Source organism: Suillus subaureus (genome assembly GCF_016647635.1).
Source record: "Suillus subaureus strain MN1 chromosome Unknown BJ212scaffold_27, whole genome shotgun sequence".
Classification (NCBI taxonomy): Eukaryota; Fungi; Basidiomycota; class Agaricomycetes; order Boletales; family Suillaceae; genus Suillus; species Suillus subaureus.
Window position 1 is genome coordinate 610,792 of NW_024538583.1, and position 59,120 is coordinate 669,911.

Below are 59,120 nucleotides of genomic sequence, written 5' to 3' on the forward strand. Positions count from 1 at the left end.
TCGTAGAAAACGAGTAACCTAGATCTAAAATCTGGAAACTCAAAACTGTAGCAATTACAGAAATCCAGAGCACCGGCCAATTGCCTGCATATCGGAGCAAGGTCACAAGTTCGCAACGCGAACCCCTAGTTATCCATGTTTTCCCTGCAGACCGGTAAGCAGTCGCACTGAAGTTCTGCAGTCACGTATTGATCGAAGTCCTAATATTTAATGGTGGTACACCATAATTCATTGGTCCATCTGTCGTCGCATGCGGTGCATTTGTGGCATTTTGATGGGACCGCATTGCGTAAGCTATGAGCTGCCAATATTTGGTGAGTATGTAGTAATTTGTGAAGCCAGCATGTACAGCCATGGTAGGGTTGTGGGGTGAGTATGCAACCTGTACAGCCAATGTATAGAAAAAAAATCACCGCTTTATGTTCCTAATCCTGATGGGGGACTGTCACCCCCTTAGGGTTGCTGGATTCTTTCAAGTGACATATATAAAGGGATCGTTGACACTGCATGCCGGTGTCACTGCGAAGGCGTCAATCATCAATCACGTCAATACCGCGCAGCTCTGCACCACCACGCTTGGCGTTCGGGAATACAACGCTAAGCTCATGTGCGGCTGGGATTCAGCGACCGGTACGACGTCAATTACTTTCCGGCATATTTCAACCAGCAGTGTGTAGTATGGGAAACGTTCGGGCTAATTAACAGTTGTCAGGTACTCTGCAAGGAGCGGGAGAATGTGTTTTATTTGTCACGGTACTTGATATTTCATTTAGTGCTCGAAAGTAGATTTGAAAGACAAATAGGCCAGACGAATCGTTAATCAATATCTTATTACATCGCTACGACACTGGCTGTCTACGAAGAAGTAACACCCTGAAGACACTTCATAGTCCATACCTCCCAACGTGAAGCGCGGCAGTTTCAGCCTCACAGGCCATATACATCGATCGAAGGTCAACCGAGGGTCGCCACGTCTCCGATTCAATTCGGCAATATGATTTACTCAGCCGAAGAACTCGCCGATTTCAACTTTGCTACGTTTTTCGTTGTCGACAGCAACCTTAAAGTTGCAAAAACGTAGCAACATTGAAATAGGGGAGTTGTTCCGCTGAGTCACTCATGTTGCGAATTGGACGGGAGACGCGGCGAGCCTCAGTTGACCTTCAATCGATGTATATAACCTGTATGAGGCTGAAACGCCGCACTTCAAGTTGAGTTAGATCCAGGGGCATCACTCGAGTGTCTTCAGGGTTGACCGAATTCTCGGACTTTGATGGATGTTCTATCATGGAGAGAACACGCAAGATTAGTACGCCATGCATATCTCATCAGCCAGGTGGATACTCGGCAATAAGCTTCATTGCTGAGTATCCACCTGGCTTTGAGAGGAGCACCGTGTGTGGGACGAACCGAATGTGGACGATTGGGTTCACCCAACACACGATGATAGGAGTTCCGAACGTCCTGCGTAACATCAAGTGCAGCACAGGATGGATCTCGGAGAACGGATTCAGTGAAGGAGTCCGTGCTCGTTGAGGATCAGGCTGGTTTAAATTGACTGAGGTGAAAGTAAGAGATGAAGGGACGATAACGATGCAGAGGAGATGCCTACGCCTTATATAGCTGGTTCATGTCCACAATTCATTCTTGGTGGATGTGGACGATGAAACAAGTTGAAGCCATTGTGAATGTTCTAGGCATTGTCACTAGTGTCACACTGGACCTTCTTGTGGCAAGCTATCTTGTACAATAGCCACCAATGCGACACCGTTTCACTCTTAGTCGTCTTACCTCCATTGTCTTCCTCATTCCCCGTACATATGGAACCTCGAATATCAATATCGTAAGGCTCGTAACATGTGTTTCTGACGACTTTCCTGTTTTGGCAACTCCAGATGTATGTCAGAGCCACGTTCCTTGCGAACGTATGTCGGGACTCGAAACATGACCAGCGTAGAGAATCGTTACTATGTCTAAGAAACTTGGTTTTATTGTTGCAGTATCTACAAGAGTGAAGTGAGCTCTACTCCAAGCCGTTAGCTGTTGGACAGCGAAAATAGAACAACAACATATGAATAATCAATGGGCCAAGAAGTCATGGCTACAAGATTAAATGAAAACTCCGTAAAACAAGAACAAGAAATCTGTATAACGCGTCTTGTTCATGCAAAACAAGACAATCATATTCCGATTGTTCCTCCTCAGGAATGTTGCTGGTTTGTGACACCATGGCTTGTTTCAGGAGGTCCTGCACTTCTTCGTTCGTCTAATTGACTCGATCAGCTAGTATCTGCGCTTGTCGAACCCTAGCTGAAGGACAATAAGACAGCGACACAAGTACTATTTACCTGCACTCACCATCAACATACTCCGGATGTCTTGCTAAGAGCTTGTTCGTATGCTTCCTTCGCCATTGTAACGTCGCCACCCTCCTCGTGCGCCCGCGTGACATGAAATCGATGTTGACATCCCCTCTCCAACGTCCGGCCCAGGCTAGCTGCTTCGGTGAATAAGTCTTCAAGGCCCGTACCTCTTAAGGGCCCGCGTTGTCCTGTCGAGACTCTCTTCCTGTTAAAGCTGTGCAATGTCAACATGCATATCCAAGTCATTATTGACACGACTGGCTGTGTGATGTGGGACGTGACCATTGGATGCATGAGAGTCGTCTTGCTCAAGAGCTTTGATAGCGCGGTCGAATAATTCACGGACTTAAATATTTTCTTGAGCGAAATATGAAACTCCTGGACGAGGGTATGTGCGGAGGGAAGCGAGCATGACCATTGCTTCAATGGAATGCTGAGTATTTGGAGGCTGCAGAAGAAGATAAAGGGTGTGGATCGCTGCAGCTATCTCATCTGAAACTGAGATGAGGTACCATGTCTGCTTCTCTGTTCAAGTCAGCTTACCGTTCTGGACCTGCATTTGTGGTATGCCGATGGCGCCTAAAACATATTTTGGTTAGCCATCTATGGCCGTTGTGTAATACTTGGTAGCTTCTTTGAGAGAGCTCTCCGCATGTAGCACCTGAGCAGCTTTGAGGTTTCCCTCTGTTAGCAACGTAAGGGTATCAGCGAACCGAATAGTGCACTCCGCAAGCTTCAAAGTCTAATGACGTGGTGTGAAGTGTGTTCTTGAAGGTGATCGAAAAATCACATACTAGTTTGTGGCTACCGTTCCTGAAGAAGAGTTCACATAGCGTATTCGCAGTAGTAGCGCTCCCTTGGTTGGCATTGAAAGCCCTCTATGAATTTTGTACCAGTAAGGAACGCCCGAGCGCAATCTTGCTCACTGAGATTCTCGGTCTTACTTAAAGTCGCTAGACCGACCGTCGTGACAGTGAATTGTCAGCTTTAGACACGTCAAAAATTGCGTCCTGTTTAAGATGAATCAGCCGAATACGATACAGGAAACCAAACAAACCGGATTATGAGGCTGAGTGCGAATGGTCAAGTGGTCAGATGAGTGGCCTTGCTAGGTCGAGTGTATATAGACGACCGTGAAAAGCGGCATGAGCTAGAGCAATACAATGCGTGTGAAGCAGAACATGTGAGCAGGAAGTCATCATTTGACGCATGAATATAAAGATCAGAACACGGGAGTGAACAATGCCACAGGCACATACTGCGTTCATGCAGAATCTTTCTCGTCGATGGTTTCGTGACGACCGGACTGGAACGGAATGGTAGTGATGATGCTGTATGTAAAATGCCCATCAACGCCCCGAAGATCAAGGCGAAGTTGTGTGCATCCCAAAAAGAATACTTGGCCTAATCCTGACTGGGCTGGAAACGAGCGAAGCTAACGTTGAAAAGAGTTTAAATCTGCAGGAGGGTTAGTTCTTTGTAGGGCATTCGGGTGTGGGACCAAGGTCGAGCGAATCGGTGAGTGGATCACGTTGTATTCTTTGATCAGAGAAGTATATCTGAGTGTAGCGCTCGAGAATCTGGGACATATGCCGAGCACATGTATGAAATGTACTTGATGTATTTGTAAGTTCACGTCACGCTGAGCTCCTCCAGCTAGACAGTCCTCATCAACTAATGTGCAAATCGACCCATCACCTCACAGATAAATTAGAACTTTGCGAGGCGTCAATAGTTGTTATTTATGATAGCGGAAAATAGAGATTTTAAAAGGAGGATATCAAGATGAATGTGATTGCGCACGTTCTAACACCATCAATGACCCTCGTTGGTGGACGGAGATGCACAGCAGATGAATAACACAACACGGGCCCACCATTTCGGATTCTTGATGCGCTTCGCCTTGTCGCTAGCTCGTTCATGCCGCCGAGCAGTATACAGTGCCTGTAAAGAAAGGTTGAGACACCAACCATTGAGAGCACATCCAAAAAAGACGTACCTTCTTATCGTCTAGTGCAGGAACTTCGACAACAGGAGGACTGCGACGAGAGGAGGTACTGGGCCCTGGGCGTTGCTGAGATTCGATTGGTTCGCCAGCGTTGGACTGGGAACGGCGGAAGAGTTGAGGAAGGCGAGTGAGGAGCGGATGTGGACGTGATCCCCAGGATAGTGCAACAGTACGGCGGCGGCGATGTAGGGAGGGATCAGATGCCTAACAACATAGAAGTCAGAAAGCAGGGCAAATTGAGACGGCGGTAACGCACAGGATCGCGGCCTTGCACGTTATTGAAAAAGTCTGCCGGCAATTGACGGGGGACTGGACGGATGGGTGGACGTCGCGTAGCATTAGTCTAGAATGTCGATGTTACAATCAATATCAGGGTCAGGAAAAGGTACAACGTACACCTGCTAACGGCTTGTGCAAGTGGGACATTAGTGTGTTTCATTCTTGAAAAGTCACGAAATAATACATACCTTCTTTTTGAGTTTAGAATTTTGTACCTGACTCAGCCATTGGGGATGAGATAGTCAAGTTGATACTCACATCAGGTACGGAGAGGAGGTCTTCTAAGCCAGATGTTTTGAGGATGGCTTGAATGTCCCACACATATGCGTTGTTATCAATACAACCCGTGGATAGCAGCTTTCCATCGGCGGAAAAGGCTGCAGACGTGACATCCCTTTCGTGTTGGAGAGGTGAACCGACTTGGAGGTTAGTGTCAAGATTCCAGAGCCGCGCTGTTTTATCATATGAGGTACTCGCAAGGAGGCGGTCGTTCGGAAATAAAGTGATGGATGAGACAGGTTCATCATGAACGTGAAGAACGGCGATCTGCTGCCATGTGGCAGTGTCGAATATCCTAATCGAGCCAATGAGCACCCCGGCGATAAGCTTCTTTTCATCCGATGTCCAGGTTAAGCTCCTAACTGCGACCAGACTGACTTCGATGGTGAACAGCAACTTGCCCGTCTTTGCATCCCTGATGTCGATTCGACCTCCATATGCCATGTATCCTCCTGTTGCAATCATTGTTCCCTCAGTTGAGCAACTCACCGCGTACAGCAGCTCGTATCCCGTCTTGATTGGATTCAAACCTTCAACAGGTTTGCCGCTCTTCACATCCCACACTCTTGCCGTCCCGTCAAATGATCCACTCACAACTTGCCCACTATCTGGACTCCAGCACATCGAGATTACCAATTGAGTGTGCCCTTCCCATTTGATGACAACCTTCCCCGTCTCAATGTCCCACAACCTGACTGTCCCGTCCTGGCTTCCGCTGGCAACAATCTTGCCATTCGGAGACAATGCCATCATCCTTACTTGTTTCTCATCCCCTCCATCTCGCCACTCGTCACCTATCTGTGCATCGCTCTCTAGGTCCCATAGTCGAAGTGAGCCGTCGCACGAACATGTGATAATGCGCTGCCCGCCGGGCAGGTGCGCAACACCTTCTACTTGCCTGGTATGGCCTCGCATCGTCTTGCGGGGAGTTATTGCTGACATCTTTTTCATCTCAGCAGGAGAAGACATGGTGGACGCTCGTGGGATCTCAACCAAGGGAATCGTGGTCTATATGCGCAAGCAGATCGTTGGATATTTGGATTAGAATGGGTTGTCTTGCGGGGGTATAAATGATGGGTGAGTTCACAGGCCTATCTGTTTTCAAGTTGATATATGTCAATAGATGTACATGCGGCCTTACTTACGAGAACGATAGAGACGCAAGAAAACTTCGGGATGATGTATGCAGGACGATGTCGCCGCTGGTCCCTGAAAACTGGCAAGATATCTCCACAAAGATCCTTGAAACCACTTAGTAAGTAAAGTTCCACCCTTCACCTTTTTCGCTTAGCATGCTACTCACAGCGAGCAACTAGACACAGATTCACTGCACGCGAGAACGAGAGGGTTGGGCTGGCCACTGAGACAATGGACGTTTGTTTTGGAGTCGAGAGAGTTGCACGAATGTTGGTCTAAGGCTTTCGATAAGGTGCGTATTCCATGTGTTATCTAGATATCTTCGTGTTCTCCGCAGCTCACAGACGAAACGCTCAGGCTTCAGCCCACAACTACGTCACGTGCATCTTCCTGTATCTTAGTGCTTGAACCGAACCGAACCATCTCCGGTCTCCTCATATGTGCTCCCTTCCAGTCTATCTATGTCGGAGCCTACTCGAAGGACACACTTCTCTGCATACAATATCGACATCAACTGGTGGTGCATTAACGGTGAGTGGCCGCATTTTGTAGACTCACGTATTAAGCTGTACATATTGCTCGAAGTCTCTTCAAGTGTATACGAATTGTGGGTCATCGTTCTCTTGCAGAAGCCATTGCCGGTAAGTAAGCAAGCCTATCTATTGTCACATCACATAAACTCGTATTTATAGACGTATATGAAGCTTTGCTCGATCCTGACATCATCGGGACAAATACTTCTACGTTCGTTCAAATGTTGCAGGATATCGTTACGACGATCCAGGACGTTAGTTTGATCTCGTATTTTTTCTTACCTTAGCTTTTATAGGAAGCATCCAGTGTCACTCACGGCACCGACAAACTCTACTGAAGAACCAGAGGGGCCGTTGAATACCCGAGGCAGCGGCCATGTGGCAAGGCCTCCAGGGCTGTTGCAGCTGATCACGCAACGAAGAGTATCAGAGTCTCCAGGTAAGCAATAGATGCCGATAGCATCTCTTATTTCTGCTTGCCCCATACTCAACTCATGCTACCCAATACCTAATAGCTCGTCCTTATCTGCCCCCCAAAAGGTGTGGGCATCCGGTCCAAATCGAATTCGCTCTCGCCCTGTCGAGAACGAATAAAGTTGATTCGCTGGCACATTCCTCCAGAATCATTCGCTTTTGCTCCTCCTTTCTGTTGACTACTGTCCTTTCACGCGATGGACAGCAACAGATGGCTCTTTGGATGCAGCTTGGATCAGGGCGGCCGTGATTCTTCGTGTGTTGCGGTCTATTGTGTCCTGCGAATCAGCCCAATACGATACAAGAAACGAGACAAACCAGATTATGAGGCTGAATGCGAATGGTCAAGTGGCCAGATGCGGTGACCTTGCTAGATCGAGTGTATATGGTGACTGTCAAAAGCGTCAATGAACTAGGGCAACAGAAAGTGATGCTAACAACTTCTTCCCATATTCATATCGATTCAGTTTGCCGTGCTGCACATCTTGTTCCTGTATAAGGTACTCGACCCATTGCTCCGCAACATCAGCATCATCGAACTTACGATGTTTGCACATCGCATTTTAGACTTTTTTTGTACAACCCTTGCTTATTATACTAAAATGGAACTTTTTCGAACTTCGCGCACGACTTGTTTGCACGCTCGAACCACTTTCTTGCAAGCAGAAAAGGCAACCTTCAAGGTAGTTCAAAAATCTGTTCACAAGCATTGAATAAAATAGGGTTAAATAAGGATCCGGCAAAATAACTGATGCTCACTATCACGAAAGTAGGAATAAATACAAGCAAATTCCCCTGCTCCTCAGAGCACTAGACAACCGTTAATTTCACCGAGCACTACACACTACTGCCAGTCGATATATGTACGCGCTCTTGGAAAGCGATTGAGGTCATGCCGGTTGCTGCGTCGGAGTCGGCCACGAGATTAGCGTGGTATTCTCGAAGGCTAAGGATTAGGCGAGGTCCCAGCACAAACGTCTGCACGGCCTCCGAAATCTGAAAAAATCCAATACTAATCGCACCGGCCAGAGAATATTCCTATAGAAATGATGAACCTAGGGTAGGGATCAGTGAAATATTGACATACCCCTGAGAGTGCTGGAGACAAATCAATAATGAGGTGGAGGCAAGAAACAGCAAGAAAGCTGGCATGTCCAATCCTTTAGCAGAAACGGGAACCATGTTCACAACATGAGCTCACCTTGCAAAGTAAAGCACGTGAGCTTTCATCAACACCGTGAAGCAGTCCCCAATAATCCCGATAAACCCTCCTGTCGGGTATGATCGCAGTTCACGGAAGTGTTTGACAGCAATCCAGACTGCGAGACATAGTGCGAGGACCTCCCACGCAGTGCCGAGTATCCAAGTAACGGAACCCAGAAGTATGGCATCTTCCGCAAAGTTAATCGAGCACAGATAGGTGCCAGAGAGAATGAGTTCCTCTGGTATTCGTCAATGAGTCCCATGTACATTTTGGTCATCCATAATCAAACGTACCCCATGAAGTATGCATAGAGGACATGACAGCGCCCACTCCACTGACAATGTTGACAGACAGGAAAACGACAATGAGAAATATCAATATTTTTCTGGATTGATGATACATGGCATATAACCGAGTGATCATGATGACTTGCAGTATGTTCCAGTCAAGTCAATATAGCCGAGATCTTGCAAATGCCAAGCTCACCACACAGCATTGCAACTACCACAACATACATCCAATTACACACGACGTCCATAATCCAGCCTGAGGAATCCAGTCAGTGATCAACCTCAGAGACTATGCACACACTCCAAACAGACTCACATCTGTGGCAGTATAATGTGACAGTTATTGGTGAACCAAAAAGTGAGCAAACTTGGAGAAGAATACTCACTCCTACAGGGCACCACGGTTAATTGGAGGGGAATAGTAAGCATCTGCGCAAAAGACTCACTGTATCTGTTATCGAGATGGTAGGAACATTGTCTATATGTCGTTGGTCAGAAGAAGCAAAGACAGCGAATGTACTAAGGAGACATACCCAGCATGTACAGGCTGATTGTGAGAGGTAGACTATTAGCATAACGCCAATTGTCTATCCTTCCGAACATACGCAGTAAATATGATTCCAAGGTAGCGAACCTAGGATATTTCAAGTCGGCACAACATGACAACCGTGACAGGCAAGCTACATACACTGAGATACAGAACCGTCATTAGAGACCAGCGTTGCCTCTGAGAATTGAATGTATTTTTATGTGTATTCCTCTGACATGAGACTCTGCTCACCCAGACTAACTCGATCTATAAAACCATTCTTAGCGAGACGACTGCTCAGGTCATAGCATCGACATACCTCTTGTCCCAATGTAAGTGCTGAAAATGTTTCCAAGATATCACCAGCAGTCCTTTAAAATATTATCATGCTCACCCCAATCATACGTCACTACAACAAAGGAGGCAACTGCGAAACCACGGTCAAGGTTAGATTAAGACATCGGCTTCAACATCCGACTGCCCGCCACGAACTTAAAAAATAGCTGAGAACTCGATATGAATTGATGGCCGGCGACCAAGTAGGATCATTTGAGACGATAGTCATATTGATGGAAGTGGGGGTATGAGTGAGAGGTGAACTTGGGAGATGTTTGGCGATGGCACATATACCACTATCCAGATCACCAAATTGAGATCGAAGGGCTCAACGTAAATGTTGGTCGTGAAACATTTGCATCGGCGGAACACTTTCGGAATACCGTAAAAATGGAAGGCAGATTGTGCCGGCACGCCAATGCCAGACCAGGAATTCATCAGTGAACCGGTGAACAGATGAGAAAGTTATGTAAGGTAATATATAGTAGAGCATCGCAACAATCTTCGTATATCTGCTGACCGGTTTCACATAAGAATACTTCAAGGGCCTTATCGAGGAAAGACGAATGTATAAGCACGCCAGCCTATTGGCATTATTTGTTTCAGAACCTTTTGAGTTTGGATGGATGTAAGAAAAAAAAAGTGGGCACAGGTTCATGAACTTTAAAACAGACTGATACTGAGAGGGTCAAGAAAGGACGTTGCAATGTGCTAAAGTGAAATACACATTGGCGATGTCCCCAGTGATATGGACACATATCATTTGGCTTTCACTGAATGTTTTTTTACTAGCTCAGGGTGACGATGACATTGATGCAGCTCTCTCCAGGGCAAATGATATGAGTCTGTGTTTCAACCAGACCATCACAACAGAGTTGTACGTGTTGTGCAGGTATTGGTTGTCACTCAAAGAAATATATTTCATACAGCATGGATGATGCTCTAGTATATTTTAAAGCAGAACCTACTCCTCTTGTACATAGGAGTATGCATTACCTCTCAATGAGGATATCGCCAGTCTTGACTGATTGATGGTTGCCTGACACTTGGAGTGGCACATTCTATGAAGGGCAAACAATGTTCCAATATGTGCTACATGAGATATCACTACTCAATGGATTCCGATTCACAAACAAACAGTAACACCAGAGTGGTGCATATCAAAATTTTATTCAACACATTCATCAGCAAACTATTGATTTCATGACAATTCCCACACTTTTGACAACTTCACACAAGGTATCACCAGAACTTTGAGAGTATGTGGGTAGACTATACCATAGACTACATGTAGAAAATCCAGGAGCATTAGAAATTCTTTTCGTGGAAAGTGAACTGATTCTGTAGACCATTCATAGACTTGCATAGACTCAACTCAGTCTCAGTAGATCAACCAAACAATGACATCACCAGAGCTCATTGCTCGGCTGTGATCATTGCCTGCAACAGCATCTGGCATATATATGACAATGGCAAGCCAGTGTTTTCACCATCTGCCCCCCACTATCTCACTGTCTGCCTGTCTGCCTCATGCCTGTCTGCCTCATCACCATCTGACCCGCTGCTATTTCACCAAGCCACTACTATGTCACTAGTAAGTTGGACCTACACCTGGACAAGTCCTGATATTGATCGCCATCTCAGTATAAATTTTGTAGTGCGTTCACAGTACTTTTCTTCCAACAACGAGCAGTGGCCTGACGCTGGATGTTTGCATGGCTGATATGGTCCTGTGTACCAAGGCTGACTGCTGCAACTTGAAGCAAGGCACTCAGCCATGGAAGGCCAACAAAAACTGCATACAATGCAACTGCAAGCAGTGTTGTGAGGTGGTGGGAGGGTGTAGGGTCCACCAAGTCACAGCCGCATCTTCTCTTGTTGCTACTCAACAGCATGAAAACTCAATCGTACCACCACTTGCCACCATTAACCCCATGTCTACTCAACTTGATCACCCTCTAGTTACTACATCGAATTCATTGTCAGCGAGTGCATCACGATCTTTAGCTACTAGTACTCAGTCACTCCTGGCTACTTCATGAAACTATGCTTGGCCATTAGACCCCAATTATGCATGAACTATGTTCTTGGGCACCAGCAGACATTGGTGGCTGAGCAACGCTTTCAAGCTGACCAAAGTCTGAGTATCATGATCCGCAATATGGTTGATGTAGTGCTCTGGTTGAAAGTATGGTCTTCTATATCTATTAGATGGTTTCTCAGTGCTGACTAGCCAACTTGAATATTGCCAGAACAATGAACCTCCCCACCTCATAAAGCTTACGTGCACCACACCTGGAAAGTTCGTGCCAGGAGACCATCCGCTATTGATGAGATTTGAGCTTGGAGACTACATTGCAGTATATTGCAGTGATCAGCACACCTGGATTGAGCAAGATATCAAGACTCCACTTCTCAGTCCCCCCAATTCAACCATCCTCCTGCATTCTATTGATCTGACCGACAATCATATGCTACTCAGATTTGCCAAGAGGGTTTTATCTCTTAGTTGTGCACCTGCAACTGTCCAATCTCCATCAAAACAATCCTTTAGCACCATGGGTATGCATCTGTCCCGATTGGACAGGATGACCTCACCATTGAAGCAGCAGAGGAATGCCAGTAGCAACAACCCCATGGGCCCGGTTCTCATCTCTTGGCAGTCGCCCATTCCTTTACCACTCACTAGCCTATTGTCGAGTCCCACTGTGATGTCACCTCTGTCACTCGCTGCCGGTGACTTAGACACGTCACCTGTAGTAGTGCCTGCACCAGCCATGGTCCAACCCAACACTACCATCCCTGCAGGCGCCCAAGTGCGATTTCCTTGGAAGTATGCATGTGATATGGTTCCCCGGATTCAGCTCTTCATCAATGTATCAGATGATCAAATGATCCAGGCCCTCTTCGCTACTACATTTCCAAATTGCACCTATACCAAGGCAACTTTTTATAAGCATTGAGCTGCTTATCAGGCAGCTATTGAGAATTCGAGTGATAGGGTTGAATGTGCCGTCAATGCAGGATATAGCCCTGCCAGCCAGTGGAACACTCTCTTGGCCGAAATCAAAGCTAATGCAGCTCCAAGTCTTACTGGTAGTAATGGCCTGGGTAGCATCTCAAACTCAGACATGAAGTGTATGTATGATTTGATTTGCTACTTCCATGGTTGGCTAATCCTTGTCCTTCAGGTCCTACCCCACCTCTGAGTCTACCATCTACCACTGACACTGGATTGCCACTCCCTACTGACCTAATCAGCAAGATGAATGATGCTCTTGCATTACTATTTGAGAACATAGATAAAATGGACAATAATACTGCAGCTACCACTGATCCTGAATTTCCTTTAGATCTTATGAGTTATCCCCAATTTGATTCATTTAGCACTTGGTTAAATGATCATTCTCCCATAGATAATCAAGCCTTACTGTCATATCCGCATATCTGGATCTCAGATCCAACCCTTATCTCATCTCAGATCCACATCTTATCTCCGATGCTATTCACATCTTATCCCCCTCCAACATCTCATCATTCAATCTGTCCACTCGTCTGGTCCAGTCCACAACTCATCCAAATCCACAACCAGCAGCTCATCTCTTTTTGGTAACCCTCTAACTCCAGTATTTCAGTTATCTGTATATCTGTCCTGATCCCTTATCTGCTACCTATGTTTCATTTCTGTTTCATGATTTGTGATCTGTTTCTACTTACCAATAGACTATCCACATGCTTTGTACATAGCCTTGGACTCTGCTGATTGATCATTCCATTAGATACCTATAGTATATAACCTCCTGTAACTTTCTGTAGTACCTCAGTTCGAATATCATCTTAATTCTACTCATTCCTGTCCTCCAGACTTGAGTACCTCTACTCTCATCACCCTCCAAGACTTAGGATTGATTCCTATAGTCTATCCATATCTGCCTCTGTCCCCGACAGTCCATTACTGTTAGTTTCTAGTCTGGACTTGTCTGGATTAGCCTTACAATACTTGTCCCTCATCCAGAAGTCATCCGGATCCATTACGCTACTCGTCCGACCTTCCGGATGCACTAGTCTTGCCTTCCTGAAATAAGGGGCAATACTCGGGTAAGGGGTGCAGTGCACGAGCTGAGGCCAAAGCCCTTCAGATCCAGTTACCCTTTGAGTATGACCTTAACACTTACCACCCTTACCACCTTTTAATTAGTAGACTAACTACTCTGTTTATTATCCACGAAATCCAACCTTATGTTAAAAAAAATAACTACAAGTCATAATTTCAACTCAAGAATCTGAATGGTGCAATCCTCAAGTGATGTCCATGAAACTTTCTAGGTGTTGGGAGAATGAGCCTGGTGATTGAGATGGGGTTGGCCATGAAAAGATAAACATGTCACTTACTGAGCACTGGTTGGCCGTGATGTGGTTGTTGATTCCAGCGCTGATAAGTGCCAGGCAATCCTGGGGGTTCTTTGAAGAGAACTTGACTGTTAATGACGAAAATTCAGGAGGCAGTTTTTGGGTGTATCATTATCTGAATGGTGTGGTCCCCAAGTGATGAACTCTGGCTTTCATTTCAAAACACAGGACAAAAAACATACAATAAGAGATAGAATTACAAATGACAACAATCTAGACAATGTAATGCAAACAGCACCAGTGGAGTCAATGCACTAGTTACTACCAAACAGAGTGTCCATGGAAATCATCCAAGGAGAATGCCCTCGTCTCTCTGACTCTGAGATAACATAGCAGTTTCGACGTTTAATCATTTCATCAAGATAAAAGTTGTACCGGTGTACAGACATGTCCTGCAGGATTGCCTGATACCCGCCTAGCCAAACATTTGTCTGTTCGCAGATTGATGTATTAAATCGCCACTTGCCACCGGAAATGAGCTCTGGGAAAGCAGCAGGGTTGCAGTGCTGCTGACAGTAGGTGTCAGTTTCCTTGTGTTTTGAGTTGAAATGAAACACATCAACAGGCATCCCTGTTGCAGCAAAGTGGTCATCACCAATAGCGTCTTGGTGAGTGTGGAGCTTGCAGTTGTTGTCAAAGACGAAGTATTCAGGTGTTGATGTGGCAGTAGGGAATACTGCCTTTGCAAATTCCTTGAGTTTAAATGTTAGCTTGCATCAAAGTAAGACTGCATGTAACTCACATTAACAGCAGAGACAGCCTCAGACCCAAAAAACGTAGCCCACGCTAATATCACCCCACAAGGTTGCATAATAAGTTGCTCGTTATGGGTGCAGCACCGACCAAACCTTGCTCTGAGGTGTTTGTTGCTGTTCTCCAGCTTACTGTCACACTCAGAGCCAACAATCACCTCGAGGTCTTCATCTGTGCTGTTAGGGTTACTACTACCACTATCCAAGGATGAAGGAACAGAGTCCAAGGGCAAGGTAACACCAGCCCTCTTGAGCTGTGCTTGCAGCTGGAAGAGAGCTTTCGTGGGCTTGAAGTAGGCATCTTCAAGAGCCTGGTGGTCTGTGTTGGCACATGTTCGAAATCCAGAGGCATTGACCTCATCACAGCCATCAACTGCGCACCACTGGTTCAAGTCTTGATGGTCAGGACAGAAACAATGATGAGTTGGTCATAAGTGGGACTTTGCAGTCATGCACTGCACAACATGGGTGCCTGATGGTATTACCATCACAAACAGCCGCTTGAATTTTCGCTATGGCATGTGATCAATCTGAGCATGATGCTGCGCATCTGACAAACAATTGACTTACATTTTGAGTTGTCGTCACCAATAACGATGAAGCATAAGTCACAGGCATGCGGGTATGCTTCCTGCCCAATACCTTCCATTTCTTTGTTGCACTCACTCAGCACAACATCAATTTGGATCTGTTGTTGCTCATCATGGGGGAGAACAAGGCAACTGTTATTCTCTGCCTTCTCCAGTAGCAGTGAGTAGATAAAACAACCATTCAGGACATCAGTGTTGTGCATTCAAAGGGTATACTGCCATGAAAATTCCTTGTCAAGAGCTTGTGGAAGTGTAGCATCAAAAGCGCATCTATTATTCAAGATGTAGGCATGCCATTGAGCAAGTGCATAGTTGTACATGTGAGCACAGTTCATGCTAGACATCCTGGAAGTGGAACAAAAGGTTAGCATTATGATTATCAGAGAAAGACAACAATACCATCTGAAGACTTTCGTTGCAGCAAAAAGTTCCAACAGCACAGCTTCAATATAGAAATGCCTTGCAGCCTGAATGACGCTGGGAACACCAGCATAGTAAATGCATGTCGAGTTGGTGTTGTTAGTCCAATAGTTGGGGTAATATCTGGTATGACATTCTGAATGAAATGGTCAGTATGCATTGCTAGAAGATAAAGAACATACATCGACAATATGTTGATACCAAATGGACTGGAAGAGAACCATCTCGTAGCATAAAGAGGCTAGCACGAAATGTATTGACATCTGTGAGAGTGGCTACTTCATCACCATCACAGTAGTTCACACATTCAGGACACTGGCATACACGTGTCGGTGGATACAAGTCGTGATATCCTATGAGGTTTAAAACATGTCAGTGAAAGAAGAGAAAAGATGAACAGCAACACACCAATACCACACACAAGTCCATGACAGTTAAATACTTCAATCTCCTGGTCAGTTGGGAGTACTGCACCATGAGTCCAGATAACCTGACAGAATGCTACCCAGCATGCGAGGATAGTCAGTGGGTCTTGACTGAGCGTGCCAGCAAGAAGGGATATGACGACTTCTGGAGGGTGGATGGGTGGATGTTGGATGTCAGTCATGCACTGGTGAATGAATGGTTTTGCCATGCATACAAGCTGAATGAAGGCCGTGAGGTCCGGGAAAGTGAGATCATACTCATCAAGGGGTGTAAGTAGCTGACTGATGCCCATCATGAAGGGCATCAGAGGGGGATGTCAATGACAGTGATGAGGAGCAGTTGAGTATGATATACAAGTTGAGAATGTTGTTTGGTTGTTCTACCTGTGGTGTCATAGACTTGGGTGGACTGCAGTAGACTCGGGTGGATTGCAGTAGATTCTGCAGAGTTATCCAAACAGAGTCTACCAATTTTCTATGCGAGTCCACAGTAGATTCTACCCATGCACCTTATATGTCCTCAGTATCACATGTCCTCACAAGTCTCACAGACAACACAAACAAATGACTACAAGTCTGCCACAAGTGCACAGTAGCACAAGCGGACAAATAGCACACAAGCGTACAAATGACACAAACTGTTACACACTGTAACATGCAAAAAGGATATAGTACCAGTATATACTACTAGCAGTGATTTTATATACATATATACACAGTGAGAGAACTGACTATTTACTAGTATACTGCACAGTCTAATAGATTATTAATTGAGAACAGTAGTAGTAACTATGAAAGAAAAATGCACTTACTGCTCATGTCACACTTGAAGAGTAGCATACATTGTGATGCTGTTTTTCCTCTGGTGCTCTGAGTGCATGTGTCCAACATTGAGGTTGGCCAATAATAGACTGTGTGTTCACAGCTTCTGCCTGGCAGCAGCAGATATGGGTGAGTACTTGGTGTTGTTCCAAAAGGCAGTCAGCCAGGTGCTTTGAGCTTGACACACTTTGCATTTGACCTGGGCTGCCTCAAGTGTGAGGTCAGAGTTATCTTCTTCCAGTTGATCAAACAAGTAGTAGGGCTTGGCTGAGTCTTGTTCCTGCAGATAGCAGATATGAGTAACAAAGCAACACATTAGTATTACAACTCACAAAATGCATTGCTAGTACAGGTAAGTTCTCTTCTTCTTCTGCCTCCTCCTTAACAGGGTATGATTGTGATAGAGAATGTGAAAGGTGTGGATACCTGGAATCACCCCAGGGTGACATGCCTTGATTGAAGAGGCATCAGAATCGCAGGAGTCAGAAGAAGAATAGCAGGAATGGTGAGAGGAAGGAGAATAGGTGTTTTGGGGAGAGGTGCAAGAAACATTTTTAGTATCAGGGAACATATGGATGCACAGGTAGTAGTGATATATAATATTATGATCATATGGCTAGACTTAGAAGATTTTGCAAAAGCAGCAGTGGGAACTTGCACATATCAATCAATATGTCAATACCTACATGTCTGAAGTGTGGAAAAGTATTCACCAGGGACTCCAGTGTCACTCACCATCTAAGCCAGCCTTGAACATCTTGTCACAGTTCTGTTCATGACATTGTTGACATCTTGGAATTTGTGGACATAGCTCCACTGCAATGATCCCTCAATCCACCTCAAACTAGTATAGGTCAGAGTCTTAATGTCAGTGATGACTTGCAATTCAATACTCTGGATGCCATGGATACCAACTTAGATGGAGAATTTCTCAATACAGCGGGAGACCTACCTCTGAGTAATGAGGAATGGTATGAGGGTGCAGCTAAGTGCTATTCTCAGGATGGTCTCACATTTCTGGATTTTTTCGACGCCAATGAGCATGCAGAATACAGGAAGGAGAACCTGTTTTACCCATTCACATTGAGGGAAGAGTGGGAGGTTGCTGACTTCCTCCTGTGTTCTGCCCTTAGCATGGCAGCAATTGACAAATTTTTGCAGCTCTCCATGGTACATATCCTTTTTTTTTCCTTTCACATTTCAATCATGACATTACCTTGCAGATAAAACGATTGAAGCTGTCCTTTAACAATGCTAAAGATTTGCGAGGTCAGGCTGAAATGCTGCCAAAGGGACCAAGCTGGAAATGCCAAGTCATTCCCTCACTTCATGGCACAAAAAGTCCAATTCGACTATTCTGGAGGGATCTGGTTGAGTATTTGGAGAGTCTCTTCAGTAACCCCCTCTTTCATGACCAACTTGACTTTGTCCCTCATCATGTTTACAAGACTGCAGCATGGCTCCTGTGTGTATATTCAGAATGGTTGGCAGGTGACGCTGTTTGGAGCATCCAGGTATGTGTTATGATGAACTCACAATGTGCCTTATCTCACAAAACTGTAGGGCACACTCACATGAAGCTCTCGTCCAAGGCGTTTATGCTCACGGCTCTCCTTCCCATCCCATAATACTTACACCCCAATCAATGAATGTGGGGTATGCTTGAAGATTGCCTCATCCACGAATGTCTTTTGATCATTCTACAACCCCTGATGAAAGCTGCCGAACTTGGAAACATGATGTCTGACCCAGTAGGAAACATCTGCCATTGTTTTACCCCCCTTGCAGCATACATTGTTGATACCCCTGAGGCATGTATGCTTGCATGTGTGTGTGGTAAAACTTCTCCATTTACACTGGCGTTGTATCTGCAGTTCAGGGACAACTTTCATCACCCCACATGTACACGTGAAATTACTCTCAAGCAACTCACCAGCATCGATGTTAATCCCAATGACCTGGAAGGCTTTTTTGCTGCATGTGCAGAATTCTGGCTAAATGGTGTCTTTGCACCTTTCTGGAAGGGCTGGCCATTGAGTGATCCTGCAATATTTCTTACACCAGAAGCTTTGCATCACTGGCATAAACAGTTTTATGACCATGATGTGCAATGGTGTCTTGCAGTTCTTGGAGTGCCAGAATTTGATTTCTGATTCTCAATATTGCAACCTATCATGGGTTATCTCCACTTCCCTAATGGAATATCCAAACCGAAGCAGGTCATGGGCAGAGTCCATTGTGATATACATATTATCACACTCCTCATCCTGAAATGTCTTATGAATGACCTGACCCTTTAGTTCAGTCGTCTGACTGCATGCATTGCTTATTCAATGTGCATAATGCCAGTAATGGAGTCGAGGGGGGACCTTCAGTGGATCCAGAACCTGCCACCAGACATCAGCATGATTTCAACTGCTTACACTACCACCAAACTTCAAGTTGGCACCCTCCATATACTGTATATAAGAGATGCAACAACTATCTCACCCCTCATGATGTAGAGCATGGTGAAGGCTCATCCCACAGTGTGGCACAGAGTGTGCTATCTCTTGTGCTGGATGCCCAGCCTGTAACCATACCACCCCCTGTGGCACCAACAATGCTGTCCCCCACACCAGCTGCCCTGCAGTCAGTGTTAAATTCATGCACCTCAGTTGTCTTCAGTGTAGCAGACCTATCAAAGGTCAAGTCTGCAGCACTATTCCAAATGAAGTGCACTATCTTCATCAACACTTTCTTCCTTGATGCAGCCACCATCAGGAAGATGGCACATCAGTGCATGGATGCTGAAGTATCACATGACAGTGAGCTCTTGAAACTTACCATCCAGAACTGTCACTGGTTGACTTGGAGTGTAGACGATCTTGTTGCCTGGTCCAAGACATTGGATGGTGAATCAGAGGTGTCCAAACTCTGAAAAGCCTTGGGGACAATTAAGAAAAACATACAATTCCTCAGCCATAGTGCAGTCCTTTGGGATATGATCTGCACTACTTATTGATAGAAAAACCCAAGAAGGAGGTAAAAGACTTCATCTGTAGGCTCATCAAAGATAACATATTCCTATTTGGCATCATTGATGCTAGTCATTGCCTTTCCCTGTCTTGCACATGAATGCTCATGTTATATTCTTCAGATTCAAGGCACGAAAGTGGAAATCACCTTTGGGAATATTGCAATCCAATACTTTGCCTGACAGCTCTTCCTTCATGACAGGAAGTACATAAATTATATTGGGCAAGACCAAGACATTCAGCATCTGTTAAACTTTATTGGTGTATTGTTCAAATGGGCGCTCAGTGAACTGTCAACTGGCAAGTTTAAGGACCAGGATTTTAAAATGAACAAGAAGACACATGAATATCCCAAAGAGCTCAAAAAGCTATTTGATGCGATGCCAATAGAGCATCATAATGCTCTAGTGAGAAGTATCTTTACCCAAGAGGTGAGCAGCTCACATAGGTGAATGATGCACTACTGATACATTAACTTGTAGGGGCAGTAATTTAAGGTGGTGACTGTACTAGGGTTTGTTACTTGTCAACACCTCAGTACATTTTTCCCCCTTGTCTGGTTTGGGTGGGAGCTTCCTTGCTTGTCAAGCAATACCATAATCCAGGGCATTCATGTGAAAGGACACAGGGGGTCCAGCAGACTAGAATGTATTGTCCTTCATGGTGTATACTCTCAAATAGAACAGAAATTGGAAACAAGAACAAAAACAAAAAAAGCAACATATTCTGAGTAGCAAGCAATACAAGTATGTTAGATGAGCAGAATTGATGTATCACTGCATACTAGTACTTACTAACACACCATAGCAAGTAGTCACAGTACTGCATTAGGTTAGTCCTTGTCTGCTCGCCTTTATCTGCCACCACATTCGCCCAAGTCCCATCCAGAAAGTTATCCTTCCCTGTTGGCTCAGAGGGAAGTATGAGCAAATCACCTTCAAGTTGTCATCAGTGAGTTCATGAGTCCATGTATATGGTAGTCATGAGACCTAGCTATGAATGGCTTTCTGAAGTGCAGAACACCATATACAATCCTGCCAACATTCCTTCTGAATGGACAACCGTGCTTCAGCTTTGAACAGTTTTTGCTTCACTGATTCTCTGACTCAGGACCAGCTCATTGTCATGGATGCATGTTTGCATAACCTGTACAACATTCCCTGTGCAAAACAGATCTTAGAGCAACAAGCCTCACAAGCTTTTGCTCGAGCCTCACATATACAACTCTTTCTTGGTGACATACATCCTTATGGCATTTGTCAAAGAGTCTAGATACAATCCACCTGACCACATCTACATATGCTATCATGCTCTTAGCGTAGATCAGATGTACACTTCATTTGCTTCTTTACTTTATTATTCTGACCACTCTCTTTAGATTTAATCTTGAGTTTGACATGCCCTTCCACCTCTTGACTTGCCCAACCCAACAACCCTCCTTGGTAATCTCATAGAGCAAGATATTTCACTTACTGCCGTCATTGCTGATTGCATTTTGGCATTGTCAGAAGAAACCTCAAACATCATAAAATTCTTCTCCAAATCTGCAGTAGATCTCAATCATCCTCATATATTGGCTGAGCTCAGTCGGGCATAATTCCTTGGGAGTCATGTCCCAGGCCCATTGGATACCATAGGAAGACATGATGAATATCGACAATGACAAACCTTGTATCACTAACATAGTGTGTATCATATGTATTGCAGGTGCTTTATATTTACACTATGCTCTTCCTACACTACCATAGGGAGAGATGGACATCGTTGGCATCACTGACCAAGACATGATGAATATCAATGAAAATGAACCCCAGATCACTGACAAGGTGCGTATCGTCTGTCTTGTGGTGCTTTATATTTACAATATGCTCCTCCTCTACTATCATAGGGAGGGATGAATGTTGTTGGCCTTAATGATGAGGATGTGATGAATATCATTGATGAGCATGAACACAATCAGATGGTGTGTATAGTAGTCAGTCTTGCATGCTTCTATTAATGCTATAGTACTCCTCCTTTGCTACCATAGGAAGACATGCACATCATCAGTCTCAATGACAACTTGGACACAATGAATGTTTATGAAGATGAATATGAACAGATTGTAATGGTGCATATAGTAGTATGTCTTGCAATTTTTTCTATTCACACTACGTTCCTCTGATGTTTCACTAACCATTAGAGAGACATCATTGTTGTCAGCCTTGACAACAACAATCATATGCATATCGATGAGGATGGTTTGGATGTCGTATTTTGGAAGTGATTTGAGTCAGTCAGTATGGATGTGAAGAGCACTATGTGAGTCACCTATACCTTTGATACATGTTGAAGTCTGACTGCTAGAGTTTATCAATCTGCAGCTTTACCATTTACTAGGGAATCTGGAGATACTTCTGAGTATGAATAATGTACCACTACTAGCACTACCATGATCATGCAGGACAGACCATCTAGGTTTTACTTCTACGTGAATTGACAACCACTTATTCTACTATGTCACACAGACTTCATGAGTAAGAGTCTGGAAGCATATATCATACATGGTCAGTAGCTTCTTCTGTGGTCGAGTCTGCCTTAGCTCATCTGGCAGCAGATCCACATGGGTCCTTGTTCCCCTCATCATGATATGTTCAGAACTATCATCCCACCCTTTTCAGACTATCCCCAAAAGGCCTCAAGATACAGCCCAGAAAGGCTCAGTGGAAAGAACTCATTAGTAATTAGCAAATGGCAAGTTCCCCAGACTATCCAAAAAAGGCTTGAGATTTACACAAGTCAGGCCAATGACATATTCATTGGAGTCATGACAGTGCCAGGGCCACATATAAGATGGTCTGGTAGGCTCTTTCACTTCTCATTCACTTTTGCATACCCTTTCTGCACCTCTCCTTCTCCCCAACCATTTGATACTTCTATGTTGATATCCAAGCATGACTCAAGCAACCCTCAGCCTCCAGATGTCTCCTCATGTTTACAAACTTCTCCTCATGCTAGGGCAAAGTGGAAAATTGCTACCCTCATGGAGGATATCAAAATTTTGAAGCAAGACAAGGCAACACAGAGCAGGTGTGTTACATTCTCAACTTCCCTGAAAATTGCATTTAGCGATGCCTCATTCAATATCACAGGAAAACAACTTATTATGTGTCGCAGGGATGAGCAATTCATCAAATGGTCATCCTTTACACTCCAATAGAGGACCTGATTGCTGAAAATGACTGGCATTGTGAAGAGAGAGATGGCACCTCCACTGCAGAGTAAGTCATTAGCCATGTTCATGTCATTGTGCTTATTGACGAAAAGAACAGAGAAGATCACCTTCAATGTGGCTATATTGAACTCATGAAGGTACTGCTGTGGCTTCATGAGATGCTGGCAAGACTTGACCATGAGGAGTCAGAGGACATGCTCAGAAAGGTTTGTCTCAACTTGTTGCCACCTGTCACTTTCATTCTCATCTCCAATTTAGCTCAAGCAAGGTGTGGACTCAGCTCATGGTGATGACACCAGAACCCTCAAAGATCTCATGACTTCATGGGTGAATGTGGAGTATTGTCCAACTCTGCTCATCAGGTCTGATGATAAGCACCATTGAGGCTTCATGAGTGATGCATGCAGTAAGCTGCTCTGCCCAGTGGAATGGTGCTGGGATGACCCACTGTAAGTGATAATCATTGTTACTCACATGTTGCTAATATTTTGTTCAGTATCAGGGCTGGCATCTGTGACTGCACAACTGCTTTCATCGTATCCAAGAATTCATGGCTGTCATTCATGTATGAAAATTATGAAGTGGACACCAAGAATCTGGAGTGTGGTTTGATGAAGTCAAAGTTATTAGTTATGGTGAGCAGCTTGTTTTTATTAAAGACTGATTCATGATAACTCATTGCATCACAGGGGTTCAAGGCCATATTTACTTCTCCTTCCTCAGCCAATGAAGTGGATTGTGAAGGGGATGGCACCAATATTCTTGAGAACCACTGGCGCATGTGGAGATGATCAGATCAAGCCAAGTAAAGACTTGCATGGCCTCCATCATAGGTATGAGAAAGGTGACACCTCACGCAATTGTGTACATTGCTTGTCAAGTTAGTATCAATGCTCACCTTTAATGGAAGTTGAAGCTGAATTCTGCAGGTCCGATTTGCACTTTCCTGTATCACCTCCTGGTGCACTGTGGATGGAGACTTCAACTATCAGCTTTTTTGGAACAATATTGTGGATTTCTTTGAGGATGCCCCAGGTCCAGCTGTGCAAGTCAGGCTGAATGGGCTTCTTGAATGGTGGACCAGGTAGCAGTCATCAATTATCAGTGACTTGCTGTAATTGCTCACCCCCTGTGCAGAAAAGTTTTTGGAAGAAACCATTAGCAGGACTTGACACCAGACATCATTTCCAAAATGTCCATCAATGTTCTCACTGCTCAAAGACAGCTGATGGAAGACACCACATTTGACTCTGACTAGCTACTACTTCACTTTTTACTTATTTGTTGATCACTATCCTCCTTGCTCACCACTTGGTTCAGTCCTATGTAGTACACTGTTACATCTGCTGCTAATGTTACCATGAATCAGTCATTTTGATCACATGAATGTTATCATTGCTTGACTAAATTTTATCTGGATGTGAGATTTGAGTATAATACAATGTGATCTGAGTCTGTCCAACAAGTTGCTTCTGTTGTCTAGTATGCCACAATATTCCTGGTATGTGACATTGTCAAATACAAATATTCCCAAGCTCAGGTGGGAGGTTAGGGAATACCAACTTACCCTACTCTCAGAGATCTGGGAGGACTAGTGTTGCTGTGGCTTGGGTTAATTCCAGCTCAAGCTGGTTCTGACATTGTGGCTTAATTTAAATAATTATAGCTTATAGCTTATATAATTTGGGTTGAACTCAGCTGATAAAGCCACAGTTAGTAGGTTGCAGCCGGTTCAAGCCAGCTAACAATAAATAAATAATTTAATTAGCCCTGGAGAATTAGATAAGACAGCAAAATAGGAATGAAACACTGAAGCCAATGTGTAGCTTCACTAATGGTGACCATCTGCATTCTGAATCACCTTAGAGATACCAGAATCATGGATGTGAGTGAGTGCCCATCAATAGCCAGTAATCCAGTTCCCCTTCCAGCCCAGTGACTTGCTCAAGTACAACAGATGAGACTGAACTGTAAATGACAAATTAGTGTCAAATTCACATCGGGCATATTCTCCCGTGGTGCTTGGTTCCTGTGTGAAACACAGCACTTGCTGTGGCACACACAGATCATAAGACCCATCTAAAGCAATTCACATGTACATGATCAATACTTGCATGAAATAGGGCTAGTTGATGACTTAGCTATTACCCTGCATGAGCAGGATCTGATCTGTGGCACAAGCCACCAATCATCGAAAAATTGAACTCCTTGGCAGCATTGTGAGGCATTCAACTCATGGCAAAATCTAGACTCATAGATCATGCTCATGTCAAAAGTTACACTGATGAACTGCCACACATGCCATTGGTGATAGACTGTAACTGTAAAAGTGTCACTGCAATTTCAGGTGTCCGGTGTCTTGTTCTCAGTGACTGCCAACCAGTTTGGACCTGGAGACAAGTATGGTTCACTTCTATGGGTAGTCCCATTGTGGCATTGCACTTGCTCTGAGGCTTGCATATAATTAGGGAGGTTCTAGTAAGTAGGACAAAAATCAAATAAGAATAAATGGAAGAAATGGAGAAGAAAGACAAAACAAAGAGATGTTTTTGAGTTATGGCAGACTTAGCATTAATTGTGGCCAAGAAAAGCCAGACAAGCACTTGAATGGAGACTCAGTTGCCCTGTGTGACTTGGAGCAGCACCAGACTGCAGTAAAGGGACTGAAGGTGCATTTAAGGTGGCATCAGAGTGGGCAGTGCATGGGATTGGGAAAGATGAATGCACAACTGACAACATATTTGTCAAAACATTGAAGAAAAGATGGAGATAACATACATTAACCTCTCCTAATATGAGTGAATGCTATGCAGAATGCCTTCAAGCTCAGGACCTCAGGTGGGACACTCCTACTGCATGCTTCAGCATCAGACACAGATGGTGTGTGTTCTTCCACAGTGGGCAGGAAATGTAGTCATGGAAAGTGATGGTTTGCTTAGAGGAGAAGTGACTGGAGGAGTGGTGAATGGGAAGCAGTTGGAGTTGAAGATTGTAAATATCTGTAGCTCATTAGCTCATCATATGCAACAAACTAGATGACACTCACGAGACATATGTATAGAAGACATGTTGCATTGGACAGGGCTAAGGTGCTCTGACTGGGGACTAGCAGATGATGGTTATTCATACGTGGACATGTGTGTGGGACCTCAACATCACTGACTCAGCTTTTGGAACCTCCTGTGGCACTACATGCTTGAGTAGAGATGTCAGTGTTGGCATTACAGATGATTTGAGCTTGTTTCTGGGGCCAACATCATAGATAGAAGATTATTAGTATATTGAGGATAGACTTAGGACTATGTAAAAGGTAGTACTACATGCTTGTGTTATGTGCAATGAAAAAGCATGCGCATAACTGTATGCTGATATCATGCTGTGCTGGTGCTGTGCATGTCTATACACCAGAAACAGAAACACATTGTCCAATCCATCAACACAGTGCACAGTGCACACTAACATTCAATATCACTGTGAAACAATCAAATGCACATCTAATATCAGCAATTGCGATGGGTCCACAAGCTGATGTAAGTCAGATCATTGGATCTGGTGTTCAGAAGGCTAACTTGAAGAAGTTATATTGTTCCTATGAGCATGCCATCAAGATGCGGGCAGATGAGGTGTTGATGATGCAGATAAGGGCAGCAAATGCAAGTGCTTTGCAAGGGAACTGGTTGATGCAGGTGGGAGTAGGTGTTGTGGAGGAACATGTTGAATCCCAGATGAAGAGATGGTTGCATAGGGTGTTGAGGATGTTGGGTAGGAGGTGGGAAGATTAACACAATGATCTCCTTCACACAAATGTATTGTAAGACTCATGACTTCAACCTTCGAGCTGTCATATCTGGAGTTCAACATGGTGCGAACATGCAGTTGAAGAATGTGATTGGCAAGAAAACAAAAGGTGAGTCTTGAAGATGGGGTCAGTGATATTATAATCAAGACCAGCTGAGCCAAGCATATTCTGAGTTGCCTGCAGGGTAGTGACAAATGATCAAGGATGGTAGCATTGATGATGAGTCTTCCATCTATGAATGTAGATGGCCTTTGCTCCATGAGACTGAGTGTGACTTGCCAGGGTCCAATCCCAGCACCACAAGTTGAGAGGAGAATGAGGGAGGAGAAAAGAAAGTGAGTGACCATATGTGTCCTGCAAGAATGAGTGAAAATGAAGCTGAAATGAGACAATGCTCACCTCATGCAATAAACTCCACATTGACCAAACCAGCAATGTGCATTCACTTTTGCTGAAGACAAATTTTGATAGATGTGCTGAAGGCTGCTTCACCATCGACCTCATGGACATCATTGTCATCTGCAGATGTGGAGCCTAGAATGAGGGCATCTGGATCTTGTGCATCAGGCCAATGACACAGAAGGTAAAACAGTGTACTCACTTTCCAAACAAAACCTGATCGCCACTCACGAGACAGGCAAGATGGATGTCTGAAATACAGGCACTGTCAAGCAGACCTGTGTATTGGAGCATATCAGGGACAACATGGGCATGGCGATTGAGAATGGCCCAGTAGATGTGAGTGTGTCCTTCAAAGGTGTGTTGTTGGAGGAGAGTGGAGAAGGACAAGGGAGATAGGGCAGATGTGCATGAGGCTAAGATTAGGGTAGAAGCGGAGTTGTCAGTGGTTGTGGCAGGTACTAGTGTGCATCAGCATGATGTGCACTCAAAGGAGGATCAGCATGACCCAAGTTCAAAGGAAGATCAATGCACTCAGGTAGGCAAGCATTGCAAAGAGGGGTTGAAACTGATCACACAGAAGCATGTGAAACAAGTTAAGCATTGAGATCAGTACAATGAGCAAAGATAGGGTGAACAAGAGGCAAAAGACGGAATGTAAATGGCAGACAGTAAACAGTAAATGGCAAACAGCAAGAAATAAAAGTCAGACAAAAAAATGAGAAGTCTCACTTGTTGTAGATGGTAGCAGTGTCCTTGGTGTTGTCACACTCCTCCTCTGCAATGGCTCTGAGAAGAGCGTCATTTGTGCTGGCAGCAGGTGTCAAATGCTCATTAGAACCTCTGTCATATACCATGCCATGTTCCATGTCCTGTTGAGAGGCCACCCAGCCTGTGGTGAAGTCAAGATGTTCTTTCTTCAGGAAAAACTTGACCATCTGTAACACTTCCATCAAAATGGGGCTGAGGCAATTCCTTTTTTTTGTATGGGTTTTGCTACTTGATGAAAATACCCACTCACATGGCACAGCAGAGGCTTGTACCGGGGCATAGTCCATGGCAATTGAGTATATGTGTTACAGACTAGGATAGTTGTAACAACAGCAGCTCGATAAGAGTGACGGCTGATGTTATAGTCAAGACCTTGCAAATGCAAGGGTTGTAAGACAAGTCAAAGAGAGTGTCTCTGACTCAAATATCTGATCAGACGACTTAGGATTAGAGGTCCTAAGCAAAGGATGTTTCAGTGAAAACCTAGTAAGATTAAAGTGAAGATCTACTGAGTACTTGACCAGGTATATATAGTAAGTAAGTGCTTTGGGGCAAGCACGATGAGTCAGAGATAAGAGTGAGTCAGAGATAAGAACAAGTCAGAGATAAGTCATCTAATGACGGCGATAGCGATCATGATGTAATACAAATGAGTAAATGGTGGGAAAATGAGTAGGGGGCAAGTATAACCATAACAATATGGTTGGGAACATGGTCTACAAAGCCTGGCCAGCAATTCATAGTTAATGACAAAGGGTGTGACTTGAAGAGCCAATGGACTCACATTCCAAAATGCAAGTATACCTGTTCCCTGGGGACTAAGAGTAGCTGTGGCATATACTGTGAACTCCTGCTCTACCATTTGGCCACCATCATTGTGATGCAGCACATGTGCATGCGCCTCAGGAAGTCCATATTGATGCGAGCCTAGTGTGCATGGCAACAGTTGTGGAGCCACTACAGGTTCAGGATACACAGAATAAGATTGTTCTGCTCTCTTGCTATGCATCTGCAGAACAAATCAGTCAAAAGTTGTGCTTATATACTAAATAAACATACCAGCTTTATGATAAATTCCTTGGCATCAATAATGCGGTCTTCCTGCCATTGACTGTTCATCCATGACATCCGTGTCACAGGGTCAATAACTACAAAAGTAATCATGAGATCAACATTTTTAAAACAAAACATGGGACTGACACATAGTGACAGCATAAGCATGTGTCGCACTCATCCAATTGGTGTATTTGCTTGCCAAAAGTAAGCCTATGTCAATGATAGGCTTACAGTGAGGTGCATGCAGGCCAGTAGACTCCCAGCTCTTGATCATCTCTTCAAATGCTGGAACAGCTTGGCTCAGTGAGGGAGTGCTTTCACTGGAGAGCTTTTGCTGGGCGGCATGGGGTGCCTAGTGTGAAATGGTAAAATGGATCATGTGTTTTGAATGTATTAGTACTTACCTCCAAGATCACTTCCAGGTCCTGGAGGAACTGCCAATCCATCTCGTTCAATCTTTTCTCAGATATGTTGCACTGAGGCCAAGCATCAAAAAATGCAGTTATCACCTGAGCCAGTATTAGTCTATGATATATGTTTAATGGTGTGGCGTCTCACCTGGCAGAGTGTCCACAAATGGTTTAACATAATGTACACTGAATCCCATCTAGTAGGTTCATCGAGGAGGAGTTCTACGACTGGGAGCTGTGTAAGTTCGCCCTTGTCATCTCAAAACCACCCCTCTTCATTACCCCTGAGGATTATGTCCCAAAACCTGTTGTGCTGCTGGTTTGATGCATGAATCAATCGCACAATATTCCTGGCTTGCTTGAGAGGCTTAGCTTGCACTGCCCAGACATAATCTACTTTCTTGATGATCTGATTTTCAACTGTCCATGTATCATCCATGATGGAGAAGTCAGTAACAGTATATTTGTCGATGATATGCTTTACGCATATATTTATCACATGTGGGAAACACAGTATCCTCTGTTCAATAGGATCAAAATCAATCCCACATTGCCCAAGCAGGGCTGAAAGCTCCAGCATTGACATATGATTGTTGGATGCATTGTTGAGAGTAAAATGCCCAGTCTAAATGACATCAGAGCAAGCAACATGATACAAATAAATACTGACCTTGGTTGCAGTTTCTGCATGATCAAGCAGGTACAATATCATGGAACCTAGAGATTCTCCATTGTGACTGCTGGGAATGTGATGGAATGTGATGAGGGCCGCCTTTAACATGAGCATTGAATCTGCATTGGCCTTGGCAATCCAATGAGCCATAATGGCCATGAATGGCTGGAGCTTAAAATTGGACCACAGGTCAGATGTGAAGCAGATTTTGCCCTGTGCATTCTAGAAGGAATAAGATACTTTGTAGGACTGTTGTTAATGATGCACTTACAGAAAGGTCTTTCTTCAAGGCCAGGAAGTATTCCTGTCATTGCTTGATAACCATTTTGCGGGCTTTCATGTGGTAAAATAGGCTAGTCTCACCAATTTCGGAGCACAGGAGACAGATGTGGCATCTAAATTCAGGACACTTGATCATGTTTATTGCCTAGTGGCAATTGTTAATGGTGGCTTTAAGGGTGAACTGTGACTCACCTGATCATTGGTGACAATAAACTTCACAATTTGGTGATGCATCTCATCAAGCAAGAAGTCTGGAATTACATCTTCTAGAGAGCTTGTTCCCACTGGCCACAAGGCATCAGATCCCTGGTTAGGTGGAGGGCCAAGTGATTGCATTGTGCAAGGTGATTTTCTGAGCCATTTGTGAATTGTTGTGAGTGTCCACCCTTCAGCAAGGTGTTCACTTAGATCCTTTATCATTATACACCAACCAAAATGCTCTGCTGCTTCCAGATAAAGTTCCATGTGGTGAATGAAAGTGTGGTTACAGGGAGCTGAACTGGCTGTTGAACTTGCATATACCTGTACCTTGTGCATTGCATCAATCTCATGTAGTGCTCTGGTGGAGGGTGTAAGAAACAAGAAAAGATTACAGGTATGATACTTACATGCAAGGGGCACAAGTTTTGACCTTAGTATCAGAATCAATCAGGTAGAAATGAGCTATGTTGGTTGGCCCTTTAGTCTGCTTGAGATTACCAGTGGCTAGAGGGTCAGTCAAGGTGGTGCTCATGATAGTCTGGAGTGGGCTTGGATTAGAGCCCACTGGTGCGATAGCAGTGGGCACAGGAAGATTGCCTGGTTCCTTTTCATCCCTGGAGACATTCTTAAGGTCAAAGCTTTTGCCCTCATCTGGACCAGCATGAGCTGCATCACTGGTTCTGTACCTGACAGAAAGTTGGTGCTGACAGGGGTTTAGGAAAGTGGTAGCATTTGCTGCAGCAGCAGCAGGGATTGCAGCAGCAGTGGAAGTCGCAACAGCAGCTGCCTGGGCTTTGTTTCCCCCACATTGACAGCCTTGCATTTGTAGTAGTAGTGATGGTGACAATCCAGTGACAGAATCATCTGTCTATATAAACATTCTTAAGGGGAAACCCTAGAAAATGCCAATGCACACACCCAGTGGAAAGTCCCAAAGGCAGTGCATGAAATGAGTCATAAGCCCATAGCACAGGGTGAAAATGGGGCACATTGATGAGCACAATATGAGGGGAAAAATCAAGGATGCAGCCAAAGTGAATTGACACAATGTAGCCTTCTAGATCATAGTCAAATAGATATGTTGATGAAAAGTCCCTTGATTGAAGGTGATGTTAGCCCACAATGCTTTTGTTCATCCAGATAATACCCTTCACAAAGGGGGCGTCGACAGCACCAAGCTCTTCTTAAGTCAATGAAGTCAGTGACTCTTATCTATGTTAAGGTCATGTGCTCAAGGGGGTTGGATCACAAGGGCTTGGCCTTAGCTTGTATGCTGTGCCCCTTTCTCAAGTATGTGCCCTTAATTTCTGGGAGCTAGAATAGTCGTCTGGAGTTTCCAGGTTTTGACTAGGGCAGACAACAGATGTCCAGATCTGAAATGTGAGATAAATCCAGCAGATGTCCAGATGTTACTTGGACAAGCAGGTAAGACTAATCTGGACAGATTCCAGACTAGAAACTAACAGGGGATAGACTACCCTAAGGTAGAGCCAGAGATGTAGTCTAGGATGCAATCCTAAGACTCAGAATGTGACAAGAGACTTGGCTCAAGTCTGGAGGACACAGGAATGAGCAGGAACTAAGATGATATTCAAACTGAAGTAATTCCAAGAGTTACAGGAGGTCTATATACTGTAGGTATCATATGAGAATCAGTCAGCAAACACAAAGGCTATGTACAAAGCATATGCAAAGTCTATTAGTAAGTAGGACAGATCACAAATAATGAACACTGGAAATGAAATATATGTAATGGATCAATAATCAGAAGGGAAACATGGTTAACTGGAGTCCGGAGACAGGGGAAGTCTAAATGGGGTTGGGCACTGATATAGAGCTTGGATTCTGGAAGGGAGATAAAGATAGATCAGATCATTGGAGATCCAGATGTCCAGAAAAGCAGATTTAGAGTTGAGGGTCCAGAATGGCATATGACAATCTAGATTTCTTGATAACAATCTTTGATGACGTGGCTATAGTTGCGATATGGTGAGTGGTGAGCCCAATGGAGCTGAGCTCCAGTTTCATCAGCACTCAATCATATTGTGGAAGGGCCAATACAATGCAATTGAAAACTCACCTCAAGTCTGTGGCAAAGCCAGCACCAACACCACTCTTCTTGGTCAGTGTATTGTCAGGGTATTGACAGATGTGAAAATGAGGTCTACATCCTGGATGCCCTTATTAACATCAGTGCTGAAGAAGAGACTATGTCCATGAGCCTTGTGAATGACATCCACCAGTCTAGGAGACAAAAAAACACTGGGATAATCAATCATCAATGAGGTTACCAGACAGTTCCAGTTGCATGTGCATTACAGTGTGTGACATGACACATATCTAACAGGACCCACGGAAGCAATTTGCCTGGTGCTCCCTGAGCTCCACCTGGACTCCAGAATGGTCCAACAACAACATAAAGTCTATATCTATCTTTGCTGACAGTCTTACACTCTGAGTCCCATATAGTAGGTAAATTACAGTGGGATCAACCCGCTCTGTGCTTATGTATGTCAACAAAATATGTACAGACAAGTATGCTGATCCACAAGTTATGCAACAGTGTCATTCAGTAACTGGTTACTGTTTCTGCTGTGGAGCTGATGCAGCATGCCATGGGGAGCCATTATGCAGGTGTAGCCTTGCAAATAAGGTAAGCTTCAGTTCAAAGACTTAGATCTAAGAAACAGACTACTCACATGTGAGTTGATCTGTGCATTACCTTTGGTAGGCATGGTAGGATTGCTTTGGCCACACAGCACTGGTCAGGGAGATGCATGGCAGGATTACTGATCTGGCTGAAGTCCAACATAGATGTGGCTGGTGTGGGTAATGAGGCATGAAGACCATGAAGTAACGAATGAAGGTGATCATAGTTGGGATCTTCTGCAAATGCAAGAGAGTGTGTGTATATTAGGATAGTCACAAACTCAACAGGGATGTCTTGACATATATCGGCAATGGTAGCACATGCTTTGCATTCAAGTATGGTAGAACCAGACAACTTCTCATTGTCACTGGTCAACCATGGAAGGGAGCCATGCAAAAAATAGATTAACATGTAGGTAAGTGACTCAAGATCATCACGATGACCTGGCTCAACTCCTAAGTGATTATTTATTGAGGCAAATGCAGGAGTGCCAGAGAGACTTTGACCATGGTGAAATGGTACATGGTCACTGGTTTTAGCATTCCAGTATGACTTTGTGATACCAAAATCTATGATAAAGGCAGTGTGCCTCAAATTCCAAAGGCCCATCAAGATGTTCTGCAGTTTGATGTTGCCATGAACATAGTTATGCAAGTGGATGTACTCAAGACATGAGAGCTAGGAGAGTGAGTCAACCTATTTGCAAAGACCTCAGACCAAATGACTGACCAACTGATCTCCTATGTTCATGACATGGAGAAGGCTGAATTTTCGACCATTTGCGAGGAAGAGTTGGTGGAGTGATGGCCCAAGAAGTTCAAGAACCAGAGCATGATACACTGATTCTCTACCAAACCAGAGGGTGTGGGGAATGCCAATTCTGCCTTCAAGTTTCTTCAAAATGCAGTATTCATGTTCTACAGAGGATGGGTGGTTGACAATAGTTTCAAGTTTGAGGGCAACATGATCATCATTGATGATGTTCCATGCAGAATATACAATGGCTAGGTGGTATATTAGAAGTGGATCTGAATCAGCATGTGAACAATAAATGACACACCATATGAGCCAGATCCTATAACATCTCCCAGCCTAAATCTACCATCCACTCGAACTGGGACCTTATTCATGGTCATCGACTTGATAAGTAGACAGTGAACACTGCGGATATAACCAGATAGTGGGAGAGATGGAGGGAAGAAAGGTTGGAAATGAAATTTACCACATAGCCCCCACCAGCTGGCTTGAAGTGGCTTGAAGCTGGCTCAAGCTGTTGTTCCCACATTCTGGGCTTGTGCTGATTTGTGCTGGTCCAGGTGGTTCGCAGACTGAACTGAGCTGCACATAGGTAACTTGGTTCATGGGGATTGCTGAACCCCTGGGAAATCAGTAAGAGCCAGGCCTGGCCAGCCATAGCTGAGCTGCAACACTACTAGGGAGGATGCTCTTCTTCATGAGAACAACAAGGCCTTTATTGTAATGATGAAGCAACACTGTGTCAAATTCTGCTGTAAGTTAGTTTCCAAATAAGACTGAATAACACATATAAACCATGCACAAGTTGCCTTGAGGTACTCATGGTGTGGCTCAGTAATCTGCGATATCATTGCATCAAGTTCTACTGTAAGTGAGTTTCAGAATAAGACCACATAATGCATACAAGGAGGACAATCTTCTTAGTGAGAACAACTAGGTCTTTATTGTGACAATGAAGCAGCAGTGCATCAATTGTCAAATACAAATATTCTCAAGCTCAGATGGGAGGTTAGGGAACACCAACTTACCTTATTCTCAGAGATCTAGGAGGAAGATCTTCTTCATGAAAACAGCCAGGTCTTCATTGCGATGATGAAGCAGCACTGCATCAATCATTAAATGCAAATATTCCTGAGCTCAGATGGAAGGTTAGGGAACATCAACTTACCTTATTCTCAGAGATCCAGGAGGACAATCTTCTTTGTGAAAACAGCCAGGTCTTTATTGCAACAATGAAGCAGCAGTGCGTCAAATTCTACTATAAGTTAGTTTCTGAATAAGATTGAATAACACATGTAAACCATGCACAAGTTGCCTTGAGATGCTCGTGATGTGGCTCAGTAATCTGCGATATCATTGCATCAAGTTCTATTGTAAGTGAGTTTTGGAATAAGACCACATAATGCATACAAACCATACTCAGGATGCCTCAATGTACCCATGATGACAAAGTACAACAGGATTCAAAAGTGATGATTTTCAAAACTATGTTTATGTCGCAGATGACTGGTTTTATCAAAATAAATGTGTGCTACTCCTCATTAAATCTGCTAAAGACTTATTTGATAGTTTTTCCAAAGATTCTGTGAAATTGTAATGTACAGAAGATCGGGCAAGAATTTGAAGCAAGATATACATCAGCAGTTGTCTGCTTTGAGGCACCCACGAGGTGATTGAGCAGTCCACGTGATCTTCAGATGTTTCAGGCTAGAAAGGCCAGCAGGGTTCAAATTGTAAAGATGACAATGATTGTGTGAGACTATGATTTAGCATCATCATTACGTATGCTTATAGTGCTACACCAAGTTTCGAATCATTTACAAATATTGTCATGACTGCAAATACTTTGAACTTAATTAAACTTGTATGCTTTTGATTTTGCATGAACAAATGATCTGATGAAGCAACATCAGCAAACTAGGGGGCGCCTGTACAATAGTGTACAAGATTGTACAGTATTGTACAAGCATTACAATTACATAAGGAAGTCCCCCCTTTACAATACTGTCACATACCCCTACAAACTGTACATCTTGTTACAATGCAGACAAACTGCACACATGATACAGACCATACAAAGGATACATTTAATTCCAGTTTCACACAGTAAACATGATCCAAACTGTGGTAATGATTGTCTAACAAAAAAACATGGGATATTGATCAGAGCACTACTAAAGTATGATATTAACATCCTTTGTGTCACTCACACTCCCATCTGCATACTTATTGAAATCCCCCATGCCAATCCTAGCCCATTGCTCCAACATGTCTTCAAGCTCTTTGCAATGCTCTGAAATGTTGAGCAGGGTGTCAATCAATTTCTGTAAGTTGACGAAGTGGGCCCTACATTTCTCAGTGGTTAATTCAGGAACCTTGTTGGTGCCAGTCTCATAAAATCTAGAGGTAATGCCCTTCAACTGTTGAACTATCAGCAATGAAAAAATAATGAATTGTAAGCATACCACTGCTGCTACAAGAAGCATTGCATTAATGGGGATTGTTTGGTGGAATTTGTCTGTGTTCTTTAATGCTTTCTTACTGTTGCTGTAGTAGAATTTGAGACAAGCGTCCTTGAGAGCCTGCACCATGAAGTTCTTGAAATTTCCCTGCAAAAATTAATTTGAAATGATGCCATGACTAGGAATTGCAACCTACACCAGATGAGTCAGGGAGCCAGAGGTAGTCACCACTCTTGAGGAGCCTAGTGGCAGCTGCAGTGGCCTGCCTTTGACATTCCTCCTTTCACATTGTGGAGCCCTGCAGGAAGATATTGTATGCCCTTTTGGCAATAGAGATGACAATTTTCTTGAGTTCTGTGTGAAATGCAAGGAGATCATTGCAAAGCTCATGGACATGGTATCAGTGAGCACATGAGCCATCAATAAACAAAGAATGTACCAGCTGGCACATCTGTGTGCTGTACTCTGGAAAGTAGCCTTGCAAACAGTGAGAAGGGTAGATGGTGGAGTAGGGAGAACATACCTCTCTTGAGTTTAATCTTCTTCTTGTGGTATGTCCATAGCACAGTGTCCAAGACTTCTCTTGCAAGGTTAAGGACTTCCTGGGATTCCAGAACTGGAGTAGCTAGAACAGCCTGCAATCACATCTCTAACTTGGCCATCTGCAGGAATGTTTGCCAAGTGGGCGGATAGAATCCTAGCTTTGAGGGATCCTCTTGGTTTGCCTTGACCTTTCGTTTGCTGTTGCTGGATTGATGAGCATCTTCAGGTGTAGAAGTACAAGAACGTTCATGGCTTGAAGGTAGAATAGGGTCAGATGGAGAATGTGGTGGAGAGCTCCTATGAGATGTGGGCTGTGTATGACTGCAACTTGAGGAAGTGATTGGTCAAGATAGGCACTGAAGAGGAGACTGTGTACGTGAGGATGAAGTGTGTATGTATCTGTCTTGCTGAGATGATTGTCGACATGGAGACTTTGAATGAGAGTGTCATATCCACATATCCAGATCTCAGATCTGAACCTTATCTCATCTCAGATTCGATCCACATCTTATCTCCGATCCTATCCACCTCTTATCTCCCTCTAACATCTCGTCATCCAATCTGCCCACTTGTCTGGTCTGGTCCACAATTCATCTGAATCCACAACCAGCACTTGTCTCCTTTCGGTAATCCCCTAACTCTGGTATTTCAGTTATCTGTATATCCGTCCTGCTCCCTGATCTGTTACCTATGCTTCATCTCCGTTTCATTATTTGTGATCCGTTTCTACTTACCAATAGATCATCCATATGCTTCATACATAGCCTCAGACTCTGCTGATTGATTATTCTGTTAGATACCTATAGTATATAACCTCCTGTAACTCTCTGTAGTATCTCAGTTCGAATATCATCTTAGTTCTACTCATTCCTGTCCTCCGGACTTGAGTATCTCTGCTCTCATCACCCTCCGAGACTTAGGATTGATTCCTATAGTCTATCCATATCCACCTCTGTCTCTGACAGTCCATTACCATTAGTTTCTAGTCTGGACTTGTCCAGATTAGCCCTATGATACTTATCCCTCATCCAGAAGTCATCTGGATCCACTACACTACTCGTCCGACCTTCCAGATGCATTAGTCTTGCCTTCCTGAAATAAGGGGCAATACTTGGGTAAGGGGCACAGTGCATGAGCTGAGGCTGAAGCCCTTCGGATCCAGTTATCCCTTGAGTATGACCTTAACAGAGAGGGATGTGAGTGAAGTGTAGGTGAGCATCTACAAACTGCTTGAACAGTAGAAGCTCCTCTAGGCAGCTTAAAAGTGCATGCCCATTCCTTTCCCTTCTCCTTCAACAGATAGGTTGGTGAAGGAGCTTTTTGCTGCCCATTCTTTGCATAGTGGTGCTTGAGAACATCATAAGCCTTGAGTACAAATAATTAATGCAAGAATAGAGAAGAAAAAATATAGATACCTCATCCTGCTCCAGGTCTGTGAGCTTGTCATTTGAGGCTACTGGTTCAACACCTCCTTGAGCTTCATTGTCAGGATGAGGTTGATCCATATTTTTGTCAAAATATATTCCATCATCTGCATCATCATGTTCACTGGTGCGTGTGCTGACCAGCATATCTGTCCCTGCAATGAGAACATAATATCAGGAATAACACAAGTTGATAGACCAAAGAACACTTACATCAGCATGTTACTGTCAGGATCATCATCACAGTCAGCATTGTCGTCAGAAGTATCACCTTCATGAGAGCTTGGCGCAAACTTCCTGTAATCCTCCATATTCCGCCTCTCCTTCTTGCAACCACTATCATGTTCTGTAGACTCCCTCTCATGACCTGCATCTCACTGACCCACATTCCTTCCAGCCATTTTGTGACCATTAGACTGAGGTTCCTTGAATCCAAACCTTTCAGAAGAGTGAGCCACATATTGATTTGGATGGGAAGTGGGAGCCTGAGAATGCTGGCTATTTTCTGTCATTCTGTGTTCATTTGGGGTTTTCTTAGCAGTGCTGTGAGGTTTTGCAGGAGGCTGAAAAAATTAGCTTGAACATAATTTTAAAAGATTCACATTATATTTTTTTTCTTTCCTTTCTGAAGCTGTGAAGGAGCCATAGGATTCTCTTCTGAGCTGCTGATTTGAAGGTCATTGCCCTTCAGTCCCTTCCTTGTTGGGGCAGCAACTGTTTCTCCAACTCTTTGCAGCTGTGCTGCATGACCACCAACACCACAGTTAGGTCTTGAGCTTTGGCGAGCAGGCACCTCTAGATCTGGAGAAGAACATCTGGGCTTCTTCCTTGGAGGCATGGTACCAGATGACCTGAATATGTATGAAGGTAGCTTTAAGTTATACCAATGAACATGACATAATCCATGTTACATAATCATAATTGTGTCTGAGTACATACTAAAGGTAGCATGAAAGAAAGATAAACACATAGGAAGATGTAGAAGTGAGGTCAGATGAAGGATATTCTAAGAAGAGGCATCAGAATTGCATGAGCTCATGCCAGTATCATTAGGTCCAACCTGTGCTGAGGCATAATGAACAATGTAGGGAAGACCCTGCTGTGGGCTGAACAATAGGGGAGCCCCAGTACAATGAGTACTTGGGGCACTTGGAGGAGCCACTGGAAGGGGTGGAGAGGACAATGGGCTTGGTTCTTCATTGTTGAGTTTTGTGATTAATTTGGCAAGCATTTGAAAAATGTGCTTGTGAATGATGGCTCCTTTGAGATTGGACTCCATGCAATGAATTTGAGTGTGCCATTCATTGATAATGGGCTTGAATTCTGTGAAGTACTCTGATACCCTGTCCATCAGAATATCATCTTCAGACATGGCTCCCTTCTTCACCAAAAAGGTGGCAAGCAAACCACTTGTAGCACTTTGGTCACCCCATTTTAGGTACCTCTTAGGTTGTATTATGTCTATAGCAGTAAAGGCCTAAGAGGTGCTTTTGGGGAGGTCCGGCCCATGTTCAATGTTACAGTTCTATCTTTTTCTTTTCACCTCTTCACTTATTCACATTACTAATAATTCTCAGACATTCTATCACATTCCATTGTACGATTCTCTTTTCTCTTTTCTCTTTTCCTGATTCGCTATTTACTTTTGATCTCCAACTCATTTATTAAAGCTCCACTTTAATCCCTTTATATAGACTCTATCTCTTACACTTGTATTCTTTAACTTGACCTATGCAGACCAGGGCCTGCAATATACTGCTTAACTTGCACGACTTGTGAATAGGTTCATGCTTTGGATCTTTGTTTCTGTCTAGTCATTCTTACTGAACGCTGAGCATAACATTCAAGGGTATTTCCCTGAATATATAGGGACCAAAATATGATGTATCGGGAATGGTCCAAGGATCATTATAAAAATCAGGCAGGAAATACCACAGATACATTGGGATTCCCTGTAGTGAAGGGGTATCAGGGGTCCTACTGTGGCCAAATTTTCACAATAAATTTTCGAAATTGATAGCAGGATTAGGTGCAGGTAGAGCTCATGGTACCCATGATTTTACTGTGCTAATGTGTAAGCTGAGATGAGAAGATGATGGAATCACTATCCCTGGTGAATAGGCAGGATCTCCGGTCTCATAAGATGCTGGAATCACTGTATCCCTTGAGAATATGCATACCCTGAGGGGGGTCAGCTGCCTCACAAGACACTAGAATTACTGTATCCCTTGAGAATATGCGTACCCTGAGGTGGGTCAGCTGCCTCGCAAGATGCTGGAATCACTGTATCCCTTGAGAATATGTGCACCCTGGGGGGGGGGGTCAGCTGCCTCACAAGACACTGGAATTACTGTATCCCTTGAGTAATATGAGTATGGGTATACTGTGGGTACAGATGCAGGTAGACCTCAGTCCCTGGGAAAGACCAGCTCGCAAGGGAAAAGACCATTGGTACTTTTCACCATCATCGGGAAGGACCACATAGCAATGGGAAAGACCAGATTATGAGGGGAAAGACCATATCAGGAGGGAAAAGACCACCAGTATTTTTTACTGTCAGAGGGAAAGACCAGATCAGGGGGAGGGGGGGCGGGGGAAAGATCATTAGTATGTTTTAATCTAACCAGGAAAGACCATTAGTATGTTTGAAACTAAATGGGAAAGACCAGATTGGAGGGAAGGACCATATGTGCTTTTTAAAATAATTGGGAATGACCAGATCAGGGGGGGGAAGGACCATAGTTACTTTTTAATTTGCACTTATCAAGAAAGACCAAGGTGTTGTGCACATATTGAATTTATTATGTAATATCTATATGCAATACTATCTCATAGGACACGAAGTCTGGCCCTTCCCTCTAGTTGTCATAGGTGCTCAGAATTAGACTCACTATCTCAAATGGTTTCCAGTTCTGAGGGTAAGAATCCCACTACAATTCAATTGAAAGATGTAAATAAGGGCAGACCAAGTCACAGACTTGACAGAAAGCCCCCACCCTTTTCCTCCCACACCTCACCGCAATATTGTTGCAATGCTGGACCCCTCCTTCATTTTGCCAGTTAAAGTCTTATTTACTGGAAAGGTGAAGGAGGAAACAGCACAACAGCTCAATCAATACAAAAAGACAACATTGCAGCTCAATGTTCACTAAGGTGCCAACATCTGAAACAAGGCAGTCAATCACTAGAATTAAATGGAGGATAGAGCATAATGGGGTGGGCATATATCATGCACATAAGTGATATCATAGGTGGAGACATGTGTCATATGAGGGTGGATATACACAAGAGGAGGATACATAGGATTGAGAGACATGGGATGCATAGGATGATGAGGAAGTAGAATAAACAAAATGAAGATCACCTGAATTATAAGCCAAGGACTCAAGTTGTAGACACTATGGAGAAAGCTGAGGCTGTAAAAGTTAGTTATACTCATCTTCGTCCACCTCATCGACGTCGATGATTGGACAGCGATCAGGAGATGCAGGGTGGAAATAAGGAGATTGGGCACATGGATGATGATGGTGCAGAGAGGAACCAGAATGGCGAGAGACAGGTGCATGTGAGGAACATGCTGGCAACTGAGAACAGGAGGTGCTGGCAATTGGTGGAGGTGGGTGTGACTGAGGACAACCAGATGGGATATGGTGACTAAGGAAAATATATGACAGTTAGTTGAGATACATTAACATTAGAAGAACAACATACTTATTACCTTGCAACCTGGCATGGTACCTTTCCACTATCATCTCATTCTCCAAGTCACCAGCCTCACATGCAGTTTCATAGTTGTCCTGCGTCTGCTTGCGAGTATCTGAATCATAGGGCAAAGTATGACTGTTGTCACAGTAGGCCACCATGTTGACGTTGACCTTCATAACAAGGACTGCTCATACTGAGAATGCTCATACCAAGAAGTAGGGGGGTGCACAGAATCATGGGCATATGAGGAAACTAGAATGGTAGACCCAGGACTTGAAGACAAGACAATTGTTGATGGTGTTAGCAGAGGAGACAAGGGTGGAAGACCCTGACAAAGTTTCCAGTGAGTGGGCTGAGGCAAGCATGAAGCTTCCTGGTGAGATTGCCTAGCATTATGGTTGGAGTGCAGAGCTCTGTGGTTGGAGCATGGAGCTACCTGGGTTGGGTGCAGAGCTACTTTGGTTGGGCGCAAAGCCACCTGGGTTGGGTGCAAAGCCCTCCCTTGGGTTGGGCACGAAGCTACTGGAGTCAAGTGCACAGCTTCTTGGTCAGATGAAGGGAGCTCTTCAGTTACCTGCTTGGTACTAGCTTGATCTGGGAGGGGGAAGTCCTTGAAAAACTTGACCAAGTCCTGAAGCTCACAGAGGACCTCACCATTTGTGTCAATGACCAAGGGATTGAATACATTGAGGGAGACTGAGACTCTAAATGTTCAACATCAACTGTAGTATCATTAGTGCATGCATGAAAGAGACAACTAAAAACATACACTCAGACCACTCTCTAATGGACAACACAACATCTGGCTCCTCTACTATTGTACCCTTCGTCCTTCTGTTGTCATTCGACTTCTTGGATTTACCCTTACACTTCTTTGTCTTCGCAGTTTCTGCCTCACTATCATCATCCTCATCATCTTGACCTAAGTCAACCTCGTACATTGCCCCAAGATGCATCCTCAGGTAAGGAACTACCAGTGCATGCAACTGGCTCGCTGACAACGCTTTGAGATCAAAATCGGGCTGGGGGGCAGTACACTGGCAGGCCAGTTAAGGATGAACAGCTGCTCAACATAAAGAGTATTGAGCATGTCCAACCACCTGTTGTTTGAGGTTTTGAGCAGATGGCCAGCTTCAGCTACCAATGAGACACACCATCAGTAAATTAGTGACACAATAAAATAAAATAAAACATACCAAACTTCTCACTGATGATCATTGGTGCAACTTTTCTGTTCCTGTCCCTAGCAGACTTGCCATTGCACAAAAGCATGCCATTTGGGACAGCGGTAGAGTGAGGGAGAAAACTAAAAGATATCCCTTCTGCTTGTGCAGCCTCTAAGTCTTTGTACCTATAATGAAGTGAGCAATATCTGGCAGTATTGTCAGAAAATGCACTTGAGTATGGTTGTGAGCTTGTCCAAGATACGACTGATGTCAAGTTGTCGTGCATTGATGATGTCCTTCATGATATCAGACCAGAGAAAAACCCTGATGCTTGGCAGCCAGCATCCTCATGACCAGGAAATATTGCAACACCAGAAATATGAATACCATGGGTGTGGTACCAGTAACCAGCCTGTGTAATACTTAGTCTCTCCATCAATGTCCTATTAATGTGAGACTCACCGCTTTTGAAAAATCATCATGAATGCACAGCATCAGAGAACTAGCAGATCATGACATCAAGTCCTCAGTTGCACCAGCAAGTGAACCATCCCAATACTCCTGAATCTTCTGCCACAATGCTGTGTGTTTGGGGTCTTTGTACAGATGGGCCTTGTAGTGTGCTGCTTGCTCCTCCTTCCAAGCTTTGATATCCTCTGCAAAGAATGTAAGCATACCACGCACACACGCAAAGGAATATACATACATTCTTGAGAGGGGGGCTAAAAGTCTTGAACCATGTTTGGTGCTGATTCCAAGGAGACTCCTTGCACATTGCCTTTGTGGCCAGCCCTGCCTCAATGAGGATCACCCTTGCACTTTTGCCATATTCTATCCCTAATGCTTTCACTGCTTCAATGGTGGTTCGCCCAAGTTCCTGTGCCTTGGAGACTGCTTTTAAAATGACATAATGACACCACTTTATAATTTATTTAATGGTGGCATGATTGTTATGGTGTCATAAATGATGATTTATATAGTTTTAATATGTGCTCAAAAAACTGTCAGCATGAGTCATGATTTTGTAAGCCTTGTATCTCCACCATATCTCCTCTGATTCTCACAATGTGGTGCTCAATCCAAAGCCCTGAAGCAGCACTACAATATGGTATCAGCATGTCACTGAGGTCTTTATGTATTCTCACACAATATTGTAAATAGTAAAAAATGCAAAAACATGTGGACAGTTTTTTGAGCCACTGTACCTGAGGTATCATTACAAACGTAAGTGGCTTCCTTTGGCTCGTCCGATCGATGAGCAGTGGAGACTAAAAGGATAGTTAGGTGACCTAGTAATCTAATGCTGGGAGTGACAGACCTGAAGTGTCCTTGTCGCCTGCTGTGACATCTCCTGAGTGGTGTTGATTCAGAGCTTTATCGACTGTGGTAGGTGTTGTCTTGGTGGCATCTGACCTACACGAGGGGAGAGCAACTGCAACATTTGATTCACTTTGGGCAGTAGACACTAAAAACTGTAAGTGGGATAGAAAATAAGAATGGCTCAAAATTACATACCTGATGTATCCTTGCAAACATTGGTGGCATTCTTTGGCTTGTCTGATTGGCTTTGAGCAGTGGAGACTAAAACTACAGTTAGTCAACCTCAAAATGCAACGTTTGGAGTGACAGACCTGGAGTGTTCTTGTCACCTACTGTGACAACTACTGAATTGTGGACAGGGGCAGGAGCTAGCAAACATTGAGTTAAGGTAGATGTTCACCAAATGAAAGGGGCTTGCCTGATTCCTCATCACCATCCGTAGCTACCCCGTCAGTATCAGCTTCAGAATTGTTGTAGGTGGACATCTTTTGGATAGATTGGTGCCTTGGAAAATTCAAGAGAAAAATCCCCTCCTCAGCTGATGAGGTCATGGGACCTGACCATGTGGAGGACCATGGAAGGGGACAGGGCTTTGGTCAGGGTTGATGCACAGACAGCTAAGAAGTTAATGGCGATACCAATAACAATATGACCACATGGCTTACCTCTTCTCGGTTTTTGTTGCTGACAACAGACTTGGGGCCTGCATGGCAGTGGGGTTTGGGATGTTCGGGGGGCTAGAACATCAATAACATCAAAAATCATTTGAAAAATTTGAAAAAGATCAACTTGCCTCCACATCATCAGCATTGGACTCCATAGGATGTTTTGCCCCATGGGTCTTGATATAGGGCACAGTTAGTTAGTGAAGACAAATATTGAGAGCTATTACCATTCTGGTCTTTGTCACATTGCGTGCCAGGGTTCCATCAGGCAGATGTGAGGGTCTGGCTTGATGGCTTGAATGGGTTGTAGGCATTTGAAATAATATTCCAATGATCACAAAGATATGTAGAATTTAAGTTGAGAGCTTGAAGTTTTCTCAACAATGTTTTGTGACACAAAGTCGGGCAAGGCAATAATTGGTAGGGAAATGCTAAGAATGCTTGCAATGATATTATGGGGATGAGATGCTCAGAATTTGGAGGATTGCCTTTATAACATGAATGGGCACTACTGCAATCACCCTGAAAGCCAAACTCCACTAGCACCAAAAATGAAAGAATTAATTCGGTTTCTTATAATTCAGAGGTGTTAACCATGTACAGTGCCATATGCATAAAAAGCTAGCTTTGAAAATATTATACTCTATTGAAGAAGATCAGAGGTGATGACTACGTAACACCTGCATTACAACATCAAAAAAAGAGCCAACATCGCAATCAGTGATCAATCGCAGGACAGTAAAGTTCCAGACTCACCCAAACAGAAAGGGTATCTCCTCCCTGGCAGTGACACTCATACCAAACAGCCGAACAAGCTAGCATGCAACATGACAGTGGTACCTGCTGAGCCAGAACCCAAGATGAATGAGTGGGAACAGTGAGATTGCTTGCTGGTCACAAAATACGGTTTCATTCACCTATATGACCTGGACAGTGGCACATATGTGTACATGAACTGTAAGCATGAAGCGACGAATGGTACCATTGGCATCAACAAGGAGGACCAAGTTCATTTGGTCAGTATCGATGAGCAGACGATCATTCCATACATCCTATAGAGGAAAAAGTAGTACCCATCTGAGTTATAATCTGAAGCAATGGTGCAAGGGGGTTCTCACCTACCGAGAATGAAACATGTATATGGAGTCTAATCTGCAAAACACGGAATCAGTAGACAGTAGAGCAGAAGAATATATGCAAGCCTCACTGATTAGATTATAAATGAGGACAGAAGAATGAGAATCTCCTGAAAACAGTGGAGATATCAGTCTGGTGTGAATGTATGGAAGTCTCACCGATTAGATAGAGGAGTGAAAACAGTGAGATTGTGCACCAATGAACTTGAGGTGGGAGTGATGGTAGCAACACACCAAAAGAGGGTCTTTAACCCTACTGGTGCAGTAATGAATGAGTGACCAGGGTGACCCTCAAGATGCGAAGTCTAGGAGTGGATGATCAGTGACATGAAGTCAACTGAACAAAAATCGAACAGCATGAAGCCAGTTCAAGCCAAGAGAGGACTGGGCACAGAAAAGGATGAGGATGAAGACAAGGGAAGGAGATGTCAAGGGAAATGATGAGTAAGAAGGAATCAAGAATTCCAAGGAATATCAAGTCAAAATCAATCATTCTGGGACTTTCCCACAGTTTGGCAAGTTTGGCAACCCTCTGGGAAAGTCCCAGAATGATTGATTTTGACTTGATATTCCTTGTAATTCTTTATTCCTTCCTACTCATCATTTCCCTTGACATCTCCACTACCACTATTTCCCTTGACATCTCCTTCCCTTGTCCTCATCCTTGTCCTTTTCTGTGCCCGGTCCTCTCTTGGCTTGAACTGGCTTCATGCTGTTTGATTTTTGTTCAGTTGACTTCACGTCACTGATCATCCACTCCTAGACTTTGCATCTTGAGGGTCACCCTGGTTGCTCATTCATTACTGCACCAGTAGGGTTAAAGACCCTCTTTTGGTGTGTCACTGCCATCACTCCCACCTCAAGTTCATTGGTGCACAATCTCACTGTTTTCACCCCTCTATCTAATTGGTGAGACTTTCATACATTCACCTGCTCCACTGTCTACTGATCTCATGTTTCGCAGATTACATTCCTTACATTTGTCTTCCTTTGTGGTAGGTACTCTTTATCACATATTGCATGATAACCAGCACTTACACTCTCACAATATCATATTCAGGTGCATTGTGACTTTTCATCAAGTGCACGCTATATCAACTTGGCAGCTTTCATCATGCCCACCACTCTATCAATGTTCAAGAGCAACACAACTCTTTGGGATGGTAGGAGGGGTTATTTCTGACGTCTGTATCCTACTAATGTCCATACATACTACAGGATGGCTGCAAGCTTACAACACCCACGCCATTGCTGTCCAAGGAAATTTGGTTATCACAACACTGAACATGGACTTCATTCCCGTGTTCCACCATTTTGAAGAGGAAAACATACAGGCTTGTGCAGATGGTCGTTTTGGTCCGATAGATTGCTTTCAGTGGCCTCAAGCTTACAATCACATTTTTTGCAATTCGACTTGCATTCCTCGAAAGGAGGCATTCCCTTCCCCACATCCGCTACATTGGGCTTGGTTCACTCCCACCCAAGAAGACTTCAAGCCAATCCCAGGCAACTTGTTCCCTGTAGGCACACTCACAATGGATAAGGTTGAAGGCTTGGATTCTCTTTGCAAATTGGCAGAGAGGTGGGTGCAGGATTGGAGAGCTAATCAGCAAGGCAAGAATGATGCTGTTGTCAGTCGTGTCTTGTCCCTTCGACATGGCATCTCACAGTTGAAGATGCATCCCCTTACATTCCGCAACCTTCTCATGTTTGTGACTGATGCCCAATGGCTGTTTCTCGAGATTTATTCATTCATGGACTGGATCCTCCTTGCTCAGCCTCATATCACTGCTGGTGACAGGACTGCTGTCATCAACTCGGAGTGGATGGGTGCCTTCACGCACAACAGCGACATGTGCAACAAGCTGTGCATTGCTGGTATCCCTGTTTGGTATGTCCACACCATGGCATACATACCTTCGAATATGACAGTAAAACAGCCCATTTTACTCACCTGTCCTGATCAAATCATCCTTGCAATGTACGCAGAGGGCAACAAAATTCAACTGTACAAAATCATCTATCACAGCCCAGGCAGCCACAATTGTCAGCTTCATGTTCGCTGCCTCTATGGGGGCACAACATTCAGAGACCCCAAGCCAGGTCCTTCATTGGGTCCTTTGTCGAGCAGCTTATCTGCACCCAGTTCTTCTACTGCTGGGCCATCCTCTCAACCATCCATTGCAGGCAAGGCCCTTCCAAAACATCATAACAAGAAGCACAGGCACCAGCCCTGTAAGTACTACTCACCCCTCTTTCTTATGTATCACAACTAACTACTAAATATTAGACGTCAAAGATGCTTGGCCCACACACCACAACCAGTCAGGTGAATCCATTAGGGACAAATGGAAAGATCCTGAGAGCCCCTACTTCCCACCATCAATGCTTCATTGGGATGATGCCCTCAAAAGATGCATCTGTTACGGTGAACCGTAGGTCGACTAGGATAGGCGCGACAATAGATACTCGATAAGAGTAACGTCTAGAGTCGGATCGTAACCTCACAAATGTAAGGCTTCTTTAAGACAAATCAGAGAGAGTGTCTCCGACTTGAATATCGATATCAGACACTTAAGATTGGGGGTCTTAAGCGAAGGATGTTCTGGGTAAAACCTAGTAGATTAAAGTGAAGACTATCTAAGTACAAGACCTGTTTATATAAGTAAGGCCTGCTTTAGGGCTGGTACGTACACGTCATCGAGACGAGTCAGAGATAAGAGGTGAGTCATGTACACGTCATCGAGATGAGTCAGAGATAAGAGGTGAGTCATGTACACGTCATCGAGACGAGTCAGAGATAAGAGGTGAGTCATGTACACGTCATCGAGACGAGTCAGAGATAAGAGATGAGTCAGCTAGCGACGGCACGTGGCGGTCGTGCTGTGATGCAGATATAGACGATAGTCTAATGATGGCACATCCTGGTGCGGTCACGACGTAATACACGTGAGTATGGAAAAAGAGATAGGGGGTAACCATTATTGTAACATTACCCCTCGTTTAGCGATGAAGTCGCCGACTTCACATATCCTGGTTAGCCCAGTAGATGGGATCCGCGTCGTAGTTGGAATCAAGAAGGTCGTCTTGTTCCTCTGTGATGGTAGGTTGCGCCAGGTGCTCAGCGTGAGCGATGGCGTCTTGCTCGATTTCCCAGCGAGCAAGTGCGTCGTAGAAACCGACGTCAGTCCATACCAAGGGAATAACCGCTTCTCCCTTCAACTCTTTACAAAAGACCGACAGATGACCCGGTGCATATTCTTTGCAGACTCTGCAATAGTACGCTGGGCAGTTCTTGTGATGGTGGCCAGCGATGTGGCAGTTACGACATATGACGTTATCGACTGGCGAAGTTTTCACAACTGTGACGGATGAAGACTGGTTTGGGGGGGAAGGCGACCTTGACCGTTTGAGTGGTGCTTTAGTGGGGGAGACGGAGGCGGCTCGTTTGGCGGCGAGGCGGGAGGATCTTCGTTTGAGTGGGAGTCGTCGTGTGGTGCGTATGATTGGGTCAGGAGAAGGAGAAGTTGGTACGTCAAGTACGGCAATAGGAGGGATAAGATTATCCTGATGCTCCACGGTAACTGTGTCGTGAGTTGGTGGAGGTACGGGGATAGCGACGTGGGGAGAAGGTGGTCGTGCGATAGGGTCGAGAGCGATTCGCTCAGTGACGATGTGAATGGCCTCTCTGATAGCGTCTCTTGTTTCTTCCGGTAAGAGTCGGATTGCGGTGTTGCGAATGCGGATATGAAGATGACGGAAGATAGTCTGATGACGCTCGTCATCAAGGAGTGCGGCGGTGCGATCAATGAGGCTGGCATCTCTGATAATCCTAATTATCAGACCGCTGGAAATCGCTCCTCTCTCTCCAAGGAGACGGTCTATCTCAATAGCGTATTGCTGTGAGGTGATGGCGGATTCGAACAGGGCACTGGTTTCGACTTGATCAATGACAGAGAAGTAGTCGGTGAGGGTGGAATCGTCGGTAAGGGTGAGGGTGGAGTCCGAAGCAGGCGGTGATGTTTCAGAGGGGGAAGCGTGCTGTGCGAGGTTGGCGGCGGTGGCGGTCTGGTAATCTAGGAGCGTTAGGGGATGGGCGTTTCCTTCGGCGACAGTGTTCATGGCAGCGGTAAGTTCTTTGATACGAAGGATGCAAAGGCGTAGTTGTTCGATGTGGGACATTGTTGGGAGTTTACAGTCCATGGGCCTTCTTATAGGCTACAAGGATGTCGGAAGCGTTCCTGAGATTCTCTTCAGGAACCCACTCGTTACTGGCGGATGAATACCCTTTCCACGATAAGAGATAGCGTCTTCGTTTACCTGTTCCTTTATGCGATAAGATCGCATCAATTTCATATTCCTCTTCGTTATCGATGACATCAGGGGGTGGGTCGTGGTAGTTCGGTCCGTGTACTTCTGTCTCGTGATAGGACGATAGTTCGGAAGCATGGAACGTGGGGTGAACTTTCCACTGAGGCGGTAGTTGGAGTGTGAATGTGATGGGAGACAGGACGGCGGTGATTGGGAATGGACCATATCGTTTAGGAGCAAGCTTTCATGAGGGTAACTGCGTGATCAGGTTTTTTCCAGATAACCATACTTTATCTCCAATCTTCCATGGGTGGTACTTCTGTCTGTGAGTTCTTTCTGCCATACGCTGCATTGCAAGGGCGTGGCAAGAGAGTGCTTCTTCCCTAGACTTCTGGAGTGAACGGAGCCTGTCTGCTGCTGCGGGGACCGTGGAATCGGATAAGGTATGTGGAAGGGCCCTTGGTTCGTATCCCATCATAAGGAAAAAAGGGGATGCATTGCGAGAGTCGTGTTTTCGATGATTGTGAATGAATTCTGCCATAGGGAGATGTTCTACCCAGTTTTCGGGATGATTCCGACAATATATTCGAAGATATGTTTCCAATTCCTGGTTGAGTCGTTCAGTCTGTCCGTCGGTCTGGGGGTGATAGGCTGTTGACGCTGCTATGTCGTACTTCAGAAGCTTAGCAAGAGCTCGAGAAAACTTGGATACGAATTGTGGACCACGATCTGAGATGATCTTTTCGTGCAGGCCGAATCGCCGATAGACATATTTGAAGAATTTGTTGGCGACTCCTTCGGAAGTTATGGTTTTGGTGCATGGGATAAGAATTACCCCCTTTGTAAGCCCATGGTCGACCACGACCATGACTGAATCAAAACCCGCACAGGGGGGAAGGTCGGTGATAAGATCAACCGAGACCTGAGTGAACGGGGCTGCGGCAACGGAGGGGATGGGGACAAGGGGGGGGGTCGTCGGATGGGTGTCGGATTTCATTTGCTGGCAGAGGGCACACCCCTCAACATATTTGCGAATATAGGTGCCCATAGTGGGCCACCAGAAATCTCGCTTAATCAATTCCTCTGTTTTGAAACGGCCAGGGTGGCCGGCAGTGGGATGGTCATGACACCGTTCCAATATAAGGCGCCGCCCAGCAGGGCGGACGTAGGCGCGGTCTTTGTAATAAAGGATATTGTCCTTGATTTTCCAGTCCGAGAGGGCGGATTTCATGGGGGGAAGCAATAGACCATCCAACGCATTGGAAGCGGCAGAGAAAATGGGGTCAGGGTCGGAGGGGTCAGGATTGGCGAGTGTGGTCATGAGTTCGGTATCGAGGAGGCGAACGAACATGGAGTCTGGTAAGAGTGTTTCATTGGCATTATCGTCGGTAGAATCTGTCCCATGATCAGGGCGACGTGAAAGGGCATCGGGAGGGACAAGCTTTGTTCCGGCGACGTGATGGAGTTCAATATCATAACATGACAAGATTAACTGCCATCGGGCTTGTCGACGGGTCAATTTTTGTGCGGTTCTGAAATATAGAAGGTTCTTGTGGTCGGTGAATACAATGATAGGATGAGGGTTCCCTTCCAGATAATGACGCCATTCGGTCAGCGCACGAATAACCGCAAGGAGTTCGCGATCAAAGATTTGATAGTTTCGTTCTGTGGGGTTCAATGTCTGAGATAAGTATGCACATGGGTGATAGACGCCATTATCATCGGTTTGGAGCAGAACCGCCCCAGTAGCGACAAGTGATGCATCCGTGGCAACAGCAAACTGTCTAGAGGGATCTGGGTTCCGGAGGACTGGCTGCTTCATAAAGCATTCCTTTAGTTCGGCAAAGGCGGATATACATTGTTCCGTCCAAAGGAACTTGACGTCTTTCTTGGTAAGATCAATCAACGGTCTGGCGATGTCGGAGTAGTGGGAAATGAAGTTCCGGTAGAAATTGCAGAAGCCTAAGAACGACCTAACTTCTTTTACGGTGGTAGGTGCAGGCCATTCCCGAATACCAGTGGTTTTAGCGTCATCCATTGCTACGCATCCAGGGCGGATAATCATTCCAAGGTACTCCACTTCTTGAGCATCGAAGGTACATTTTTCCGGTTTAAGGAAAAGTCTTTCTTGTCGAATTCTTTCAAGGACGCGCCGGGTTCGTTCGTAATGGGAAGTGAGGTCGTTGGAAAATATCAGGATGTCGTCCATATATATAACGAGCCATCCTTTGTTAACCTCCTGCTGGAACGTCTTATTCATGTACGCCTGGAAGGTGGCCGGGGAATTACAAAGTCCGAAGAACATAACATTTGGCTCAAAGAGCCCGTATTCCGTAGTAAAAGCAGCTTTCCATCGGTCATCTGGGTGAATACGGATATTGTTGTATCCGGACCGAACGTCCATCTTTGTAAAGTATTTGGCACCATGTAACCGGGCGACCAGGGAAAGTGGTAATGGGAGCAGGTAAGCGTTCTTGACGGTCCATTCGTTGATATACCGGTAGTCCTGGCAAGGACGAAGATCTCCACTTTTCTTTCCTACGAAAAAGAATCCGCTAGCTTGTGGCGACTTTGATTCGGAGATAAATCCCTTCTGAACGTTTTCGTCAATGAATGTCTTGACTGCTACCCGTTCCTTCTCGGATAACGGATATACTTTCGACGTCTTTGGAATAAACCCAGGCTTGGTGTCTATTCGGTGATCTATTCCAGGTCGTTCCGGTGGTAGTTGATTCAAGCCATCTTTTGCAAAGATATCGGCGAAGTCGTGAAGGTAAGAGGGGACAAGTTCTTCGAATGACTTCTTCTTCTGTTCGAGTCCAGCAGCCAGTGCGAATTGCTGGGCTTTGTTGCTAGTCTTGATACATTCGGCATGTCGGGGTAGAGGTGTGATCTTGGGTTGCTGTTGTTCCGAAGTACTAGTCCCATCTTTTGTCAACGGGGTGTCTAGCGAGACGTTGGTGATTACCTGAAGCTCAGTGGCGTCGGCAGGGTACTCGACTAAGAACTCATCATCTTCTAGATGGTAGGTGGAGACTTCTCGCACGGGTGGTGCATAGCTGGTCATCCATACGTCGTCCTTGGTGTCAAAGGAGTCGTCTTCGTCATCAGGTATGGGGTCCAGATCAGGCAGCGCTGATGGGACTGCTTCTTCATCGATTATTTCTTCAATTGTAGCGCGTGGTATTTCTTCAGCCGTTTTCCTAGGAGGCGCCTTAGGCAGCACTACAACTGGGATCGGTTCCCTTCCTTTTACCTTTTTACGGAAAAGGGGAGGCAGACTATTCTTCTTTCGTTCTCTGTCGACTTCTTCTTCGATTTGGTCGCTCTTCTCAGTTCTGGAAAGTTCCAATGTTTCTGCTTTCCATCGGATTATCGGGTCCATGGCGCGTAGCCAGGGGATTCCCAATAAAATCTGATCACGTCGGCTAAGCCGTGTGATGTTAAACTTTCCGATCATAGATCGATTGTCTATTTTGATGATGAGGACGCAATATCTGGTAATAGCGCCTCCTGCCGCATAACTTCCATCCGCAGTAGTGACTCGGAATGGTTTCGAGAGTTTATGCGTTCGAATCCCGTGAGTTTTGATGAACTCTTCAGAAATGAAGGTTCCGGCAGCGCCGGAGTCTACAACGGCTGTTGTTTCGACGGTTTTCAGACGGGTTTTGGAGATGAGGGAAATGGGGATGTGAAGTTCCTTTCTTATTCCAATACTTTGTACAAGTCTGATGGTTACATCGGAAGATACTGACGTCGATCCAGTCTTCCATACTAAAAATCCTCGGCGAGGCGATGGACCGTTGTATCTTCATCGTCTGAGTCGCTGTCGTTCATCTCTTCTCTTCGAACTGGGATCTTCTTCTTCTGCGGGCATGCTCTAGTGAGATGGCCTTTCTGGTGACACGTGAAGCATAGTCCTTTCTTCATATGGTCACTTCTTTCAGCTTCAGTAAGCCGGTCTACTTCCATGGCGTTTGGGTCGTGCCGGTCAATGGAAGGTCTGGGTACGTAGCGCTGCCCAGAGGGTTTGGTGGTGATCCGATGGTTGGATCTGAATGCGACACCCCTCTGGTAGTTGCTATCAAGTCTGACGACTGCGGCGATGTACTTGTCGAAGTCTGTAGGGATTGTTTCCATCTGGTAGACGGAGTTAACGATTCCCTTCTTCAATCCGTCATTGAGAAACGTGATTAGGACGGCATCTTGCTTAACCCCGGCTTGCGCGGCGAGGGTCTTGAAGCTGGCGATGTAAGATGTAATATCGCCCGTCTGTTTCAATGTCCTAAGCTTGTTCATGGCGGTACCGACAGCGTCAGCTGGTACGAAGGCTTCTTTGAATTTGGTTTCGAAATTCGCGAAGGTCCCATAAGATTTGGAGGCGGAGTTGTCGACTTCTGTGTAGAAGGTGAGTGCCCAACCCATAGCACTGTCTTCTGTCATATATGCAAGAGCGGTAATAACCTTCTTCTCATCGGTGTTGTAGATTGTAGCGTTAAGCGCGAAGTACGCCTTAATCGCATACAACCATCGTAAAGCCTGCTGAGGGCTCCCGTCGTAGGTGGAGGGGGCTCCGGCTTTCAATTCTGGGGTGTTGACTGTGGTGGACATCCTGAGCGTCTGGTCAAGTGATGTTTCTGTTCAGGGGAACGTTTTCGTTCTCTCTCTGAGTTCTTGTTCTTCTAGTAACCTCCCGGATGGAGAGGGTCGGTAAAATATGACTTTAATCTTTTGTTACGGTGAACCGTAGGTCGACTAGGATAGGCGCGACAATAGATACTCGATAAGAGTAACGTCTAGAGTCGGATCGTAACCTCACAAATGTAAGGCTTCTTTAAGACAAATCAGAGAGAGTGTCTCCGACTTGAATATCGATATCAGACACTTAAGATTGGGGGTCTTAAGCGAAGGATGTTCTGGGTAAAACCTAGTAGATTAAAGTGAAGACTATCTAAGTACAAGACCTGTTTATATAAGTAAGGCCTGCTTTAGGGCTGGTACGTACACGTCATCGAGACGAGTCAGAGATAAGAGGTGAGTCATGTACACGTCATCGAGATGAGTCAGAGATAAGAGGTGAGTCATGTACACGTCATCGAGACGAGTCAGAGATAAGAGGTGAGTCATGTACACGTCATCGAGACGAGTCAGAGATAAGAGATGAGTCAGCTAGCGACGGCACGTGGCGGTCGTGCTGTGATGCAGATATAGACGATAGTCTAATGATGGCACATCCTGGTGCGGTCACGACGTAATACACGTGAGTATGGAAAAAGAGATAGGGGGTAACCATTATTGTAACATTACCCCTCGTTTAGCGATGAAGTCGCCGACTTCACATATCCTGGTTAGCCCAGTAGATGGGATCCGCGTCGTAGTTGGAATCAAGAAGGTCGTCTTGTTCCTCTGTGATGGTAGGTTGCGCCAGGTGCTCAGCGTGAGCGATGGCGTCTTGCTCGATTTCCCAGCGAGCAAGTGCGTCGTAGAAACCGACGTCAGTCCATACCAAGGGAATAACCGCTTCTCCCTTCAACTCTTTACAAAAGACCGACAGATGACCCGGTGCATATTCTTTGCAGACTCTGCAATAGTACGCTGGGCAGTTCTTGTGATGGTGGCCAGCGATGTGGCAGTTACGACATATGACGTTATCGACTGGCGAAGTTTTCACAACTGTGACGGATGAAGACTGGTTTGGGGGGGAAGGCGACCTTGACCGTTTGAGTGGTGCTTTAGTGGGGGAGACGGAGGCGGCTCGTTTGGCGGCGAGGCGGGAGGATCTTCGTTTGAGTGGGAGTCGTCGTGTGGTGCGTATGATTGGGTCAGGAGAAGGAGAAGTTGGTACGTCAAGTACGGCAATAGGAGGGATAAGATTATCCTGATGCTCCACGGTAACTGTGTCGTGAGTTGGTGGAGGTACGGGGATAGCGACGTGGGGAGAAGGTGGTCGTGCGATAGGGTCGAGAGCGATTCGCTCAGTGACGATGTGAATGGCCTCTCTGATAGCGTCTCTTGTTTCTTCCGGTAAGAGTCGGATTGCGGTGTTGCGAATGCGGATATGAAGATGACGGAAGATAGTCTGATGACGCTCGTCATCAAGGAGTGCGGCGGTGCGATCAATGAGGCTGGCATCTCTGATAATCCTAATTATCAGACCGCTGGAAATCGCTCCTCTCTCTCCAAGGAGACGGTCTATCTCAATAGCGTATTGCTGTGAGGTGATGGCGGATTCGAACAGGGCACTGGTTTCGACTTGATCAATGACAGAGAAGTAGTCGGTGAGGGTGGAATCGTCGGTAAGGGTGAGGGTGGAGTCCGAAGCAGGCGGTGATGTTTCAGAGGGGGAAGCGTGCTGTGCGAGGTTGGCGGCGGTGGCGGTCTGGTAATCTAGGAGCGTTAGGGGATGGGCGTTTCCTTCGGCGACAGTGTTCATGGCAGCGGTAAGTTCTTTGATACGAAGGATGCAAAGGCGTAGTTGTTCGATGTGGACATTGTTGGGAGTTTACAGTCCATGGGCCTTCTTATAGGCTACAAGGATGTCGGAAGCGTTCCTGAGATTCTCTTCAGGAACCCACTCGTTACTGCGGATGAATACCCTTTCCACGATAAGAGATAGCGTCTTCGTTTACCTGTTCCTTTATGCGATAAGATCGCATCAATTTCATATTCCTCTTCGTTATCGATGACATCAGGGGGTGGGTCGTGGTAGTTCGGTCCGTGTACTTCTGTCTCGTGATAGGACGATAGTTCGGAAGCATGGAACGTGGGGTGAACTTTCCACTGAGGCGGTAGTTGGAGTGTGAATGTGATGGGAGACAGGACGGCGGTGATTGGGAATGGACCATATCGTTTAGGAGCAAGCTTTCATGAGGGTAACTGCGTGATCAGGTTTTTTCCAGATAACCATACTTTATCTCAATCTTCCATGGGTGGTACTTCTGTCTGTGAGTTCTTTCTGCCATACGCTGCATTGCAAGGGCGTGGCAAGAGAGTGCTTCTTCCCTAGACTTCTGGAGTGAACGGAGCCTGTCTGCTGCTGCGGGGACCGTGGAATCGGATAAGGTATGTGGAAGGGCCCTTGGTTCGTATCCCATCATAAGGAAAAAAGGGGATGCATTGCGAGAGTCGTGGTTTTCGATGATTGTGAATGAATTCTGCCATAGGGAGATGTTCTAACCCAGTTTCGGGATGATTCCGACAATATATTCGAAGATATGTTTCCAATTCCTGGTTGAGGTCGTTCAGTCTGTCCGTCGGTCTGGGGGTGATAGGCTTTGACGCTGCTATGTCGTACTTCAGAAGCTTAGCAAGAGCTCGAGAAAACTTGGATACGAATTGTGGACCACGATCTGAGATGATCTTTTCGTGCAGGCCGAATCGCCGATAGACATATTTGAAGAATTTGTTGGCGACTCCTTCGGAAGTTATGGTTTTGGTGCATGGGATAAGAATTACCCCCTTTGTAAGCCCATGGTCGACCACGACCATGACTGAATCAAAACCCGCACAGGGGGGAAGGTCGGTGATAAGATCAACCGAGACCTAGTGAACGGGCGGCGGCAACGGAGGGGATGGGGACAAGGGGGGGGGTCGTCGGATGGGTGTCGGATTTCATTTGCTGGCAGAGGGCACACCCCTCAACATTTTGCGAATATAGGTGCCCATAGTGGGCCACCAGAAATCTCGCTTAATCAATTCCTCTGTTTTGAAACGGCCAGGTGGCCGGCAGTGGGATGGTCATGACACCGTTCCAATATAAGGCGCCGCCCAGCAGGGCGGACGTAGGCGCGGTCTTTGTAATAAAGGATATTGTCCTTGATTTTCCAGTCCGAGAGGGCGGATTTCATGGGGGGAAGCAATAGACCATCCAACGCATTGGAAGCGGCAGAGAAAATGGGGTCAGGGTCGGAGGGGTCAGGATTGGCGAGTGTGGTCATGAGTTCGGTATCGAGGAGGCGAACGAACATGGAGTCTGGTAAGAGTGTTTCATTGGCATTATCGTCGGTAGAATCTGTCCCATGATCAGGGCGACGTGAAAGGGCATCGGGAGGACAAGCTTTGTTCCGGCGACGTGATGGAGTTCAATATCATAACATGACAAGATTAACTGCCATCGGGCTTGTCGACGGGTCAATTTTTGTGCGGTTCTGAAATATAGAAGGTTCTTGTGGTCGGTGAATACAATGATAGGATGGAGGGTTCCCTTCCAGATAATGACGCCATTCGGTCAGCGCACGAATAACCGCAAGGAGTTCGCGATCAAAGATTTGATAGTTTCGTTCTGTGGGGTTCAATGTCTGAGATAAGTA

The 59,120-nt window shown here is 45.0% G+C and overlaps 12 protein-coding genes across 12 annotated transcripts; 8 read left to right on the forward strand and 4 right to left on the reverse strand.

Annotated features, from left to right (window-relative positions):
- The first annotated feature begins 5,901 nt into the window (after positions 1-5,901).
- On the forward strand, positions 5,902-7,763 carry BJ212DRAFT_1589204 (uncharacterized protein). The gene is made up of 7 exons (XM_041342449.1): positions 5,902-6,006; positions 6,053-6,184; positions 6,246-6,358; positions 6,468-6,597; positions 6,652-6,673; positions 6,896-7,038; positions 7,115-7,763. The coding sequence occupies exons 1-7, from the start codon at positions 6,000-6,002 to the stop codon at positions 7,321-7,323; spliced, it is 756 nt and encodes a 251-aa protein (XP_041190528.1). The 5' UTR covers positions 5,902-5,999; the 3' UTR covers positions 7,324-7,763.
- A 4,257-nt stretch (positions 7,764-12,020) lies between these two features.
- BJ212DRAFT_1483424 (uncharacterized protein) lies at positions 12,021-13,045 on the forward strand (the record flags this gene model as incomplete). Its single annotated transcript, XM_041340607.1, has 3 exons — positions 12,021-12,248; positions 12,408-12,570; positions 12,624-13,045. The coding sequence occupies 3 exons, from the start codon at positions 12,021-12,023 to the stop codon at positions 13,043-13,045; spliced, it is 813 nt and encodes a 270-aa protein (XP_041190529.1).
- Positions 13,046-13,731: 686 nt separating this feature from the next.
- BJ212DRAFT_1301747 (uncharacterized protein) lies at positions 13,732-16,334 on the reverse strand (the record flags this gene model as incomplete). Its single annotated transcript, XM_041333165.1, has 10 exons — positions 13,732-13,775; positions 13,825-13,910; positions 14,218-14,552; positions 14,585-14,628; positions 14,728-14,988; positions 15,165-15,236; positions 15,261-15,316; positions 15,401-15,529; positions 15,584-15,740; positions 16,013-16,334. The coding sequence occupies 10 exons, from the start codon at positions 16,332-16,334 to the stop codon at positions 13,732-13,734; spliced, it is 1,506 nt and encodes a 501-aa protein (XP_041190530.1).
- Positions 16,335-17,877: 1,543 nt separating this feature from the next.
- Positions 17,878-18,365, forward strand: BJ212DRAFT_1213992 (uncharacterized protein; the record flags this gene model as incomplete). Its single annotated transcript, XM_041329278.1, has 2 exons — positions 17,878-18,021; positions 18,075-18,365. Coding segments are annotated over 2 exons (435 nt in total), but the record flags the coding sequence as incomplete, so codon positions are not given.
- A 1,088-nt stretch (positions 18,366-19,453) lies between these two features.
- On the forward strand, positions 19,454-20,359 carry BJ212DRAFT_1301749 (uncharacterized protein; the record flags this gene model as incomplete). The annotated part of the gene is made up of 4 exons (XM_041333166.1): positions 19,454-19,658; positions 19,859-19,875; positions 20,054-20,299; positions 20,351-20,359. The coding sequence occupies 4 exons, from the start codon at positions 19,454-19,456 to the stop codon at positions 20,357-20,359; spliced, it is 477 nt and encodes a 158-aa protein (XP_041190532.1).
- A 1,155-nt stretch (positions 20,360-21,514) lies between these two features.
- On the forward strand, positions 21,515-22,134 carry BJ212DRAFT_1483427 (uncharacterized protein; the record flags this gene model as incomplete). Its single annotated transcript, XM_041340608.1, has 5 exons — positions 21,515-21,553; positions 21,617-21,694; positions 21,757-21,831; positions 21,898-21,978; positions 22,051-22,134. 5 exons carry the CDS (start codon positions 21,515-21,517, stop codon positions 22,132-22,134), a joined length of 357 nt encoding a protein of 118 aa, XP_041190533.1.
- Positions 22,135-23,466: 1,332 nt separating this feature from the next.
- BJ212DRAFT_1276965 (uncharacterized protein) lies at positions 23,467-24,170 on the forward strand (the record flags this gene model as incomplete). The annotated part of the gene is given in 5 exon segments (XM_041331319.1): positions 23,467-23,531; positions 23,579-23,717; positions 23,772-23,863; positions 23,878-23,962; positions 24,012-24,170. Coding segments are annotated over 5 exon segments (540 nt in total), but the record flags the coding sequence as incomplete, so codon positions are not given.
- A 1,455-nt stretch (positions 24,171-25,625) lies between these two features.
- On the forward strand, positions 25,626-27,220 carry BJ212DRAFT_1301751 (uncharacterized protein; the record flags this gene model as incomplete). Its single annotated transcript, XM_041333167.1, has 6 exons — positions 25,626-25,751; positions 25,896-25,962; positions 26,587-26,612; positions 26,643-26,768; positions 26,899-26,989; positions 27,126-27,220. The coding sequence occupies 6 exons, from the start codon at positions 25,626-25,628 to the stop codon at positions 27,218-27,220; spliced, it is 531 nt and encodes a 176-aa protein (XP_041190535.1).
- Positions 27,221-30,891: 3,671 nt separating this feature from the next.
- BJ212DRAFT_1301752 (uncharacterized protein) lies at positions 30,892-31,496 on the reverse strand (the record flags this gene model as incomplete). Its single annotated transcript, XM_041333168.1, has 2 exons — positions 30,892-30,994; positions 31,081-31,496. The coding sequence occupies 2 exons, from the start codon at positions 31,494-31,496 to the stop codon at positions 30,892-30,894; spliced, it is 519 nt and encodes a 172-aa protein (XP_041190536.1).
- Positions 31,497-32,960: 1,464 nt separating this feature from the next.
- BJ212DRAFT_1448299 (casein kinase I isoform delta) lies at positions 32,961-34,453 on the reverse strand (the record flags this gene model as incomplete). The annotated part of the gene is made up of 4 exons (XM_041338525.1): positions 32,961-33,127; positions 33,521-34,001; positions 34,053-34,327; positions 34,384-34,453. The coding sequence occupies 4 exons, from the start codon at positions 34,451-34,453 to the stop codon at positions 32,961-32,963; spliced, it is 993 nt and encodes a 330-aa protein (XP_041190537.1).
- Positions 34,454-41,933: 7,480 nt separating this feature from the next.
- BJ212DRAFT_1301754 (uncharacterized protein) lies at positions 41,934-45,678 on the reverse strand (the record flags this gene model as incomplete). Its single annotated transcript, XM_041333169.1, has 18 exons — positions 41,934-42,162; positions 42,220-42,325; positions 42,500-42,599; positions 42,650-42,909; positions 42,983-43,250; positions 43,286-43,350; positions 43,410-43,564; positions 43,703-43,791; positions 43,842-43,843; positions 43,916-44,033; positions 44,086-44,228; positions 44,698-44,792; positions 44,830-44,851; positions 44,895-44,960; positions 45,011-45,067; positions 45,100-45,184; positions 45,365-45,436; positions 45,592-45,678. The coding sequence occupies 18 exons, from the start codon at positions 45,676-45,678 to the stop codon at positions 41,934-41,936; spliced, it is 2,019 nt and encodes a 672-aa protein (XP_041190538.1).
- Positions 45,679-47,614: 1,936 nt separating this feature from the next.
- On the forward strand, positions 47,615-48,939 carry BJ212DRAFT_1483434 (uncharacterized protein; the record flags this gene model as incomplete). Its single annotated transcript, XM_041340609.1, has 5 exons — positions 47,615-47,663; positions 47,719-48,391; positions 48,441-48,481; positions 48,535-48,735; positions 48,791-48,939. 5 exons carry the CDS (start codon positions 47,615-47,617, stop codon positions 48,937-48,939), a joined length of 1,113 nt encoding a protein of 370 aa, XP_041190539.1.
- Between the last annotated feature and the right edge of the window lie 10,181 nt (positions 48,940-59,120).

What these genes read in the sequence shown, in the direction of transcription:
- BJ212DRAFT_1589204 (XM_041342449.1), top strand. An exon ending in TCTTCAAGTGTATACGAATT is followed by an intron (nt 6,674 to 6,895) that starts GTGGGTCATCGT and finishes TAGCTTTTATAG; the next exon opens with GAAGCATCCAGTGTCACTCA. An exon ending in AAGAGTATCAGAGTCTCCAG is followed by an intron (nt 7,039 to 7,114) that starts GTAAGCAATAGA and finishes AATACCTAATAG; the next exon opens with CTCGTCCTTATCTGCCCCCC.